The 72,089-nt window shown below is 40.0% G+C and overlaps 2 protein-coding genes, 1 non-coding gene and 1 pseudogene across 3 annotated transcripts; 2 read left to right on the top strand and 2 right to left on the bottom strand.

Moving 5' to 3' along the window:
- The first annotated feature begins 26,713 nt into the window (after nt 1-26,713).
- On the top strand, nt 26,714-26,820 carry LOC135150918 (small nucleolar RNA R71). The gene has a single exon (XR_010289379.1). It is a non-coding gene; the product is annotated as a small nucleolar RNA R71 (small nucleolar RNA).
- A 6,712-nt stretch (nt 26,821-33,532) lies between these two features.
- On the top strand, nt 33,533-36,823 carry LOC108207129 (uncharacterized). Its single transcript, XM_017377588.2, has 2 exons — nt 33,533-36,012; nt 36,088-36,823. The coding sequence occupies exons 1-2, from the start codon at nt 33,533-33,535 to the stop codon at nt 36,821-36,823; spliced, it is 3,216 nt and encodes a 1,071-aa protein (XP_017233077.2).
- Nucleotides 36,824-53,671: 16,848 nt separating this feature from the next.
- On the bottom strand, nt 53,672-58,610 carry LOC135150284 (uncharacterized; annotated as a pseudogene).
- Nucleotides 58,611-64,647: 6,037 nt separating this feature from the next.
- On the bottom strand, nt 64,648-65,187 carry LOC108203527 (uncharacterized). The gene has a single exon (XM_064086701.1). It carries the CDS (start codon nt 65,185-65,187, stop codon nt 64,648-64,650), a length of 540 nt encoding a protein of 179 aa, XP_063942771.1.
- Between the last annotated feature and the right edge of the window lie 6,902 nt (nt 65,188-72,089).

Below are 72,089 nucleotides of genomic sequence, written 5' to 3'. Positions count from 1 at the left end.
TCCTTGGAGTTAGACGGTGGTAGTTACAGAGTGGAGGTACCACGTATATTAGTGTGTAGTGTGTAGTGTGTGGTGGTAGTGTAGTGTCAGCCGATTTTGACCTTATATAGACTAAGATGTGCTGACCAGTGTGTAGGTTGCTGTGGTGTTTTACTTTTGACAAGCGCTTGCGCTGATGTACCCCCAGCTCTTTATATATATCAGAACTTTTCCTTTTCATACTGTCTTTTACTTTATTGCACCCGTCTTACTTACTTTACATATCACACTTGTTTTACATACTGCACTTCATATAAACCCTGTGATATCATTACACTCTGTTTCTATCACTATTGCTCTGTTCTGTGAAGAAGCATGTGATTTATTTAATTCAATGATCCAAAATGTTTTCAAAAAGAAATATTCTGTTTTATAAAAAAAATTGTTAAAAGTTTTGGAGATCAAATAAACTGCTTGTTTCTTTACAGAGCTATGCCTCCCAGAAGACAAAACCGTGCAAACAACCGTGATAACAACAATGATAATAACAATCCAGAACCTACAATGGCCCAGATTCTTCAGATCTTGGCCCAACAGACTGCCAACCTGACTCAGCAGCAGGAAAGGCAGGCTAATCCCCAGGTTACTTTCAAAAACTTTCAGTCTGTTAATCCCCCAGAGTTTAAGGGTTCAGCGGACCCTATTGAGGCTAGGATATGGTTGAAGGAAATTGAAAAGGCATTTATGTTGGTTAAAGTGAGAGATGAGCAGAAGACTGAGTTTGCTAGTAATTATTTGAAAGAGGAGGCCACCTATTGGTGGGAGTTTGTGAGAGCAATGGAAGGGACAGAAGATGTTACTTGGGATGGGTTTAAGGAGTTGTTTTTGGAGAAATACTTTCCTCAATTTCTCCAGGATCGAATGGAGTTATAGTTTTTAGAATTGAAGCAAGGGGACATGTCAGTGGCTGAGTATGAGAAAAAGTTTGCTGAGTTGGCTAGGTTTGTTCCAACCTATGTAGACACTGATAGGAAGAGAGCCAAGAGATTCCAACAAGTTTTGAAATCATGGATCAGGGGAAAGCTAGCCATATTGGAATTAGATACTTATGCAGTTGTAGTTCAGAAGGCAATGATAGCGGGAACGGAAAGCGAAATGTCTCAGAAAGAGAAAGAGGGAAAGAAGCGTAAACCAGAGCATCACGAGGGACAGTTTCAGAAGGGAAGGTTTCAGAACTTTAATAACCCGAAGAAAGGGAAATTTCAGCAGGGGAGAAATCCCACTTTTAAGAAGCCAGATGTAGGTGGTAGTGGACAGGGTAACCGTCCAGCTATTGGAAATCAACCAAGGCCTCCACTGCCGGAGTGCCAAATATGTGGAAAGAGACACGGGGGAATCTGTAATAGAATGAATGTAGTGTGTTATAAGTGTAATCAGAAAGGACACTATTCTAGGGAATGTCAGAACCCACCGGCACGGACCCCAATGATTCGAGATCAACCAGCAAGGAACCAACCCAATAGAACTCCAGCAGCTGGGATAACATGTTTTAGGTGTGGAAAACCAGGACACATGGTGAAGGATTGCAAGGTACCAGCTCCAAGTAACCCTACACTTAGAATTATGGGATCCACTCCAGTAGTCCCAGAAGTTCCTAAAGCCAGAACCTACAACATGACTATGAGGGATGCAGTCCAGGATGCAGATGTGGTGGCAGGTACGCTTACTGTGAATTCTTTATGTGCCAAGGTTTTGATTGATTCTGGAGCTACTAGATCGTTTATTTCTGAAGATTTTGTGCATAAGTTGAATCGTCCTATAGAATTGCTTAATGAAATTATGAATATAGAGTTGGCTAATCAGGAACGTGTTCCTGTTAGCCAAGTTTATAGGAATTGTGAAGTTGAGATCTTAGGAAATAAGTTTTGTGCTGACTTGATACCTTTCAAGTTGGGGGAGTTTGATGTCATTTTAGGGATGGATTGGTTATCGAAGCATAATGCTCAGATAGATTGTCGTAGTAAAAAGGTGATGTTAAAAACACCGAATGAGAAGACGATAGTATTTCGAGGGCAGAAACAGGTAAAGAAGTTTTTGACTATGATTCAAACGAAGAGATTGTTGCGTCAGGGTTGTGAAGCTTATATAGCATATGTAACTGATCAGAGTCGAGAACTTGTGAAGCTTGAAGATATTCCTGTAGTAAACGAGTTTCCAGATGTATTTCCAGATGAGTTACCCGGATTACCACCAGATAGAGAAATTGAATTTGCAATAGATTTAGCACCTGGAACCGAACCAGTATCTAAAGCCCCATATAGAATGGCACCAGTAGAAATGAAGGAATTGGCAACCCAGTTACAAGATTTGTTAGAAAAGGGAGTGATTAGACCCAGTGTATCCCCGTGGGGACCACCAGTGTTGTTTGTGAAGAAGAAAGATGGTAGTATGAGGTTGTGTATTGATTATCGGGAACTTAATAAGTTAACTATTAAGAATAGATACCCATTACCCCGTATAGATGATTTGTTTGATCAATTGAAGGGAGCGAGATGTTTTTCGAAGATTGATTTAAGATCGGGATACCATCAGCTAAAGATTAAACAAGAAGATATACCTAAAACAGCTTTTAGAACCCGATATGGCCACTATGAGTTTTTAGTGATGGCCTTTGGATTAACCAATGCCCCCGCAGCTTTTATGGACTTAATGAACAGAGTCTTTAAACCATATTTGGATAAATTTGTGATTGTATTCATAGATGATATTTTGATTTATTCCAAAACCACTGAGGATCATGCAACCCACCTAAGGATGGCTTTAGAGACATTGAGAAGAGAGAAGCTGTATGCTAAGTTTTCAAAGTGTGAATTCTGGTTACAAGAGGTTCAATTTCTAGGTCATATAGTCAGTAAAGAAGGAATTAAAGTAGATCCCTCCAAGATTGAGGCAATTATGAATTGGGAAAGGCCAAGAACACCAACAGAAGTCGGAAGTTTCTTGGGTTTAGCAGGCTATTATAGAAGATTTGTTCAAGATTTTTCAAGGATTGCTGTACCAATGACGAGGCTTACCCGGAAAGGAGAAAAGTTTGTGTGGACTGAAAAGTGTGAAGAAAGTCTCCAGGAATTGAAGAAAAGGTTAGTATCAGCCCCAGTGTTATCACTTCCAGATGAGCAAGGGAATTTTGTAATTTATAGTGATGCTTCTCATAAGGGATTGGGTTGTGTGTTGATGCAACATGACAAAGTCATTGCTTATGCATCCAGACAACTCAAACCCCATGAGCAGAAGTATCCTACACATGATTTAGAGTTAGCAGCCATAGTGTTTGCATTGAAGATTTGGAGACATTATTTATACGGAGAAAAGTGCGAAATCTACACAGATCATAAAAGTTTAAAATATATTTTTACGCAGAAAGAACTTAATATGAGGCAGAGAAGGTGGTTAGAATTGATAAAGGATTATGATTGCACCATTAATTATCACCCTGGAAAGGCGAATGTAGTGGCAGATGCTTTGAGTAGGAAAGAAAGACTGAATGTGTTGACGTTACCTAAGGAAATATACAGAGAATTCGAAAAGTTGGAAATAGAAGTTAGAGTGAGTAAACCTTCAGAAGCTGGATTATATACAATGATTTTTCAACCAGAGTTATTAGAAAAGATAAGGAAATGTCAAGAGACCGTAATGGAACAGGATGTTAATAATTTAGTTGGGGAAGAACTTTGTACCCAGAAAGATGAGCAAGGTATTCTAAGATTTTCTTCTAGAATATGGATTCCACCAGCACAGGAGCTGAAAGATGAAGTTTTAAGTGAAGCACATAGTTCCGCTTATTCAATCCACCCCGGAAGCACTAAGATGTATAGAGATTTGAAAGAGAATTATTGGTGGCCAGATATGAAGAAAGAGATTGCAGAGTGGGTAAGTAAATGTTATACGTGTCAAAGAGTGAAGGCAGAACACCAGCGACCGAGTGGATTGTTACAACCCCTAGAGATTCCAGAGTGGAAATGGGAGCATATTGCGATGGATTTTATAGTTGGATTACCTAGAACGAGGGCAAATCACGATGCCATATGGGTTATTGTAGATAGACTAACTAAGTCAGCTCATTTCCTTCCCATTAACGAAAGATTCTCATTAGACAAGTTAGTCCATATGTATCTGAAGGAGATCGTCGTTCGTCACGGAGTTCCAGTCTCCATTGTATCCGATCGAGATCCACGATTCAACTCGAGATTCTGGAAGAGCTTTCAAGAATGCTTGGGCACCAGACTGAATATGAGCACTGCTTATCATCCACAAACTGATGGTCAGAGCGAAAGGACTATTCAAACAATCGAGGATATGCTACGTGTTTGTGCTATTGATTTCAAAGGCAATTGGGATGAACATCTACCGTTAGTAGAATTCTCATACAACAACAGTTATCATGCAAGCATCGGAATGCCTCCTTATGAAGCTCTATATGGACGTAAATGTCGTTCACCCGTATGTTGGGATGAGGTAGGAGAACGCAAATTACTTGGGCCAGAACTAGTTCAGCAGACGAAAGAAGTGATTGAAACCATTCAAAGAAGACTAATTGCAGCACAGAGTCGTCAGAGAAAGTACGCGGATCAAGCCACGAAGGATATGGAATTTGAAGAAGGAGAACCTGTATTACTGAAGATTTCGCCATGGAAAGGACTATCCCGATTTGGCAAGAAAGGAAAACTAAGTCCCAGATACGTCGGGCCATTCGAGATCTTGAGGCGCGTTGGTAAAGTGGCTTATGAGTTAGCATTACCCCCACATATGGAGCATATTCATAACGTCTTTCATGTGTCAATGCTTAAGAAGTATCATCCAGATTCTAGGCATGTGATAGAGTACGAGCCAGTAGAGCTTCAGGCAGATTTGTCTTATGTTGAGAATCCAATAGAGATTCTAGATAGGAAGGAAAAGGTGTTAAGGAATTAAGTGGTGAAAATAGTGAGAGTATTGTGGAGAAACCCAAAAGTTGAAGAATCAACTTGGGAATTAGAAAGTGATATGCGTGAGAAATATCCTCACTTGTTTTCTTAGCAGATTCTGAGGACAGAATCCTTTTAAGGGGGGAAGGATGTAATATCCGGGATTTCGATATGTGTTCATTTATACCAGTATGTAAATATTTTGTGAATATTATGTGAATTAATTGTGAATTATATGTTAAGTGACTTGCTGCATGATCGTCTATGTGTGTTATGATTTGTGAGTTGATAATTTTTATATGATCAGATCAAAATATGGAGAATTTAGGCACTCATTTGGAAAATTATGGATTATTATATGATTTAATATTTGATTTAAGGATTTAATTAAGTATATTATGAATATATTATTATTAAATTGATTTTAAACCCGTTTACTCGATAATTAAACCCCGGGGGGCTTCCGGGAAAGTTTCGCCGGTTTGTTATTTGAGATATTCTGAACAATTTTCGTGTTTTAACTTTTCCCATATATGGTGTACGGATTTACGTGAAAGAGTTTCGGAACGATTTCATGAATATATTATTATTATTTTACCGTATCGATAAACGTGTACGCCGGATATTTTTAACCCCAAATTATTTTGACTAAAGCATTATATTTCTCGTACTTCGTGCCAGACAAAGCTCGGAGCCCCATAAGTTTCTCGTAATGTGTGTATCTGATATTTATCTTTAAAGTCGGTCCCGAACGGATCAGTTTTATTAATACTTAATGATTAAGAAGTGTATTTTATATCCGGTATGATCCAAATGGGGGCCAGTTATTCGTAATTATAAATAGGATAATTATTAGTTTATTTTTCATAATTATCATTTCAATACACGGGAATCGAGAGAAACCGGGTTATCGTTCTTCGTGTTCTTGGAATTCAATCGAAGATTTGAAGACGTTATCGGACTCAGAATCGAGCGTGCAAGCAGTCAAATCGAAGATATCGAAGCGTAGAATCCATATCAAGTCTCAAAAACAACTCTAGATTAACAGGTAGGAAGTAATTTGAGTTATTAAATTCAGGCTAATTAGTGTTTAATTAGGGCTTTTTGATTTTGATATGATTTATGTGATTTTATGCTTCCATGTTGTAGATAATCTTCTCCTGATCATTTTGGTATATTATATGCATGATTTGGAGTTCAATAACATGTTCAAATTTGGGTTTGATTATTCAAATTGGAAATTAGGGTTTATAAACCGTATGAATGTTTTCAATTGAAATTGGGATTTTCTTATTTACTGAATCTGGGAAAGATTGGTTGATATCATCATGTTCAGTAGATCGAGAGGAAGCTGTAGGTATGTTCAGGAGAGATGAACGTAGCCGGATTGGACCACCGGAAACTGGAAAACGTCCCGCCGGCGGCGGGACTGTTCTTCGGCTTTTCCGGCCAATTCTTGGCACGTTTATCTGATTTGATGATGCGTACAAGTTTATGGTAGCCTACGAATCAATTCTGGAGCTTTTAGTGACCGGAAACGGTCTGTAACGCCGTCTCCGGCGAGTTTGGAGGCGGTGGCTGGAAATATTACAGTTAAGTCCCTCAACGTTTGAGGGAGATGAAGTTGTTGCACTAAAGTTTTGTTTCTGTCATTCTAGGCACCAAACTTTCCAAAGTTTACAGTTTATACCCTACGTATAAACTTTTGATTTTAAACAGTTTAAACCTTTTTCCAAATTATTTTCAAAAATCATTTATTTATTTTCAAAAATAGTTTTTAATTATTTCTTTATTCAAAAACAAATCTAATTTAATTTATTAATTAATTTTAATTAGTAATTAATTATTATAATTAGTCAATTAATTTGAATATTAATTGATTAATTGTTTTAATTATTTATTAATTGATTTAATTGATTTATTAATTAAATTTAATTGTTTTAAATGTTTTAAAAATCCAGAAAAATAGTTTCAAGCTTTAGAAAATTATTCTAAAGTATGTTGAAGATCTGTTAATTGATTTCAAGTGATTTCGAACCTTATTTCGAGTATTTGAACTTGTTTATTCAATTATAACTTGATTCTTTTACCCGTTTTTATTCCGAAAAATGTTTGAAAATTCATAACAAATACCAGAAAAATCATTTTAACCCCAAACCTTTTCTGAAAAGCTATATCATTGATTCTCTTATGTGTTATGTGCTATGTGCTACTTGATTGATATGTGAAATGCTTATGTGAACATTGTATGACTGTTTTATTAATATCTTTTGAACCGTATATCGGATTTAAGTGAAACGAAGGGTAGATAGAAGCTTGTTTCAACTATGAAACAAATAGAATGATATGAGATTAAGTATTGATAGATGAATATTGTGATTATCAGAGAAGGACAGGCTTAGAAAGGGAAAGCAAGTAGTATTGGAGTGATTCTGATTAGTAAAAGCTATAGAGAGAAGTAAAGCTTCAGAATAAGGCAAGTGTTCTATTCTCAACTTATACTTCTGTAAACTCCTGGAGTTATTCTTCTGCATATAGTGTCATTGTTCTGGATAGATTTGAAAGTGCTTCTGTTGATATATTGTGCTATTGATCCTGATTATTGATAAACCTTATTCAACCCTTTCAACACCTGGATTACAAGATGAACCTTGATTTTGATTTCAATTAAACTTATACCCATTTCTTTGAGGCTTGAAAACACAAATCACATGCTCTGATATTCTTCCATCCTTGAATGCCCAACAGTACAAGCCATATACCACAATACTTCACCAAAATATACAATGTCTTACCAAATGCCTATAATACTCTTTTGAAGAATGTTCACACATATACACCCTAACACTTGAAATTCCTACAAGTTACACATATTTGAAACCTCAAGCTATTCTCACTTACATTGTTCTCTATACAACACCTCGAATTAGCTTCACTATATACTTGATCTTCCTTTCAACCTCAAGACATTCTTCAAACATATTGTGAGGATATTTAAACCTACTTCTGAATTGTCCTTTGATCCTGATATTTATTACACCACCAATTATCATGATTCTGATTTGACAATTAGGATTCTGTTTTGGTATATTGCTTCTGTTCAAATAGTAGTGATTCTGATTTCTTGAGATATTGCTGATTTCATTATCTTGTTAAAGAATTGGATTGTTTTATAAATGTGGACCAGATTCGTGGTCAGACCAGATTCGTGGTCATTAGGCCAATGTGTGCCTTGGATCCAGTGATAGAGCTTGGTATGTACCTGGCTCGGGGTTAGTGCGTGACTGATCAGCAGCCTAACCTTGGTTTTTAAATAAAAATATGAATATCCAATTCTAATCATTGATTTAAAAAGGGAAATTGATGCCTTGATTCATTCTTATTGATAAATGTTGAACTTCAGTTTATTGTTTATATTACTTGCTGAGCTGTAAGCTCACTCTTGCGTTGCCTTATGTTCTTTTCCAGTGAAGAAAGAGACTACTGTTAGCGAGGACCCACAGGCTAGCCATCAAGCTAAGGTATCAGGATGAGTGTTGGAAAGCCTTGCTAGGAGTTGCTGATATTATAAACTTTTGAGTATCGTTGTGTGTAAGCACTGCGTTTTATGTTTGTAAGTTGTAAGATATGGATTGGGATTTGACGTATTGTAATATAACTTAAGTTGTGGCTTGTTTCATACTATAACCTGGAGCGATCCGTGGATGTTTAGGGTCAATGCATATATTATTATGGTTTGCAGGTTTATATTGTTGTGTGTGACCCCCAAGTCTATGACCCGGATTTGGAGGGTGTCACAGCGATTATTGAAGTAAAAGAAAACCACATGATTATATATAAAAAAAGTCAAGTGTAGTCATCTTAAATGGAGTTCTAACTCAAGTATTATACATTCAAAATTTTCGATTAGAAATGATAGGCCCTAGTCCACAATAAAAACGGGGTTGAATACAGTGGTAACAATTAATTCAAAAGATAAACACAATTGAACCAAAAATAGTTTTTGTATTGACTGCTAAAAACTCATGGACACTGAATAACAACTACTCTCTCAAAGCATGAACATATATTTTTTGAGAGTTGCTAGGTTACACCATAACTATGTTACTTAACACATATAGTGTAAACCTAATATATGCTTATATACTACACAACTAGCCTATCGATTAAATACATGATTAACATGATTTATGCATTATAGTACATATCATATGATTAATAACTTTTAATTACTAAAGTCCTAGAACCGACATATCTTTGCCGTATATATCTTCTTGATTATGATCAATCATCTCCTACCAACCATGTGTGGGGCAAACTCTGAGAAACATTCTCTGACGATAAACTCTCATATACTCTGTGCTTGTCAAGTATTGATCTCAGACAAAATTTGATCTTCATATTCTGATAGTAAATGTTGATATCATCAAATATACTCAACAATATCCCCCAACTTGTGCATGTGATAATATGTACAAGTTCCTACTAAAATCATCAATAAATGTTAGGTAATATCTATTACCACCAAGTGATGAGATATCAAATGGACCAGCAATATCTGTATGAACAATCTCCAATAGCCTCCTGGATCTCCATCACTTCCTAACGGGAAAACTTTGTCGATGTTGTTTCCCTTTTACACACGCTTCACACAAATTTTCTGGTTCGTTGATTTCTGGCAAACCGTCCACCATTTTTGTCTTCGACAATAATTTCAAGCCATAAAAACCAAGATGACCATATCTCAAATGCCACAACCACGAGTTATTTTTAATGACTGACTTAAAGCACTTCTATACCTTCGTTTGCATATCAATCATAAGCAAACGATTCTTTGACATCTCCACATTCGCAACCAATGCCCGAGCTTGATTTCTGATGAGGGAATTGTTCTACATCTGTATATTAAATCCTTTTTCCACAAGTTGGCCAAGACTGATGATATTATTTTTCAATGCAGGAATATAATAAACATCATTTATATATTTCTTTTCACCTTTCTTTGACATGATCGTGACAATACCTTTTCCTTTGACCGGATTCTTTGACGAGTCACCAAAAGTAACTTCTCCACTGATGGTGTCGTCTATCTCCATGGATAACTCCTTGTGGCCAGTCATGTGATTAATGGCCCCTGAGTCAAGATACCAAACATTCTTCTTGCTTTCCCCGTCTCCTTTGTAAGTGAGAAACATTGTAGTGCCAACATCTTTGTCTTCTTTTGCTGCTGCAAAATGACTTTTTTCTTTCACCTTTGGTGCTCTACACTCATAACTGAAATGACCATATTTATTACAGTTATAGCACTGATATTGAGACATATCACCTCGTTAGTGATATCCGCCTCGTCCTCGGCCTCTGAAATTTTGACCACGACCAGATGGCTGATAGCCTTCAGAATTCTGGCCTCTATTGAAGGACTGCCTTCCTCGTCCTCGTCCACCACGGTAGCCACCGTTAAAGCCACCTCTGCCACGTGCAGAACTGTCACTGCATATGACCAACGTATTTTTACTGAAGGTGGAGAACACTGCATCAGAAGTTTGTACCAGCCCACCTTATATTTAGGGTTCTGAATTGACATGCAGTTTTCTATGTTGAACAGAGAAAAAGAGTTATTGCTACGTGCCACCATCTAGCTGCTCCAGTTTGTATTATAATTATCCAGAAGCGGTAAACATTGACTAGGCAGCTACTTATCCTTTTATTCAGATAACTATTCTTATTTATGTAACCCCAGTAAACATGGAGTTTTTGTCTCTTGCAGTTATTCTTCTTCTTGGCTGTTGTGTGCACGAATGTTGAATCCATGATTCCAGCAAGCCAATTTTCCATGCATTATTGATACTACTTATGAGGGTTTGAATTCTAACAATATTCATATATGTGTGTTAAACGGAGGGGGGGGGTTTCTTCAGTTTTAGTTTTGATTGCGTGAAGCTTTAATCTCTTGTTTTTCTTGTATTTGCAGCGAATATTCATTTTTGAAATGCTATTTCCTGTGCTCATGAAGATAATTTCAATTGCAGGGTACTAGTATTGAAAAATCTCCAATGGATCGTGACATCTTAAGAAACCATGATGATGAAGACGTTGACGATGAAGCAGGGGATTATCCCTTGTAATGGATACAAGGTTTATGAGGGACTAACTAATCTTTTGAGGCTAACTTTTGGAAATTCACTTTGACTTTAAGACTAAAATCCACAAGTAGAAATGTGCATATGATACTACAAGTCGTTGGCCTAACCTTGGTGAATGAATTTATAACTTCTGTACAAACTAATTTAGCAGCGTAAAACTTTTACCATCTGTTATGAATGGTGTATGATCAATGAATGGTGTATGATCAAGTTTTCTTATAATGTTTATCTAAATTATGTTTATATGAAATTGCAAAGTATAGTATAGTTTGATTGGGTTATTGTTATTGGATTGGAATGGGTTATTTTGATTTGGTTACAGGTGGGATAGTAGCATATACAACAAGGTCATGGCATTTTTTATGGTAATATTTTTGATTAATTTGGCTGCTTTCAAGCGAATTAAACTTATTATATTTGAACGAAAACCGTCAAATTTATAATTTGATTATGAGGCTTGGGCACAGGACAAGGAGTTTTATGTTGGCGACAACCTTGGTACATTCGCATTTCTACTTTCGTGGGTAAATATTGAATGCTATTTTTGTTTGTATTGTTATGGAAGTCGTGAAATATTATTTGACAGTGCTAATTAATATGTTTCTTCTCCTCAATATTTGCAGTATATATCCAGATATCCGGTGGAATGTAATCTGTTCATGGTTAACGGAACCGGGCGTCAGAATTGCATCCAGCCTGCATTGTCCGAAGCTCTAATTACAGGCAATGACACGATTGTTCTTGCAACCCAAGGGAGAAATGGAACATTTGTGTAGGCCAAAAATTGCTCATTGTTGTCAATGAAATCCACCTGCAAGACCAAACTCTTAATTCAATGATATTTCACTCGTTCCTTTTATGAGATGTCGAGAGTTCGAATCTTGTCAAAGTCGTCCTTTTACGAGATATCGAGGGTCCAAATCTTGTCAAAGACAAGGCGGGTATGTGTATGTGTGTAATTATCAAAAGAAAAATACGAGTTCTTGAATATATTGCTTCTTAATATCCAAATACAAGCATGATTCTTTAAAAATACAAATCAAATTTTAGACTAAGTGTTAGATTTAGGCTACTGAATTTACTGTGTCCTGGTAATAGAGGTGCTAGATGGTTTTAAAGGTTTTGCTTCCTGTTTTCGTTTTTATTTTACCAAATCTCAGGTTGTTGGGCTCGCTACCATAAAAACATATTTTTACTAATTTTTCACGAAATCGATTTCATAAAATTCTCGAAATTGCAAAATCAATTGTGACTCGTAAAAATATTTTGTACAAAGCCCTAAAGTCTAAAGTAACTTATAGTTAACAATCAATAGGCCCCTCCTCAGTGCAATGGAGGTCACTGACCTAGGCCATGAGCCTTAGTGCAATGGAGGTCACTGACCTAGGCCATGAGCCTTATTGATCGCCCATTGACCGCATCCAGGTAAGTAATTTAAACGCTAGGCATTATGCCTCTATTTATATATATGCGACATGCTTTGGTCTTTGTTTTCTCGACGTGGGAAAATTGTGCTTCGTCAGAGAAACTTTCAAATCCAAGTCTATCTCTGGAGCAAATATATTACTCCAAACGGTATTTTCAGTTGAAATATAGTAATTCTTAGCCTAGGTTTTAGTCAAATTGAAAATATTTGCTCCAAACAAGATTGCACTGAATCCTCATCGCCTCCTACTCCGGAGTGTACCTCATCAGCCGATAGCCTCCGAATTCCTGTTTAGATCTATGTGCTTTGTAATTCGGTATATTATGCCAATACTCAAGTAATATCTCTGATTGGGTTCCTGTCTGATGATTTTGATTACTTTTAATTCAATTCAGAATAGAAGTTCTTGTTTTCTCTTAATCTTTGAGTTCGAGTGTGTATAGTATACGAGGTAGTTTCTGGTGCTATTATTAACACCTAGAATATCAATCATAAATCAGATTCTAATTTTATAACAAAATCCTAATAATGATATGTAGGTTTGCGGTTGGCTTATATCTAAACTCTTGAGCCGGTTCTTTGATAAGGGAGGATGAGTATTTGTTAGGAATATGTGATGCTTGTTGATACAAAATATTTTATTCTCACTTGGAATAAAATTGCATGTAGCTGATCAATTGATAGCATGCTAAGGCGGTATCAATTGACCAGATTGACCCATCAACGGATGATGAGGTACTGTAACAAAGCTGGAGCATCTTAGCAATTGATATATTGTTATGAATACTTTTAGATTAGCAGTTGATCTATCAATGGATGTATAGATAGGGTGACATAATTGTAAATATCTGAAGTCATGTAATCTATCCAAGTGAAGTGAAGATCGATCGCTAGTCATGAAGTATCAATGGCTAATTGAGAGAGCTTATCAATCGCTACATCAACACCATCAATCGATAATTCCAGGAAGGCTATCAATAACTAATTCAGAATACATATCAATTGATAGTTCAAGAATATTATCAATCGATAATATTAGCAATTGACAGTTAGCAATTGACAGCTACAAGTCAAGTAAAAGACAAAGAGCACATGGGTTGATGTGACAGATGCTGCACCAGTTTTGGAAGCTAAACCAAAAGAAGTTTAGTGAAATATTGAGAACCTCGAAGCCTACCATATCTGGCAAAGCAACAAGAATTTCAAGCTGCCAAATGCTGTATAAAATCCAAGAAATTCTATATTTGTAATAGCTGGAAATTGAGTAGGAAAATACTTTTACAGACTAGTTTTGTTTGTAGTAGCATATATTCACTTTGTAATTTACATTTCAAAGTATCCAAACACCAAGAACTGAAGAGCAAAGTAGTAGAAATAGTAAGCAAGAAACTGTAAGCTTCTACTCTTCATTCTTTTGTAAGCAACCAAGTATTTTTACTTGGAAGGTTCTTAATATAAAAATCACTCAGGTGGATCAAACAATCCACCTGAAATTTTTAAGATCCTTGTTCTTTAAATTTTTGTTTTAGTTTTAATGTTCTCTTGTAGTTTGAATATAATCTGTTAAGCAAGAATTTGTTAAAATTTTTGTAGATTGTATTCAACCCCCCTTCTACAATCTAACTTATTGTTTGCATTGTCTAAATAACAATTGGTATCAGAGCCAGGCTTCTAACATACAAGAAGTTCAAGATCCTAAAGACAATCAACAATGGGAAGAATAGATGAAGGAGTCAAGATTCCAATGCTGGTCAAAGAACACTACTTTCACTGGAAAGTAAAAATGAGGATGCATCTTCTCTCCTTAGATCCTAGCTATATGAACTGTATTGAGAAAGGACCACATGTTCTAGTCAAAATAAACACTGCCCTGAGACTTGATGGAAGTGAAGCTGAAGATGTTGAAGTGCCTAGAAATCCCTCTGAGTTTACTGAAGAAGATGAGAAAGAGGTGTATAAGGATAACAAGGCCATGAACATTTTGTTTAATGGTATTGATGATGACATGTTTGACAGTGTTATCAACTGTCCTACTGCAAAAGAAGTATGGGACACTATTCAGACTCTATGTGAAGGCACTGATCAAGTTAGGGAAAACAAAATGCAGCTGTTTGTTCAACAGTATGAAAGCTTTCACTTTAAATCTGGAGAATCTCTAAATGATCTATTTAACAGATTTCAAAAACTGTTAGATGGATTGAAACTGTATGGTAGAGTCTATATGATCAAGGAATCTAATCTCAAATTTGTAAGAGCCTTGCCTAGAGATTGGAAACCCATGACTGTTGTTATAAGACAAGCTCAAAATTTTAATGAATACTCTCTTGATAAACTTTATGGTATTCTTAAAACTTATGAGCTTGAAATACAACAAGATGAAGAACTGGAAAAGAACTCCAAAAAGGAGAAAACTGTGGCTCTTGTAGCTGAGAAGGAAGAAGAAGGGGAGAAGACATTAAAGTCTGTGGTTAAAAACTCAAGCAACAACACTGGTGAAGGTAAGAATGAAGTTGGAAAGAATAAAGGAAAAATCATTGAAGAAAATAAGGAATCCTCAGCCCAAGATGAGCTAGATGATCTTGATGAGCATTTAGCCTTTCTTGCTAGAAAATTCTCCAAACTCAAATTCAAAAGAAATGCTGCAAACTCTAGACCATTCAACAGAGGGAATCAATCCAAACCATCTGGTATGGTTGATAGATAAAAGTTCAAATGCTTTAATTGTGGTCTACCTGGGCATTTCTCTAATGAGTGCAGAAGACCTGCTGCTGAGAAGAAAGGATCTTCTTCTGAAAATGTAGATTACAGAAGAAAATATTTTGATCTACTCAAGCAGAACAAGGAAAAGGCATTCATAACTGAGGATGGTGACTGGGCTGCTGATGAAGGTGACTCTGACAATGAGGACCGTGTCAATCTAACCTTAATGGCAATTGGAGATGAAGCTGATTCTTCCACCACCAGCAGTGGACAGGTAAAAACCCCCAACACATCTGATCTTACTAAATCTGAGTGCAAACAAATCATTGATGACATGTCTAATGAAATTAATAATCTTAGAGTGTCTCTTAAATCTCTAACAAAAGAAAATGTTAGAATTCAAGGGACTAATGATTTGCTTGTTGAAAGAAATGGAAAGCTTGAGACTGAATTAATCCAACTGGATAAATTCAAAAAGTCTTCTGAGCTTGCTAAGGATGATTTGTTGGCTGTTCTGAAAAGAGAAGAAATTCTCAAAAAGCAATTGGAAAGGGAACAAGAGATAATAGCTAAGTGGAAATATTCTAGGAATGTTCTTAAGAATATGTGTTCCACACAAGTTCTTGAAGATTCTTGTATGAATTCCAGGAAGAAGAACAAAAAGTTGTTAGATGACTCTAATCTCTTAGTGGATAGTGATAATCCATTGACAAATACTCCATCAACGGATGAAAGCCATCCATCGAAGAATCAAACAGCAGTTGATGAAGAAAAACTCAAAAAGCTAGATAAGAAATATGGGCCCATCGATAAGAACTTTGTGAAGGAATCTGGTAGTTTCAAGAAAACTGAAAGAAGGTATTGGCCACAGTGGAGAAAGAATGGAGGCTGGAAAAGGAAAGAAGAAGAGCTCTAGGAATGGAAAAGTTAGGATCAATAAAAAGAATGATTACACTCCTGACAAAAATGCCATTAGAAAAACTTGCTCTAAATGTGGTAGTGTTAATCATCTTGCTATTAACTGCAAAAATGCTGTAACTGATCATTGCATGCCTAATCCTATGATGAATGCTCACTTGCCTTATATGCCTATGTTCCCAAATGCCCCTATTCATTAGGCAATTCATGCCTAATCCTTACTTTGGTGCATTTAACATGCCTGCTATGCCTATTCATTATGATAACATGAATCATGCTTTTATCAATCAAATTTCTGGGAACTCTACCAATGTTAGTTCTTCTAATTCTGTTGTGATACCTAAAGTTAAGAAGCTTAATTCTGAGGATGAAGTTGTTTCTAAACCTTCTAAATCCAAGGAAAGTAATGCTTCTAAACCAAAGGTGGTTTCTAACAAATCTGGACCCAAGACAGCTTGGGTACCAAAGTCAACTTAAAATATTTTTGAACTGTGCAGGGAGGAAGAAAGAATCTTTGGTACCTTGATAGTGGATGTTCAAGGCACATGACTGGAGATTCTACCCTGCTCAGCAAGTTTGAGGAAAGAGCTGGCCCAAGTATCACCTTTGGAGATGACAACAAAGGATTTACTCTGGGATATGGCTTCACTTCTAAAGGGAATGTCATCTATGACAATGTTGCACTAGTTAAAGGTGTTAAGCATAATTTGCTTAGCATCAGTCAACTATGTGACAGAGAACATCAAGTTTGGTTCTCAACAGAAGCCTGTGTTATCTCTGACAAGAAAGATAACGAAGTGGTTTTAATAGGAAGGGAAATGTCTACATAGCTGACTTCAACTCTACCAGTGCAGATTCTCTCACTTGCTTGTTCAGCAAAGCAAGTTTGGATGATAGTTGGCTATGGCACAAGAAATTGTCCCATTTGAATTTCAAGACCATGAATGATCTTGTGAGAAAAGATCTTGTTAGAGGACTGCCAAAGTTGGAATTTTCCAAAGATGGTCTCTGTGATGCTTGTCAAATTGGAAAGCAAAGAAAGTCCTCTTTCAAAAGCAAATTAAAATCCTCAATTGATAGACCTCTACAACTTCTACATATGGACTTGTTTGGACAGTCAATATCATGTCCATTTCAAAGAATAAATACTGTCTTGTGATTGTGGATGATTTTACAAGATTTACTTGGACTTACTTTCTTCATGCCAAGGATGAAGCAAGTGAAATCATCATCAATCACATTAAGATAGTTGACAACATTGATCCAATTAAGAAAGTATCATGGATCAGAAGTGACAATGGAACTGAGTTCATGAATTCCACAATGAAAGACTTCTGCGAAGAAAAAGGAATTCACCATGAATTCTTTGCTGCAAGAACCCCTCAACAAAATGGTGTTGTTGAAAGAAAGAACATAACTCTTATTGAAGCTGCTAGAACAATGCTTGAAGAATCAAAATTACCAACTGTTCGCACAAAATCACGCAAGTGTACGTGGTCACAAGTAATATTGAATATAATTCAAGTTCGTTCCCACAGAGACTGGTGTATTCAGAAATATGCACTTATGCACCAATGTATGATTATTATTCAATGCTTAGACAAGTATCAAATTGGGTTTTGGTTTTCTACTTAACTAATCTTATTTGAATTATGAAACTAAGAATTATCAACTAAGAGAATAACGATTTATTAATGAGAATAAACATGGGATTCTAGCTTCATTAACAACTTCATTCATAGTTCTACCTTTATTCGATTGTAATGGTTGATAACTAATCAGATAACACGAGACTGATACATGCTAACTGTCGTTATACGTGCACCATACTGCTACACATCCACAATTAAGATAGAAGGTAAACAGACACCAATTATGCTTAGACCCTATATGTCTATAAGATTTGAAAACATAACGGTTGAAGAACAAGTTATCTATCAAGATTACATAGGGCGATGCAAGATGGGTAAAATCACATCACAAGTCATGTTATCGAACACGAAACCTATGCTCGCATGGCAAGTTCTAAATCAATATATTCACTGTCGCTTCAATAAAGATTAACAAGCAATCTTAGATGTTAGCTACGCATCCAAGATGAATAAGCACAACCAATACGAGGAAATCAAACCATCACATATGAACAAGGCAAATTAACTACTGAAATTCATCGATAAATCCGCTAAAATCCCATGACAATGATTAGTTCATAATCGAACTTCTCATCATCATGGGTTCGAATGTAAACATGGTACTGAATAGGAAAAACAAAGTCAAAAGAGTAAAACAAGAGTTTCGAAACAAATCCGAATGAGCATCCAAAAGTATCGCCTAATTGGAAGAATACAAAAGAAAACTATGAATCTAGATCTTCCCCGTAGCCGTCACGTGCTCCTTAGAATGTTTCTAGGTTTTCTTTTAAGTCCCCCAAGTCCTCCTTTAAGTTTCCCAGCAAACGGGCCTTTAAACGGATCAAAAACGGGCAAATCGGGCCAAAATTCCCGCTCAGGTCGTGGGGCGGCCGCGCCAGAGTTGGGGCGGGCGCGCCAACGGGGCGGCCGCGCCAAAATTGGGGCGGGCGCGCCAAATCAGCAGCCCTGACACCCAACCTTTTCACGTCCGTAACTTTCTCCTCGTGCATCCGATTGCTTCGCCGTTTTTTTTCAATTAAAGCTATGATTCCCCTCTTCGTTCTCCTTCCAAGAAACCTACACAACATCACACTAAAACATATCAAAAATATCAAAAGCTTGAGGCCATTCCATCACTTTAAGCCAAAACGAAGGCTTCCAAGTGGATATAAAATCCACTTATCACACCCCCAAACTTAAACCGATGCTTGTCCTCAAGCATAGACACACACAACTACTACTAATGCAATGCATGAATGCACTAAATGCCTACATCTAATCGAATCATGAAGTGTAATCCGTGTTAACATAGCATCCTCAGAATATGCAACATTCTCGGCATTCATCTCTCTCACATATTAGCCCTGTCCTCTTCCACTACAAGTGTGAAGTGCATCGTGTGTGCTAGCATGCTCTCTAGTGAAACAAAACAAAGAATATCAAACTTCAACAAAGTCCTCACTATGAGCCGTTAATCAGAATAAGGTTTAAACACTTCTTTACTAAAGAGTCAACTACAATTTAGGGTCATCAAAGAATTCCTATGCCTCTCCTATTTTTTTCTATTTCTTTTTTTTTTCTTGCTAAGTCTAAAGTTAGGACGCTTCTCAGTGTAAATGAGTCACGACCCCCATTCGACTTCGCTTATTCTTTTTTTTTTCTTTTTTTTAATCAAGTAATTCTCCAGTAATCAAGGGTTGTGAAAAGTCACCAAGAATTTGCTTATTCTAATACATTTGCACTTAATACCAGCACAAGTACATGGATCGTCCCTTTCACATGACATTGCATTCTACCCATTGATCTCAAAGGAGTACCTGATTATTTTTTTTTCTTTTTTTTTCTTTTTAGAAAGGCATATTCATCCCTTAATTCCCCCAAACTTAAGATTTACAAACTCTAAGTTCAGAAAGGGAATAATCCAAACTCTACGCTCAACTCAATGCAAGGACTCAAGAAATAAGTTAATCTAAGTCTTATCTCTAAAGCATAAGTGTAATTACAATTTCCACACAAGCAATTTCCAAGTAACAAGGCATCACATATGAGCAAGACTACTAGCCAAGAAATTATGCACATAAACTCATCATAGGACATCAACTTGGGAAACAACTTCAAGATTCATGCACATGCAACTATATGAACTACTAACACCTACTAACACAAGCATATATATATAAACAAACTAACTAATATGTAACAATATGAAAGACTATGCTAAACTATATGCAACATGCAACCTATATGAACACACACATCACTACTAGTCCTTAGATTACCACCCCCAAACTTAAAATATTCAATGTCCTCATTGAAGGTGATAAAAAGGATCGAATGTACCTAGAAGGAGCCCGAACCATCACTCTCCTCACACTCATCAGGTGAAGAGTCAGCTGGAGGATAACCCATATCAGCACCGAACACAGGCCACTCCACGTCTACGCCCGTAGCACGAAAAGCAGTCCCCAACGCCTGTGTCAAATCCCTAGCAAACCGACTATGCATATCGTGCATCGTATCCATCCGCCTAGTGAGCCTCCTGTACTGAGAATCACTGAACCCACTGCCTCCAATACCCGAGTGCTCTACTGTCTGAGAAGGCCCAGCTCTAGCTCGATCTGGTGCAGCCTGAGCTCGATCCGGCGACGCTGGAGGTGGTGCCCTAGCACGTCCCCCCCTGGAATCTCTATAACCCATCCCCATAGGGTGGGGTATGCCACCATCCCACTCGGGTAATCGCTCGATAATAGCATGATCAATGGGAGCACTCGGCATCTGCAACTGCTCCTCAGCCGACCAACTCACACCCACCGCCACACACAACCTAGTCACTATTGTGGCATGAGGAATGGCCACACCAAGTACGATTCCTCAGGAATCTCATAATGTTCTGATGGATAACATAAGCAACATCCACATACTCTCCACTCAAAATACCGTACAACAATATAGCACGGTCAACAGTGACGTCGTGTGGGTGACCCGAGGGCATGATACTAGAACAAATAAACAGGTTCCAAGCTCGGGTATACCTGTTCATTGCAGATGTAGGGAACGAGACGCGCACATTAGTGGTTGGATTGCGCTTCCACACCGTACCCGGAACACACAATTCATGGACAATCTTATCCAAGTCCACGTTCCTCTTATCCTTGCGCACCCAATCCTCCTCCGTTTCTTGCATCTCTTGACCCCCAATGAGCTTTTGGATGGCTTCCAAAGTGTAATCCACGGTCAAGCCCCGAACAATTGCAAACCCATTCTTTTCCATCCGAGCATTAGCATAAAATTCTCGGACAATGCTCAATGGCACCGCTTCCGGTGCCTTACACAACGACTCCCACCCCCTAGCTTGAATCATCAAAAACAACCCACCATCACCCGATGAACGCAAGAAACCCCTCTCTTTAGTAATTGACTTACCCATAAGACGAATAAACTCTTCTTGTGCTTCCGGGGTTGTGAACTTAATAACTGAAGAATCCGTTGATTGGGCTTGCAAACTAGTGCTCCCGGATCTTCTAGCCCTTTTGGGTGCCATAGATTTGAAGATGTATGTATTGGTAGGTTGTAGTAGAGAGATTGAGTGAAAATAGATGAGATTTGGTGTAGATGGGTGTGTGTATAGTTGTATGTATATGTATGTATAATTGGGGTTGGAGAAGATGAAGTGGGTTTGTGTTTGGGGATGATTTTGGGTGTTGAATTAGGGCTAGAAAAGGAGTTTAAAGGGGCTGGGAATTAAAGGGAGGTGCTGGGTTTCTTAACAAAAACGAGCAACAAAAGAAAAAAAAAATATTTTTTTTTATAAAAACCCGAACTGCTACTGCCTACTCGCGCGGGCGCCCCGGCCCGGCGCGGCTGCCCCGCTCGCGCGGGCGCGCCATCCGTGGCGCGGGGGCCGCGGAGTGGCAGTAGCGCACTGGAGTTCTCGCGCGGGCGCCCCGTCCCGGCGCGGCCGCCCCGCTCGCGCGGGCGCGCCAGCCGTGGCGCGGGGGCCCCGGCGTGGCAGTGGGTTTTCGATTTTTTTTTTCTCAGAAGAAAAACAGGAATTGCTTGAAAAAGCGTGGGTTGCCTCCCACGAAGCGCTTGTTTAACGTCCTTAGCTTGACGTGAAACTCTAAGAATTAGACAATAGAGAGGATGGTGCTTACCGACTCGCGATTCACCGGTCCTCCGAAATATGGCTTCACTCTTTGTCCATTCACTTTAAATGATTCCTCCGGTGTTGTTTCATAAATTTCTATAGCACCATGTGAAAACACCTTCTTTACTGTGAAAGGACCCGACCATCTAGATTTCAACTTCCCAGGAAATAGTCTGAGACGAGAATTAAAAAGCAACACTTGTTGGCCAATGAAAAACTCCTTTTGCACCAACTTTCTATCATGCCATCTCTTGACGTTTTCCTTGTAAAGCTTGTTGTTCTCATACGCCTGAAGCCTAAACTCGTCGAGTTCATTAATCTGAAGCATTCTTCTCTCACCAGCAGCTGTCATATCAAAGTTTAATTTCTTTAAAGCCCAATATGCTTTATGCTCTAACTCTGCAGGCAAATGACATGCTTTTCCATAAACCAACTGAAAAGGTGACATTCCCAATGGAGTCTTATAAGCCGTTCTATAGGCCCAGACGGCCTCATCAAGCTTCAACGCCCAATCTTTCCTTGAAGGACTCACAACTTTCTCTAGGATTCGCTTGATTTCCCGATTAGATACCTCAGCTTGCCCATTTGTTTGAGGATGATAAGCAGTGGCAACTCTATGATTGATACCAAACCGTTCCATCAGTGTTGTGAACTTTCGATTGCAAAAGTGTGAGCCTTCATCACTGATTATAACTCGAGGAGTACCAAAGCGAGTGAATATGTTCTTCTGAAGAAAACTGATGACTACCGCAGCTGTGTTGGTTGGTAAAGCCTTGACTTCAACCCATTTAGACACGTAATCCACAGCAAGAAGAATGTAGAGATTATTGCAAGATGAGATAAAGGGTCCCATGAAGTCAATACCCCACACATCAAAGATTTCAACCTCGAGGAGTACATTGAGAGGCATTTCGTCCCTTCTAGAGATATTACCAACCCTTTGGCAACGATCACACTTCAACACAAACTGATGAGCATCCTTGAAGAGTGTAGGCCAAAAGAACCCCGCCTGCAGAATACGAGCAGCTGTCTTCTGTCCTCCATAGTGTCCTCCATAATTAGAGTCGTGGTAAGCTTGCAAGATTCCTTCAATCTCACTGTATGGAATGCACCTTCTGATAATTTGATCGGAACCTTGACGAAACAAGAATGGCTCATCCCAACGATACCACTTCGCTTCATGAAGAAACTTTTTCCTTTGAGCATAAGACAAATCAGGAGGAATGACATTACTCACAAGATAATTCACTATGTCTGCAAACCATGGCTCTTCTTCTTGTACCCCAAATAGTTGTTCATCAGGGAAAGACTCGTTGATCAAGGTGGTGTCTTTGGATGCTCGGTCTTGATCTTCCAATCGAGAAAGGTGATCAGCCACCTGATTTTCAGTCCCCTTTCTATCCTTGATCTCCAACTCGAATTCCTGAAGCAAAAGAACCCATCGAATCAACCGAGGTTTCGAGTCTTTCTTCGATACCAGATACCGAATAGCAGCATGATCAGTGTAGACAAACACCTTTGTCCCAAGCAAATAAGATCTGAATTTCTCGAATCCATAAACAATAGCTAGTAGTTCCTTCTCCGTGGTAGTGTAATTCAGCTGAGCACCATTGAGAGTCTTACTAGCATAGGAAATCACATGAAATATATTATTCTTTCTCTGACCAAGCACAGCTCCCACCGCATAGTCACTAGCATCACACATCATCTCGAAAGGTTCATTCCAATCAGGTGCAGTAATAACAGGTGCTGTGGTTAATTTCTTCTTTAGAGTTTCAAATGCAACCAAGCACTCTCCATCAAATTTGAAGGGCACATCCTTCTCTAACAAGTTGCCCAAGGGTTTGGTGATTTTAGAGAAATCCTTGATGAACCGTTGATAGAAGCCCGCGTGACCAAGAAAACTCCGAATCCCCTTTACGGAGATTGGTGGAGGAAGATTTTCAATTGTCTCCACTTTAGCTTTATCCACCTCAAGACCCTTGTTCGAAACTTTATGCCCAAGGATTATGCCTTCTTGAACCATGAAGTGGCTTTTTTCCCAATTAAGAACGAGATTAGTTTCCACACATCTTTTTAGCACCATCGTCAAGTTGCTCAAGCATTCATCATAAGAAGTACCGAACACAGAAAAGTCATCCATGAATACTTCAACATTGGTACCAATCATCTCGGAAAAAATAGCCATCATGCATCTCTGAAAAGTTGCTGGTGCACCACAAAGTCCAAAAGAAAGACGACGGAAAGCAAATGTGCCAAAAGGGCAAGTGAAAGTGGTCTTCTCCTGATCCTCTGGTGCGATACAAATCTGATTGTACCCTGAATACCCATCCAGAAGACAATAGTACTCGTGACCGGCTAACCTATCAAGCATCTGATCAATGAAAGGCAACGGAAAGTGATCTTTTCTGGTGGCTTTATTGAGCTTCCGATAATCCATGCATATTCTCCAACTTGTGACTGTTCGCGTCGGAATGAGCTCATTCTTCTCATTAGCTACCACGGTCATGCCTCCTTTCTTAGGCACACATTGAACAGGGCTCACCCAAGAACTATCCGAGATTGGATAAATAATGCCGGCATCAAGCCACTTAAGAATCTCCTTCTTCACCACTTCTTTCATGATTGGATTGAGTCTTCTTTGATGCTCAACAGTGGGTTTACTACCCTCCTCGATCAGAATTTTATGTTGACAATAAGAAGGGCTAATTCCTTTAATATCTGCAATAGTCCATCCAATGGCTGATTTGAACTCCTTAAGAATTCTCAAAAGCTTTTCTTCCTCGATACCTGAAAGGTTAGATGCAATAATTACAGGTAATGTAGAAGATTCACCAAGAAAAGCATACCTTAGGTGTTCGGGTAATTGCTTAAGCTCAAGTTTAGGAGCTTCAATAATAGAGGGTTTCAGTCGTTCATGAGAATCTTTCAATTCCGATAACCCAAGAGATTCAATTGGAGGTTCCATCCTTCTTCTCCAAGGAGAAGCATTCAAATATTGAAGGTGTTCTACTTCCTCCTCACCACCGAATTCTGAGTCACCTGATAAAATCCTTTCCAAGATGTCAGTTTTCAGCCTGTTATCAATTTCCGAATGAGCTGCAGCTTCGAGCATATCCACTTTAAAGCATTCCTCCTCATCTGATGGAAGTTTTATGGCATTGAACACGTTGAAAGTGACCATCTGATCTTGAACTCTCATTGTGAGTTCACCCTTCTGAACATCAATCAAAGTCCACCCTGTCGCAAGGAAAGGTCTCCCCAAGATGATGGGAATCTTCTTATCTTCCTCGAAGTCTAGGATGACAAAATCAGCAGGGAAGATTAGTTTATCTACCTTTACCAACACATCTTCAACTATCCCCCTTGGGTATGTAATCGAACGATCAGCCAGTTGCAAAGACATATTAGTAGGTTTCAGCTCCGGAAGACCAAGTTGCAAGAAAATAGACAAGGGCATCAGATTTATGCTAGCTCCCAAATCACACAAACACTTGTCGAATGACAATTGCCCAATAGTACACGGGATTGTGAAACTTCCCGGATCTTTCAGCTTCGGGGGCAATTTCTGTTGCAATACAGCACTACACTCCTCGGTCAAAGCCACAGTCTCCAATTCCTCAAGTTTGAGTTTTCGAGATAGAATACCTTTCATGAATTTAGCATAACTCGGCATTTGTTCTAGAGCCTCCGCAAAAGGTATATTGATTTGTAATTTCTTGAAGACCTCTAGAAATTTGGCGAATTGTTTGTCGAGCTTATGCTTTTGAAGTCTCTTCGGAAAAGGTGGAGGTGGATATACTTGCTTGACCCCAGTATCAGTTTTCGGGCTAGACTTTTCGGCTGAATCCTTGCTTGCTTCCTCGTTGACTTTATTCTTGTCAGCCTCAACAACAGTTTTTCCACTATCAGACTCAGATGAGAGTACGGGTGTTTCAACCTGTTGATCACTCTCTTCCTTGTTTCGCTCTGTTGCTGATTCTTTATCCTTCGTAACCTTTCCGGACCTCAAGGTGACAGCCTGTACCTGTTCCTTCACTTCCTTCCTGCCCGGATTGGCCTCAGTATCACTAGGAAGAGTTCCTTGTGGTCTATTAATCAACGCATTAGCAATTTGCCCAATCTGATTCTCCAAAGTCTTGATTGACACAGATTGGCTTTTTACCATTAGTCTTAATTCTTCCAATTCTGATCTTTCATTGGAAGACTGTCCAGCCACCCCATGATTTTGTTGCTGGAATCCGGGTGGATGGAATTGCTGCCTCGGTGCAAACTGTTGTTGAAAACCAGAAGGGTTAAAAGGTCTAGATCCTTGCTGCTGAAACTGTTGCTGCTGTTGTGGCATGTAGTTCTGATTATTGCTCCAGCTGAAATTCGGATGATTCCGATTATTGGGGTGATAAGTGGCCGGAGCTGGCTGTTGCGACCTCTGAAAGTTGCTCACAAACTGAGCGGATTCGCTCGATATAGCACACTGATCCGGAGAATGTGCCCCAGCACAGAGCTCACAGACTGAAGGTGGCTGCTGATTTCCTAGATTTGCCAAAGAATCCACCTTCATAGTAAGAGCCTTAAGCTGAGCAGCTATGGCTGAAGTGGCATCAACATCCAGAATCCCTGCTACCTTGCCCTGATGAAGACGCTGAGTAGGATTCTGATATTCATTCGCGGCCATCATCTCGATCAACTCATAAGCCTCATCATAGCTCTTAGCCCATAGAGCTCCACCTGATGCAGCATCGAGCATTGGCCTCGATTGAGGACCCAACCCATTGTAAAAACAATTTATCACCATCCAATCAGGCATCCCATGATGTGGGCACTTTCGAAGCATCTCCTTGTAGCGTTCCCAAGCTTCACATAAAGTTTCACCAGACAATTGAGAGAATTGAGTGATAGCATTCCTGATTGCAGCGGTTTTAGCCATAGGGAAGAACTTAGTAAGAAATTTCTGAGCCAGATCCTCCCATGTCGTAATAGATCCTGCAGGAAGAGAATGCAACCATCCTTTAGCTTTATCCCTCAGAGAAAATGGGAACAACCTCAATCTGATGGCATCGTCCGTAACACCATTGAACTTGAAAGTGTCGCATATCTCAATGAAGTCCCGAATATGAGTATTAGGATCCTCAGTCGGAGAACCCCCAAACTGTACTGAGTTCTGCACCATCTGAATAGTGCTCGGTTTGATCTCGAAAGTGTTGGCCTGAATTGCTGGCCTGACAATGCTCGATTGAATGTCATTGATTTTAGGCTCAGAGAAAGCCTTCAGAGCCTTAGCAATATTCACAGCTGGTGGTTGATCAACCATCGTATCAATCTCTATCGTTTCTTCCTTAATTAATGCTTCCTTACGAGCCTGAGAACGTGTTCGCATACACGTCTCTCAAGTACCTGAAACACACACAAACGAACTAAAGTGAGAAAAGAATCCAAGTCAGTGAACTTTAACGACCACTGATGACAAGCACATAAACTAAATTATAACACCGAGTCCCCGGCAGCGGCGCCAAAAACTTGTTCGCACAAAATCATGCAAGTGTACGTGGTCACAAGTAATATAGAATATAATTCAAGTTCGTTCCCACAAAGACTGGTGTATTCAGAAATATGCACTTATGCACCAATGTATGATTATTATTCAATGCTTAGACAAGTATCAAATTGGGTTTTGGTTTTCTACTTAACTAATCCTATTTGAATTATGAAACTAAGAATTATCAACTAAGAGAATAACGATTTATTAATGAGAATAAACATGGGATTCTAGCTTCATTAACAACTTCATTCAGAGTTCTACCTTTATTCGATTGTAATGGTTGATAACTAATCAGATAACACGAGACTGATACACGCTAACTGTCGTTATACGTGCACCATACTGCTACACATCCACAATTAAGATAGAAGGTAAACAGACACCAATTATGCTTAGACCCTATATGTCTATAAGATTTGAAAACATAACGGTTGAAGAACAAGTTATCTATCAAGATTACATAGGGCGATGCAAGATGGGTAAAATCACATCACAAGTCATGTTATCGAACACGAAACCTATGCTCGCATGGCAAGTTCTAAATCAATATATTCACTGTCGCTTCAATAAAGATTAACAAGCAATCTTAGATGTTAGCTACACATCCAAGATGAATAAGCACAACCAATACGAGGAAATCAAACCATCACATATGAACAAGGCAAATTAACTACTGAAATTCATCGATAAATCCGCTAAAATCCCATGACAATGATTAGTTCATAATCGAACTTCTCATCATCATGGGTTCGAATGTAAACATGGTACTGAATAGGAAAAACAAAGTCAAAAGAGTAAAACAAGAGTTTCGAAACAAATCCGAATGAGCATCCAAAAGTATCGCCTAATTGGAAGAATACAAAAGAAAACTATGAATCTAGATCTTCCCCGTAGCCGTCACGTGCTCCTTAGAATGTTTCTAGGTTTTCTTTTAAGTCCCCCAAGTCCTCCTTTAAGTTTCCCAGCAAACGGGCCTTTAAACGGATCAAAAACGGGCAAATCGGGCCAAATTTCCGCTCAGGTCGTGGGGCGGCCGCGCCAGAGTTGGGGCGGGCGCGCCAACGGGGCGGGCGCGCCAAAATTGGGGCGGGCGCGCCAAATCAGCAACCCTGACACCCAACCTTTTCACGTCCGTAACTTTCTCCTCGTGCATCCGATTGCTTCGCCGTTTTTTTTCAATTAAAGCTATGATTCCCCTCTTCGTTCTCCTTCCAAGAAACCTACACAACACCACACTAAAACATATCAAAAATATCAAAAGCTTGAGGCCATTCCATCACTTTAAGCCAAAACGAAGGCTTCCAAGTGGATATAAAATCCACTTATCACCAACATACTTTTGGGCTGAAGCTGTTAACACAACATGTTACACTCAAAATATCTCTCTGATAAACCAAGCACAAGGAATGACACCCTATCAATTGTTTAAAGGAAAAAAGCCAACCTTAAACTTTCTACATGTCTTTGGATGCAAGTGTTTTGTATTGAGAAATCAAGGTGAAAACCTTGGCAAATTTGAAGCAAAGGCAGATGAAGGGATTTTTGTTGGATATGCAGCTAGAAAAGCCTATAGAGTTTACAATCTAAGATTAAACATTTTTATGGAATCTGTTCATGTGATGTTTGATGACAAGAAAATTCAAGGCCTGGATGATGAAGGATTTCATGATGTTCTTCAATTTGAAAATGAGTCTGAAGGTGTGGTAGAGCTGGAAAGTGATGATGATGATTATGCTGAAAATATAAATATTGGTGGAATTTCTCCATCAATTGCTAATAATACGACAACTGCTAGGACAGTAGTTGATGTACCTCAATCATCATCAACGGCTAATGTTCCATCAACTGCTAGTCCATCAATGGCTAGTAGCTCAAGGTCCACTCACTTAGGGGGAGCTTCTCAAAATGAACATGACTTCACAAATGAAGCCAATTCATCCAGATCAAATCTACCTCCCCATAGAAAATGGACAAGGGATCACCCTTTTGAGCTCATTATTGGAGATGCAGCTGCAGGTGTCAAAACAAGAAGAGCAACCATGGATGAATGTCTGTATAGTAGATTTCTATCACAGGTTGAGCCTAAAAAGGTTGAAGAAGCTCTTCTTGATCCAGACTGGATTCTAGCTATGCAAGAGGAGCTAAACCAGTTTGAAAGAAGTAAAGTATGGAAGCTGGTACCTAAACCAAAAGACAGAGCTATTGTTGGTACAAAATGGGTATTCAGAAATAAGATGGATGAAAATGGTGTGGTAACAAGGAACAAAGCAAGACTGGTTGCTAAAGGCTACTCTCAAGAAGAAGGAATAGATTATGATGAGACATTTGCTCCAGTAGCCAGACTTGAAGCAATCAGAATTTTTCTTGCTTATGCTGCTCATGCCAATTTCAAAGTCTATCAGATGGATGTCAAGAGTGCCTTTCTAAATTGTGAGCTAGAGGAAGAAGTCTATGTCTGTCAGCCACCTGGTTTTGAAGATCCAAATTTTCCAGAATTTGTGTATCTTCTCTTGAAAGCTCTCTATGGACTGAAGCAAGCACCGAGAGCCTGGTATGACACTTTATCACAGTCTCTTCTTGAGAATCACTTCACAAGAGGTACTGTAGATAAAATTCTATTTTATAGAAATGTTAATGGCTGTAGTATACTTGTTCAAATTTATGTGGATGACATAATATTTGGTTGTACGGATGAGAAACTTTGCAAAAAGTTTGCCAAGCTTATGCAAAGTAAATATGAAATGAGCATGATGGGAGAATTATCATACTTTCTTGGTTTGCAAGTCAAATAAGTTAGTGATGGCATATTTATTAGTCAAACTAAATATGTAAATGACTTATTGAAAAAGTTTGATCTAGTAAATTGCTCCACTGCTAAAACTCCCATGGCCACTGCCACTAAACTTGAATTGAATACTAAGGAAAAGAAAGTGGACATTTCAAGTTATAGAGGCATGGTTGGCTCACTTTTGTATTTAACAGCAAGTAGACCTGATATAATGTTTGCCACTTGTCTTTCTGCTAGATTCCAAGCTGATCCTAGGGAATCTCATTTGATAGCAATTAAAAAGATTTTCAGATATCTCGAGGGTATCCCAAATCTTGGTATTTGGTATCCCAGAGATTCTGGCTTTGATTTAATTGGTTTTTCAGATGCTGATTATGCAGGGTGTAGAATTGATAGAAAAAGTACAACAAGCACCTGTCAATTTCTTGGAAATAAGCTGGTTTCTTGGTTCAGCAAAAAGAAAAATTCAGTTTCTACATCAACTGCAAAAGCTGAATATATTGCAGCTGGAAGTTTTTGTGCACAGATCTTATGGATGAGAAATCAACTGGTGGATTGTGGTTTAAAAGTCTCCAAAATTCCTATTTTTAGTGACAATACAAGTGTTATTGCCATAACTGAGAATCCAGTGCAACACTCAAGAACAAAGCACATAGACATTAGGTATCATTTCATTAGGGAACATGTGATGAATGGAACAGTTGAGCTCCATTTTCTTCCCAGTGAAACACAACTAGCAGATATTTTTACCAAACCACTTCATGAATCCATATTCTCAAGATTAGTAAGTGAACTTGGTATGTTAAATTTCTCTAGTTATTCATTTATATTTTTATGCAGCGTGTGATATGTGACAAATGGAATTCAATTTTGTCTAAGTCAAAATAGCCACTATCGATCGCTATTTTAGCAATTGATAATGTGTTACATATCACTGGATAAATGAGAGTAGCCTTGATACATCGATGACTATTTTCTTTCCCTCTTCTTAGCCATTGATATATTAAAATATCAATCGCCAATATCCAATAATTTATCGATCGATAAATACATACATATGTATATGTATATCGATTGATGACGCTTGGCTACTTTTTGAACGGTTACTTCATTTATTTTTACTGAGAGTATAAATAGTTTGCCTTTAATTTATTTCATTTCTCATCTGCATTTGCAAAATCTTAACTCTCTCTCTCTCTTTCTTCTATAAAACTCTCTCGAGCCCTAATCTCTCTTCAAGCTTTCTCATCAATGGCGCCTGTAGTCAAAATCACTAGTTCTACTGGGTTCATTTACAAGCAGAACAACCACGTTGCATATGTGGATAAAGAGGCGAAAAAGACCGAAGCCTTCCACACCATGATGGATTACATCAAGGAATGTAAGTGCTCCTACGCTATGCTTCATGCTCCAACAATCTACTGTGAGACTGTTGAGCAGATGTGGACTTCTGCTAGGTACAACTCTGACTCTAAAACTTTAACTGTTAGGATTAATAATGAGGATTGTGTTATTAATGGTGAAGTTGTTAGGGCTGCTCTTAATTTGCCTAGGAACTCAACTGATAGGGTGCCTAACGATAGTAAAATCCTTAGTATGCGTAGGGATATACACTATAATGGTGATCTGTCTAACTTAGGACAGATTCTTAGGCGCCATATGCGCAAGGAGTGGAGTTTTCTGTGTGATTCTTTTATTAAAGTTTTCTTTGGTAAAGTGTCTAACTATGATGCCTTTATCATGTCTATGCAAACCATATTTCACATGTTATTAACTGATGATTACTTTAATATTGGTGAATTGGTTTTATTTGAAATTGTTGCTAAGTTGGGTCCTCATGAAGGACGGTCCAAGAATATCTATTTTGCTAGGTTTTTGATGATTAATGCTAATCATCTTATCAAGAACTTAGTAATTGCACATCCAGACAACAAGCTAGATTGCTGGGTGCAAAGCAAAAGAGTGTGTGGTGATCTGATGAGGATTCTTGCAAATGACCAAGTACCCTTGTCATTACACTACTAGAAAAAGTGGATTAGACATCGCTGTTTAGACATCGGTTGCAAATCACCTCGATGTTAAACGATATCTTTTACATCGGTTGCACACAAACTGATGTCTTTTACTAATCTATGCATCGGTTATTCCTTTAACCGATGTCTAACACGTGTTTAAAATTTTTAAGCGCGCGGTCCTCCCATTGTTCCCCGCCTTAGCCAATTTTTTGTGAAATAACTCCCGCTTTTCTTAAACCCTCCATCTGTCCCCCCCCCCCTTTTTCCTCAATCCTAAACTAAAAACAAAAACAATAACATAAATATAAAAAACAAATAAAAACACTCATTCCCCCCCTTTTCAGACACAAACACACAGGTAAACTCTCTCTCCCCGACAGCTTCTCCCCTTTTCAAACTTTCGTTTTCTTTCAATCAAATTTCTTCTTCACCTTTTTTTCTCTCGTTTTTTCGATTTAACCTAACTTATTTCCCTTTTTTCTCCTTTTGTTTTGTTCGATTAAGCTTGGATTTCATGGATTAAAGGTTGGAGCTTTCAGTTTTAGGGCTTAAAGGTTCGATTTACAACTCGGAGTTCATTTGGGTTCCAGTCTGGTTTGAATTGGTTCGAGTTTTGGTTTGGATTGGTTCTAACTTATTTCCCTTTTTTCTCCTTGTGTTTTGTTCGATTTCAGGGATTAAAGGTTGGAGCTTTCAATTTTAGGGCTTAACGGTTCGATTTACAACTCAGAGTTCATCTGGGTTCGAGTCTGGGTTCGAGTGGTTCGAGTCTGGCTTTGGATTTGTTCGAGTGGTACTTTATTTTTATACCCATTCTCAAATTTTGATTTTGCTTTCGATTTTTTGTTCGATTGTGATTTTTTGTTGTTCTTTGTTTTTATACTTATATATGTTGCTTTCAAAATTTTGTTCTTTGTTTTTATATTTAGATGTTGTTTTTTGTTGGAGTTTGGATTTATTATGCACAACTGTTATTTTAAATGTTTTAAATGCTTGCAATTTGCTTACTCACTGAAAGTTTCGATTAAGAATGCACACTGTTTGGATTTTGTATAATGCTTGCAATTTGTTATCCTTGAATGTTTTGAATGATTCATTACAGTGTATTCTTACCTGATTATAGTGTAATTAACCTCTATGGTAGCATATTTTCACTCTTTTAGGCAGTTAAATTAACGTATGTTATTATCACATGAGCTTATATATATGTGTGTGTGTGTGTGTGTGTGAAACTCGTATTTAATTATATTTTCGTAATGACAATTAGGTAGGTCCTGTATAGATGGAACAACATATGGATAAAACATGGATCGGAAAAGACAGGGACACATTAGACTATGAAATCGGGGTTGAAAATTTTTTGATTTATGCCGAAGATAATAGTGAAGATCCTAAGAGCATACCTTGTCCATGTTCACGCTGCGGTAATTTCAAGAAGTTATCGGTAAAAGTTATTAGGGGTCATCTGTATGAGAATGGGTTTAGCTTGGGTTACATTAAATGGATTTGGCATGGGGAATCTAAGACTACTTCTAGATCAACTGCTGCTTCTCACACCAAACAGGCTCCTGATCCTAATCCTGATCCGACAGAAGCCTTTGGTGTTTGCGAAGCAGCATATAATAATTCGGGGGCTGATAATTACGATAAAGATTCGTATGAATTCAAGCGGTTTGTAGCTGATGCTCAACAACCTTTATATGAGGGTAGTGAATGCAGTAAACTAGATTCAATGTTAAAATTGCACAACTGGAGGGCGCGATTTGGTATTAGCGATAATGCATTTACTGACCTATTATCTTCTGTGGGTTCCTTACTTCCTGAGGATCATGTCTTGCCTGTTAATGCGTACGAAGCAAAGAAAACCTTATCTAATTTAGGCCTTGAATATATCAAATTCCACGCATGTCCGAATGAGTGTGTTCTGTACAGGGGTGTAAACGAGAGTGCTTCTGAGTGTCCCAAGTGTAGTTTATCTCGATGGAAGCTGGGGAAGGATGGGAAAGCTAGGGTTAATATTCCAGCGAAAGTAATGTGGTACTTTCCAATTATTCCCAGATTTAAACGGATGTTTAAATCTGCTTCAACCGCTAAACTTTTAACTTGGCATTCTGACAAAAGAATTCAGGATGGCCAAATGCGTCATCCAGCAGATTCACCTTCTTGGCGGAATGTTGATTATAGGTGGCCAACCTTCGGTAATGAGCCAAGGAACCTCCGCTTAGCTTTAGCAGCAGATGGTATCAACCCACATAATAACGGTCTAACTAATAGATATAGTTGTTGGCCAGTAGTTTTGATAACTTATAATCTTCCTCCATGGTTATGCATGAAGAGGAAGTTTATGATGTTAACCGTACTAGTCTCTGGTCCACATGAGCCTGGTAATAACATTGATGTCTTTCTACAACCACTGATTGATGATTTGCTGAAGCTATGGGAAGAAGGCGAGCCAAATGTATACGATGCTAGTACCAATTCTTCTTTCACTTTAAGAGCAATGTTGTTATGGACGATAAATGACTTCCCGGCATACGGAAATTTATCAGGTTGCGTGAATCAGGGGTATATGTCATGTCCTGTATGTGGTGACGACACTGTTGCGAAATATTTATCCCATAGCAGGAAGATGTGTTATCAAGGTCACCGTCGCTATTTGCCTAGGCATCATCCTTATAGAAGGAAGAAAGCAGCTTTTAATGGCGAACAAGAATTTGGACAACCACGTCAACCCCTTTCTGGAGAACAGGTTCTAGAGCAACAAGAGCAAATTAAATTTACTTTTGGAAAAGAAGTAAAGAAGGCAAAGAAGGTAGACTGTCCATGGAAGAAAAAGTCAATTTTTTTTGACTTAGAATACTGGAAATTTCATCATGTACGTCACTGTCTCGATGTTATGCACATTGAGAAAAATGTGTGCGACAATTTGATTGGGACACTACTTAATATAAAGCACAAGTCTAAAGACAGTGAAGCATCTCGTAATGACATGATGGAAATGGGGATTAGACTTGATTTAGCTCCGCAAGTAGGTGTAAAGAGAACTTACCTACCTCCTTCTGTTTTTACTCTTACAAAGGCCGAAAAACGAAAAGTGTTGGGATCACTATTATCAATGAAACTGCCATATGGACACGCATCGAATATTAAAAACTGTGTATCAATGGCTGATGCGAAGTTGTTTGGACTCAAGTCCCATGACTGCCACATACTACTTCAGCAGCTGCTTCCGGTCGCAATCCGGTCTGTACTCCCCAAAAATGTAAGGGTTAGCATTATCAGGCTGTGTTTCTTTTTTAACTCTTTGTGTAACAAGGTTGTAGATGTATCAAAACTAGAAAAATTGCAAGCTGATGTGGTACTGACATTGTGCGAGCTAGAAAAGATTTTTCCTCCGTCATTTTTTGATGTAATGATACATCTCACCGTTCATTTGGTCCGAGAATTGCGACTCTGTGGACCTGTTTTCTATCGATGGATGTTTCCTTTCGAACGGTTTAATAAAGTGCTCAAAAGCTACGTGAAAAACCGTTTTTATCCGGAAGGTTGTATAGCAGAAAGATATCTTGGAGAAGAATCCGTTGAATTTTGTGCAGAGTTTGCTAAGCAGAGTTGCACAACTGCTGGTCTTCCTAAGGACCATGACAACAAGCTTTCTGGTCCATTATCCGCTGCAGTAATAAAGTCGGTTGAAGAAAGAGAACGGGACGAGGCACATTTAAGTGTGCTTCTAAACAATCATGAAGTTCATCCATATATTATGTAAGTCTGTTTTTTTTAGTAAATTGTTTACATAACATTTTTCCTGTTTTTAATTTAGCTTGTGCTTTTTGCAAGGATGCACAAGGAATATATTGAACATATTTATGGAGGGAGAAACAAAAGCATTCAGTGGCTGATTGGTGAGCACAATCGGCTTTTTGCGGACTGGTTTCAACAAAAGGTTAACGATGAAATAGAGAATGGTGAAATTGTTTCACAAGCGATAAGATGGCTTGCATGCAAACCGTCATTTACTGTTTTATCTTTTGAAGGCTATCTGGTAGATGGGGTGCGCTACTTCACAAAAGACAGAGATAATGCGAGGGTTGTACAAAATAGTGGTGTCTCCTTAGTAGCTAAGACGGTCCAGGTTTCCAGTGCTAAAGATTTAAATCCTGTGGAGAGCGACATGACCTTTTATGGAAGGATTGAAGAAATATGGGAGTTAGATTATCATGCATTTAAAGCCCCATTATTTCTGTGTACATGGGCAGACAGCGACAAGGGAGTGAAGATAGATGATCTTGGCTTCACACTCGTGGACCTTAGTCGACAAGGACACAAAAATGATAAATATGTGTCCGTTGACCAAGTGAAGCAAATTTTCTACGTTGAAGATCCAGTTGATTCTACATGGTCAGTTGTATTAACCTCAACGAGTCGCGACTATCATGAAGTGTATGATGATGATGAATTAGGAGACACGATATTGGAAAATCCACCTTTTTGCTCTAAAATCCCTGCAATTGATCCAGAGGCTGATTCTGGAAATCTAAGAGAGAATGGAGAGGGAATTTGGATCAAGAAGTGATCCAGATTAGTATATCATTTTGATTTGAACATCAAAAGCAACTTAATATGTGATGTTGCTAATATGTAATATTAACTGCTAATTGTAGTAAGGAGATTTAATTTCATATTGCCTTCTGATTTAATATTGCTCTGCTGATTTAATATTGCTCTTGTGATTTAATATTGCCTTGTATTAATATATGCATAAAATATTGCCTTCTGATTTAATATTGCTCTGTTGATTTAAATTGCTCTTGTGATTTAATATTGCCTTCTGATTTAATATTGCCTTGTATTAATATATGCATAAAATATTGCCTTCTGATTTAATATTGCCCTGCTGATTTAATATATGCATAAAATATTGCCCTGCTGATTTAATACTGCCCTGTGATTTAATATTGCCCTGCTGATTTAATATATGCATAAAATATTGCCTTATGATAAGCTAATTTCATTTTACAGATATATTGAAAAATGGCAAAGAAGGGCATTGCACATAAGGACAAAACTGTGCAAGATCGGGATAAACAGGAAGAGGTAAAAGAACATGAATCTAATGCTCCACAACTTGAAGCATCGCAAGAAGCACAAAAAACAGAACCCCCCCCGCTGGAGGAAACTTCTAAAGCTGAAGAACCATCACTGACAATAACTAGTACACAGTCCAAAAAGAATTCATCTTGTGGATCAAAAAGAAGTGTTTGTGCTATGCAGAAAGTAATCTTGAAAAAAGCTCAAGGAAAGAAATTCAAAGTGCGATGCAATGGCATTGGAATTCCAGTTGGAGATACCAGACACACATTACAGTCCTACATTGGCATGCTAGCGAGGACAATGGTTCCAATTGATATTCCTAGTTGGCCCAAAGTAGCCACAGAATTGAAACAAAAGATTTGGAATGATATTGAGGTATGATTATCTTTATAGTTTTGAAATTGCATTCCATTTTATTGTAAATGTATATAAACACACAATCAGATGGTTGAATAATTATTGTAACTTGTTTGTTTGCCATTTAATTATATAGGATACCTTCAAGGTGCCTCCAGAACTTGAGAAGACATGTCTACAGTCGGCCGGTGTGAAATGGAGGCAATTCAAGACAAAATTAACCACCGAGTATGTGATGCCATATATTGGAAAAAGGAAGAAGCTGTATAAGCCTCCTAAGAAGTATGCATTCGTCGGTAAGGAGGCCTGGAGACGGTTTGTTGCAGAAAGGACAACAAAAAAATGGAAGGCATGTGCTAGTTTTTTTTCATTTTTCAGATCTTTAGTCTTGACCTAATTTTAAAAAATCTAATGCATTTCTACGATTTATTTGGATGCAGAAAATTAATAAAAAGCAGAGTGAAATAGTTCGTAAGCGAAAGTATCCCCATAGACTGTCAAGAAAAGGATATATTGGTCTAGAAGAAGAAGAAGTAAGATTTTATTAGCATTATGTGATTTCGGCACTGCATCATCTTCATTTTCTACTCACAATTAGTCAATTAGTTTCTATACTTGACATAGTTAAAGCATTTTAATCAGGTTAAAGCAGGGCGATTGAAGCCGGGCAAAAAACCTAATCGGGCAATATTCTGGAAAAAAGCTCGTACGCCAAAGGACCCTGCGGTTGTGATTGATAAGGACCTTGCGAAGAAATTTAAAAAAATTGTAAGGCCATCTGCAATACTTTTTGTACTCTGTAGAAATTGATAAACCTACTCTTCACAACCTGATTAATTGTTAGCGTGTTATAACAGGATTCTTTACTCGAGATGCAAGAAAAAGGTGAATTTAAACCATCCGGGGACAGTGATGTTCTCTCTGCTGTACTAGAAACCCCTGAGCATTCAGGTAGGGTTCGTGGAGTTGGAAGTTTTGTGACCCCGACAACTTATTTCAATTTGCCAAGAGGGGGAAAGAACCGAATTAGTAAAGATGAATTGATTGCCCGTGATAAAAAGAGGGAGGAGGAATTTGAGAAAAGAACAGAGGAATTTGACAAAAAAACAGAAACTTTGATGTCACAGATTGCAGAATTAAGGGCACTGATTGGGGCATCAAATCTTCAGTTGTCATCAAAGTTTTCTGAGGGAGATAGTTGTCGAGCTGAAAAAAGAATGGCAGATGATTTGATTGTGGAGCCGGTAGCTGCAGAAGAGTTGATGGAAAATGAAGGTGCCAATGATTGTGTTGTTGTTGATACAATTGACCCTCCACCTCCACCAAATGAAAAGGTAAAAAAATATATGCAAGTTTTATGTCCAATGCAAAGTTGCCTTTTTTAATTATTGTGTCTGATCAAGGAGGCTCATATTTGGATCCATATAATTATAAATTCAGGGGCCGCGTAAATGTGAGCTGTCAGTGGATAAAATTGACAACAAGGTAGCTTTTGGTGTTGTTTTTGATGATGAAGATATGGCTTCAACGGTTCATGGAGTGCCTCTCAAACCGGAGCATGCTCGTGTCTCAGTGGACGGAATTATTCAGGGAGGTGCCCAAGTTCCGGTACCGATACATGGTGAGATAGAGACGGTCGAACAAGCGGTTGGCTCACTTCTAGCCTGGCCTCGAGATTTGATAACCTACGCCCCCAAAGGTCCTACTCCTGTTGAGGTATATATTTTCTTAATGCCTCTTTATAATATTGATTTAAGGAACCTTGAAATTAAAGGAACCTTTAATCATAATTTTACATTTTTGATAGAGAAAGAGAAAAGTAAAGGAACCTGCAAAGAAGGGTGAGCTTCAAATTGCACAAGACCTTTTTGGTAAGGTGCTGCTGAGTGATAACGTGCCTGAACGATACAGGCTGTTGTATAAATATGCAAGCTGTTTTATGAAAGCAACTGGAGCCTCCATTCAAATTCCTTGTGATTTTGATGTGTTTGGAATAGAAAGAACCATATTCTTATTGTCTGAAAATATAGTTTCACTCTCGGAATATAAAATGTTAGGACAAGCAGTTATATCAACATATATGGCGTAAGTTTCTTCTGTTTTTTTATTGTCAATCTTGTCTCATTTTATATTTGTAAGGATAATTATATAAATTATAAATGTATAAAACTTTTTTGGCAGGTTCTTGTGGACCACCATGCAGGTTCATGATAGGAAGAGTTTGGACATGTACGCATTTGTTGATCCATCGAGATATAAGTTTAATGCTGAGTTTGAAACTTATATCATTAGTAGACTGAATGATGGTGTTCTTCATTTCATGCCTTTTAATCAGAAGTATGTCAAGTGTTCAATATATTTGTTTAATTTTTTTTATTAATTTTTAATCCTCATATTGACCTTGACCTAATGACAACAGTATGCACTGGATGTTGGTCGTAATTTGGGAATCAGAAATTTTTTTCCTCAATCCATTGTCACATGCGACCCGTTTTCCAGAACTAGAAAATGCATTAACGGGGTAATTAATATTTTTTTAGCATAGGTATTTGATATTATTCTATCTCTACATCTGTTTAGTACTTAGGTTTGACACAATTCTTAATTTTTGTCTACAGAGCAGTTAGGTCTTACAATGCTCAAAAAGGAAGGGTGATAAAAAATCCCAAAATTATAAATCTCGCAGTAAGTAATTATGAAGTTTAATTTAATAGGTTCTTTTTAGTTTAATTTGTTTGACTTTGTTGATTGATTATATTGTTTGTATTATCGGAATAGGGCTGCCCTAAACAGCCTGGTGGCATTGAATGTGGATATTGTGTTATGCGATATATGAAAGATATCATTGAAGACAAAGAAATGAATTTCTTTAAATTGGTAAGATTTATTTATTTGATTTTTGGTACTTAACAGAGAAATGAATTGTCAAGTACCTATTTTTTTACTAGAACAATTTGTTTATTATTGTTTTTTTTTTGTTAAATGTGCACAGTGGGCCAGCAAGAATCGGAAATCCTACACCAGGAAGGATCTTGATGTTGTTCGTATGGAGACTCTTGGCTACATCGAAGGATTCATGTAGCTAGCTGCTTTGCTTCTGATTTAACTTTTGCAAAATGAAACTGATGCTTATTAATTATGTCGTAACATTCGTAAACTTACCATGATTGCTACTGCTATTATGGTCGTATAATTATGATACTTTAAGGTTGTACGCGCGTAGCGCAGGCTGTTGATTTGAATATATGTTGATGGCTTTTGGTAATGAAACAATCTGGTACTTTAAAGTTGCTATATGGATTTTGTGCTAGATCTAGATAGTATTGTTTTGGTTTGATCTTGTGTTGGCTTGCTGGTGATTTGGTTAACTAAGGCGTAGGCAGTTTTGTATGTTTTGGTTGAGAAGCAATTTGGTTTTTTTGCCATTCGGTATATGTATGGATGCATATAAAACAAATAGAACCTGTCCAATTTTTAGGCATATAGACATCAGTTTGTGCACACATTGTTAAAAACTGCAAAGCACCTGATGTAAATTGAAACAAATACATCGGCACATTTTTAAAAACTGATGTAAACAAGATACAACACATCGGGCTAGAATCTATAACCAATGTCAGAAAGAGGCTTTTACATCGGCACATGTTAAAAAAAGCAAAGCACCTGATGTAATTCGGAACAAATACATCGGCACATTTTTAAAAGCCGATGTCAACAAGATAAAACACATCGGGCCAGAAAAAATATCCGATGTCAAAACAATACTTTTACATCGGTTTCACTCAAAAAGTGATGTTAAAACGTATATTGACATCGGTTCTATTGTTATAAACGATATAAAGGCTGATTTTGACTTTGTAAATTAATAGTTAAGTTTCGTAATTAGATCATATAAAAGCTATCTAGAAACCATTGTAATGCACTTTCTGTTTAAAAAGAGGGAATATACATCGGGATTTAAGCTAAAACCGATGTTAACGAGGTCCCCAGACATCAGTCGGTAACCGATGTCAAATGGGGGTACCTTTCTCTACACCTGCATAGACATCGGTTAGGAAATCGTTTAACATCGGGTTTTAGCCGATGTCTATTGACTGTTTTCTAGTAGTGTTACCATCACTCATGCAGGTATCCTCTATTCCTGTTACTTCTTCCAACCCTCAAGTTTCTTCTACTTCTAGTGCGGCAATGGAAGTTGAACACTTCCAACTTCCTATCCAAGCTGCCAAACCAAAGAAATTAACAAAATCCAAGTCTAAGAAACTCACCTCTGGTGTCTCTCAAAAGGCACCAGTTGTAATAAGTACTTCACAATCTGAGGGGAGTGTGAAGGAGGTTAGTGGTGAGGGGGAGGGGTGAACATCAAAGAAGTCCCCAGAACAAGGAGGGAGAGGTGAGTGCTAACCAGCCAAGCCATCCCACATCTTCCCAAAAAGATGTGATGATTAATATGGATATACACACATCTCTGGTGACATCTTCCCAAAAAGATGCCACTATTGAAAATAGCTCTCCTCCAAGAGCACAAAACAAAAAGGGAAGGGACACAGACCAAAGACCACCCAAAACCTTCTCTAGAAGACCCAAGAAAAGGGCACTTGGTGCACACACTACAGTACAGTCCAAAATAACAGATTTTATGACAATACAAAATACTTCTCAAATTCAGTTTGATGTGGCTCTAGCAAATGTGGAGTCACAGCCCCTTCAATTTGAAACACTCTTTCCAAGCTCAGATCTCCATATGGAGGAAGTTGATTTACTATACAACTTCCCCACCCCAAATTCTCTAACTCTGCACTTGGAGAAGCCAATTTCTGAAACTGATGATCATCTTTCACAAGATTTGTTGGGTCATCAGTCTATCATTTCCAAGAGAACTAGTGAATTTGTGGAAATACCAAGGCCATCACTATTCACAGATTCTCTAGTTGTGTCTACAAACACATCAACTGCTAATCTACCTACATCATCGATCGATATCCCTCATCGATCGATAAGTGCAGTTCTGTCAACGGATGTGCTTAACAGCAGTCAGCCATTGATGAGTGACAATATAGCATCAATGACTATTTCTCATCCATTGATATAAGAGATTCCACTAGCAGTTGACACTCAATTGGATCATCTTGCTATCACAAGAGCTACTAGTGAGGAACTCATCATTGTTACTGCACTTTTAGGTTTGAGAGATGTTGAGTTAGAGGAGAGGCTGCCTTCTGAGCAGGCAAAATTAAGGAGAGCATGAGAGTGAGGGGCTGGGAATTTCTACCTCCCAGGCAAAAAGAGAGTTTGTGGGTACCACCTTAGAAGGTGAAGGTGAGTGTGTGGTGAGCCAGGGTGAAACCCTGATGCAAGAAAAGAGAGATCATGAGAGAATTGCAGGTACTGGACACATAAGGATGGAACTTGCTGTGGACCACTTCGATGATTCTCAATTTGCACACCCTATACCAGCCTATCAAGTTATGGCTGGTCAATCCAATGTCCAAGCAGAGGAGACTTTGGGGTTGCTTCACACATCTGAAGCATTGGAAATATCACAACTTGCACATGCTGCTGTTCCTAAGGGCATGCTCTCTACTCAGGGTCACTCAAAGTATGATAACCCCCTTGATGATGAGGATGATGATGAAAAGGATGAAGTAGCTAGTCCTTCAGAGATGCCAGATTGGGTGTTCAGCCAAAATTTCAACTTTGGTTGACACAAAGATGAAAATCTTAAGGCTGTACAAGAGAGCTATGGAGTGGGAAACAGATGAAGATCCCATCAAGAAAAATCTTTCTATGTTTGTGAAAGACAACTTGAGGCTTCACAAATCTCATCTTACTTAACTCAGACAAGAGATTTCTGATCTTCACAATGCTGTTTCTGATGTCAAGGATGATAACAAGAAGAATCTAGAGGCCAGAATTTCTTATAACACCATGGCCAAGATCAGATCTAGACTTCATCAAGAATCCCCCATCTCTGCCTCCATTGATGCTCTAGACAAGAGATTTTCTGATGTTGAACGTCAGCTCAATCAAATGCTCATTAATCAAAATAATCAACAGAAGTTACTTCTCACTCTCCTACAAGCTCAGAAAATTTCCATCCCTGATTTGCTTGATGATCACAAAAAGGGGGAGAAGTCTACAAGAAGCTCAAATGCTCTAACTTCCACAACCACAACTTTTACTCCTACTGCAAATGCTCAAACTTCTACTCCATCTACAACTGCACTTGCTACCTCTACTGCAGTCAACACAAGTATCTCATCATCAATCAATCCTGAAAACTCTACAATTCTTCCTCCAGTCTCTACAGAACAAGTGCCTACAACTGAGGGGGAGCCACCAACAAAAGGGAAGCAACTTGCTCTAGTCCCAAAATCAAAGGCCACTCCAGCTAAAAAGAAGAAACAGCCACCAAAGAAGAAGATAAAGACTATTCAAGTCAAGAGCATCAGATGTCAAGGTGAGCCTTCTTCAGTTAATGAATTCTGGCCTTGTATAATTCACTTTCCATCTCCACAGAAGCCACATGGCAAGAACAGGTTTGTTGAAGATTTCCCCATGCCAAAATCTGACAAATCAAAATTGCTTGGTCTTGCCATCCACATGGGTAAATTTGTCAAGAAGTGGGATGAAACTGAGGAAGAAAAGAAAGAAAGAGAAAAAGCTGAGAAGGAGAGAGCTGAGCAAGAAGCAAAAGATCTTGTAGAAGGGAAGCCTGTAAAGTCAAAGCTAATTGTTGGCAAACTAGATCAAGACTCTTTTGGAGATCTAAGTTTGCCTACATTACAAGGAACAATGAAACTATCTGTGTGCCTCGTGGACACCCCTTGTATGCTAAGGCCAAAGAAGAACATGAAAGAATCAGAGGCCCCTCTGTAAATGATGATGAAAATATTGAAAGAATTGTTGCTCAGTTCAGAAAAGAACTTGATGAGGAGCTATTTGGTCTGGACGATGATGAATCCAACATTGCTATTCAGCAACAAATTTTGGATGAAGCCAGGAAAAACCTGGAGAAAAAGAAGAAAAAGCCAAAGAAGAAGACTAGGGCTGGTGTGAAAAACATAATGTCAAACTTGACTGTGGATCCTCAAGATGATGTTGTCAAAGTTCAAGAACAAAATCCACCTCCTCCTACCTCTAAAGCTCAGCCTGAAATTCTCTTCAATCCAGAAGAACTCAAAGAAGAGCCAGTAGAATTTGATCTCTCATCTATGAACTTTCCAAATATATTTATGACAAAAGAAGATGAACTGGCAGATTCTTTGAGGCCAAAAAGAAAACAGAACTAGAAGGAATACCAAACACATGCCTAAAAAGATCAAGAAGAAAAGTGGAAATCCAAAAAAGAATGATCCAGTTGGACCTGTTCAGGTCAAATTTCCAACAAGAGAAGTGGTAGTTCCTCCTGTGCCAGAAATTGTCATGGTCCCAAAATCTACTTATGCTTATGCATTTCATATTAGTGAACAGCCTCTAATTGAGTTGTTCCTAGATGAATTAAAATCTGTAAAGACCTTGACCAGGACTAAAAGATATCCATAAAGGCTGGAGTTCCACTACACTGCACAAGCAAAGATTGCATGGCCACTTGAAAGGATCTTGGATCAAGACTACAACACTCTGAAATCTGTGTACATGAAGCTAGACAACAGGACATCATTTGCTCTAGGAATCAGAAGTGAAATTCTCAAAAAGATTGAAGATATAAGAAAGAAATGGAATGAAGCTTCTGATTTTCCTTTAAGGTTGTCTCTTCCTGATACTGGCAGCTGCATTCACAATCAACCCTCAAGATTAATGACCTTCAGAGATGATCAAGGCATTAAGAGATTCTTTAGGCTGAAGGATCATGCAAGAAATGCAGATGTGGATATCTTGAGGGCTATGTAGAAAAAGCTAGATACCAAGATCACAGAAGAAGCCAAATTCATTGAAGACTTACAAAGGGAGATAAACAAGAAACTGGCCAGACAAAAGAAAAACCAATCATGAACATCTGCTCAGTCTAGAGCAGCAAAAATCCAACCTTTGTAAAACTCTAATCCTTCAGTAATTTAATTCTCTTCTTAATTCAAAGATATCTGTTTTCTTTATTGTGTGTTTTGTAATCATCAAGCACCTCAAATTTATATGTGAAATTCCTACAGATATAAATAGGGGCAGATTGTTAGGAATATGTGATGCTTGATGATACAAAGTATTTTATTTTCACTTGGAATAAAATTGCATGTAGCTGATCAATTGATAGCATGCTAAGGCAGTATCAATTGATCAGATTAACCCATCAACGGATGATGAGGTACTGTAACAAAGCTGGAGCATCTTAGCAATTGATGTATTGTTATGAATACTTTTAGATTAGCAGTTGATCTATCAATGGATGTATAGATAGGGTGACATAATTGTAAATATGTGAAGTCATGTAATCTATCCAAGTGAAGTGAAGATCGATCGCTAGTCATGAAGTATCAATGGCTAATTGAGAGAGCTTATCAATCGCTACATCAACATCATCAATCGATAATTCCAGGAAGGCATCAATCACTAATTCAGAATACATATCAATTGATAGTTCAAGAATATTATCAATCGATAATATTAGCAATTGGCAGTTAGCAATTGACAGCTACAGGTCAAGTAAAAGACAAAGAGAACATGGGTTGATGTGACAGATGCTGTACCAGTTTTGGAAGCTAAACCAAAAGCAGTTTAGTCAAATATTGAGAACCTCGAAGCCTACCGTTTCTTGCAAAGCAACAAGAATTTCAAGCTGCCAAATGCTGTATCAAGTCCCAGAAATTCTATATTTGTAATAGCTAGAAATTGAGTAGGAAAATACTTTTATAGACTAGTTTTGTTTGTAGTAGTATATATTCACTTTGTAATTTATATTTCAAAGTATCCAAACACCAATAACTGAAGAGCAAAGCAGTGGAGATAGTAAGCAAGAAATTGTAAGCTTCTGCTCTTCATTCTTTTGTAAGCAGCCAAGTATTTTTACTTGGAAGGTTCTTAATATAAAAATCTATCAGGTGGATCAAACAATCCACCTGAAATTTTTAAGATCCTTGTTCTTTAAATTTCTGTTTTAGTTTTAATGTTCTCTTGTAGTTTGAATATAATATGTTAAGCAAGACTTTGTTAAAATTTTTGTGAATTGTATTCAAACCCCCTTCTACAATCTAACTTATTGTTTGCATTGTCTAAATAACAGTTGATATGGCTCTGAAATTGGCCCTAAAAATTATTGGGTTGTTTTGAGCCCAGGTCTGATTAAAGGCCTGAGGATAAAGGCCTGAGGTCTGGGTTTATCACCCAAAATTCGTAGCTAACAGATTGAGGTTATAAAAAGCCCGTTGGGCATCCACGTTTGGGAAACATGGGCTGCCCAATCTCAAGGCTCGAGCCCCCAGCCCGGCCAGCGCCCAGAACTCGAATCCCAGTCCTATTAGGAATCTAACTGATGAGTCCAAGACTCCGAGAGTCCTACAAGAACTCTGAATTTTGTGGATAACTATCTAGAGTCCTAGATAACCTCCAGCAACTCAAGATAAGGATCAAGGATCAGTCCTATCCTATCTCTGACTCAAATACCTATTTCTACTAGGACTCTAACACCAGGGATCCTACTTCTAATCAGTCTCTAACCCTGAGACATCTATATAAAGGGCTCTACCCCTCCAAAATAGAACTACGTTTTTTGACTTGATTCTTCACCCCGCTGAAGATATGTAGGCACCTCGTGAGGACCGGTCTGAGTTCCGACTCGCGAGATCAGTCAAAAAGCACAAAGCTCACCCCTCAATTTTTGATCCATAACATTTGGCGCCGTCTGTGGGAAAAAGACAACAACCATGGTATCCACCAGATTACGCTTAGAAATTCATGCTCCTTCAAACGGAGACAACACCGCAACCCAAGATCCACCCTTGTCTCAGGTCACCGCTGGAACCTCGAATCCCGTCACCACCACGCCACCAGTCACGTTGACCCATGCTAGCAGTGGCACAACCACCGCTGCTCAAACCTCGATTCCTATGATTTTTGGCACGCTGCCCCCTATGACTAATGTTGTGGCCATAGCCACTGATCATGGGACTCATTACTCAACCGTTGTGACGACCACAAGAGGACCAACAGATGAGTATGTAGTTTATACGGACGACTCTTCTGAAGATTCAGAGAGGGACTATGATATTCCCCCACGAAGAAGGAGAGATGGAAATCAGAGCCGAGGCTCCCAGCACAACACTAGGCAGAACAACCCCGAGTCCCGTCGACCCACGGACCAGGAGTACGATGCCAGGATTCGAGCTTATGAACAGGAGATAGCTCAGTTGAAAAGAGACAGGGCGGCACACCAGACCAGGCAGCCACCTCCCGAACCTCGGCAACAGACTGAAAACCCTCAGAACTCAGGTATCAATAGAATTCACTTGTTGGCTGCAGGTGATCCAGATAACCCGATCCCCCCATTCACCGAGGAGATCATGGCAGTAAGGATTTCTCGGAAGTTCAAATTGCCCACTATTAAGGCATATGATGGAACGAGTGACCCCGCGAATCATGTACGAACCTTCATGAACGCATTGTTGTTGCAACCAGTCACGGAGGCCATCAAGTGTCGAGCCTTTCCCCAAACCTTGAGCGGGATGGCACAATACTGGTATAGCCGACTACCCCCTAACTCTATATCCTCGTTTGGAGATTTGAGCAGAGCTTTCATAGGCCAATTTATTGGGAGTAAGACCCACGCTAAGAGTTCAGCCTCGTTGATGAACCTTCACCAAGGCAGGAACGAATCCCCTCGAGACTATATGAATAGGTTCACCAAGGAGGCGCTCAAAGTCCCGGATTTGGACCAAAAGGTAGCGATGATCGCCCTTCAACAAGGAACCACGGATGATAATTTCCACCGCTCACTAGCCAAGAGGGCCCCTGACAACATGAATGAGCTCCAAGAGAGAGCCGGGAAGTATATTAAGGCAGAGGAAAGCATGAGAAAATCCCAGAATAACCAGGGACCAACCACAGACTCTAAGAAGCGTGGGAACGATACTGAATATGATGCTGATAACAAGTATTTGAAAAGGGAAGATGGTGAAAAGTCACCCACCAAGAAGCAATCAGGACCGAGGTTCACTGAGTATGCAAGGCTTGTATTGCAGGTTTCATAAGGATACGGGACATAAGACCGATGATTGTCGGCAGTTGAAGGATGAGATTGAGTTTTTGATCCGGAAAGGCAAGTTGTCCAGATATACTAGGGATGCAAATAGGAATCCCCGTGACAATGATAGTCACGATAGGGACAATGATGATCATGATAGGAGAATCGAGCCTCGAGGGCCCGTGATCAATATGATCTCTGGAGGACCGACTGCAGCAGGCTTGTCTAGTAACTCACGAAAAGCTTATGCTCGTGAAGTGATGTGTATCGTTGGAGAACCCCCGAAGAGGGCCAAGACCGAGATTCCGTTAACCTTTGATGATTCTGATCTAGAAGGGGTGAAGTTCCCCCACGATGACCCGTTGGTCATAACTCCCGTTATTGGAAACTCATCTATTAAGAGAGTTCTTGTTGATAATGGAGCTTCTGTAGACATCCTCTTCTATGATGCTTATCAAAAGATGGGGTATGCTGATTCACAGTTGACACCGTCCAACATGCCGATCTATGGTTTCAACGGAGTAGATACCAAGATTGAAGGAATGATCCAATTACCAGTGACCATGGGAGCGGAGCCACGACAGGCCACTTATATGTTGAACTTTATGGTCATTAAGGCCTCATCAACCTACAACGCTATCCTAGGAAGGACAGGGATGCATGCTTTTAAAGCCATAGCATCCACATATCACTTGCAAATCAAGTTCCCCACAAGAAACGGGGTAGGAGAAGAAAAAGGAGACCAGAAAATGGCGAGGAGTTGTTATGTTGTAGGCTTGAAACCCGGGGGAGTCGGGGGGCAGGTTCTATCAATTAAGGAATTGGTTCCCATCTCCTTGTACCGAGGTAAACCAGAAAAGGTTATGGCGTTTGATCTTAAGAATGCAAGAGCCACGTATTGGCGCCTAGCTAATAAGATGTTTAAGCATCTAAATGAGAAGACCATGGAGGTCTATGTCAATGATATGCTAGTGAAGAGCTTGAAGAAAGCTGATCACCTTGAGCACCTGAGAGAGGCTTTCAAAGTCCTGAGGACAAACAAGATTGAAGTCTTGACAGACCAACCCCTTAGGATCATAATGCATAGCCCGAAGGCTAGTGGAAGATTGATTATGTGGGCAGTAGAGCTCGAAAATTTCGACATTCGATACAAGCCACGGGTGTCGATCAAAGCTCAAGCTCTGGCTGACTTCCTAGTTAAATGCACCATTGACAACCATGAAGTCGGGGGGCAGGAGAGTAGGGTAGAGGAACCCAAAGAAGAGGAGAAACTTAATGAGCTTTTTGACGATGTTTCAAAAATAAATGGTGCAGAGCTTGTGCTCCAAACCCCTGATGGGTTCATCATTGAGTTTTTTACAAAGCTAGATTTCCCGGCCACAAACAACGAGGCTGAATGTGAAGCCTTATTGGCGTGCTTTGGACTAGATAGAACTCTGAGAATCAAGAACCTAAAAGTCTGTGGAGACTCAAGATTTGAAGTCTTTCAGTTAGCTTATGGAGCCAAAGCAGTGGTGTCACTAATCGCGACTCGTACAAGTTTTAGACCCTGGATGGAGTCCAGGTTCAAAGGATTTGGCACGCCACCAACTTGAAGATTTATTATGTTTGATTATCTTAGTAAGTAGATAACCATTGAATAAGGTCTGATAGACCACTGCCATTTAGTTTTAAACTTAGTTTATTTCAGTTATTTATCTCTTCTACTATAGTTTCAATAAAATTTCTCGAGGATTGTTCCCTATCTAATGTTTCAATGTTTTCCCTGAGTATTTGTTTATCTACAACAAATTAATCAACTCGAAACAGGGGTTCTACGGTCTTTCTATGGCCCTCAGCTTGATCCTTCCAAGCTTTAGCCTGAGAAGGCCTAGTACAACCCCATTATAGAATTAGCCTAGAAAGGGCCCCTTGGCCTATGATATGCCTGAGTGATTATTGTTTGACTTAACAAATAAAAGACTAGTCTCGATTAGACAATAAGCTAACTCGACACAGCGAGTCTCGACTTTAAAAGCCTTCTAAACTCTTAAATCAACCTGAACTAGGTCTATCATAATCAAACAAGAAGAGCCCTGAGAGCGCCCTATGGGCGCCCCAGGACCGCCAAGAGCGCCTGAGGAAGCGCCAAGAACGCCCGAGAGGCGCTTGAGGACCTCACCATGGTCGACCTGGGCACTCAAGACGCCCTAAATCGACCTGGGTGAGGTCGACAATGAACTTGAGTGTCAAAAAACACTCAACGCTCGAGAGCGCCCTAGAAGCGCCTTGGGAGCGCCCTATGAGCGCCTCAGGAGCTCCAAGAACGCCCGAGGAGCGCCAGAGGACCTCACCATGGTCGACCTGGGCACCCAAGACGCCCTAAATCGACCTGGGTGAGGTCGACAATGAACTTGAGTGTCAAAAAAACCCCAACGCCCGAGAGCGCCCCAGAAACGCCCGAGAGAGTCCACGAAGCGCCCTGAGAGCGCCCTATGGGCGCCCCAGGACCGCCAAGAGCGCCCGAGGAAGCGCCAACAACGCCCGAGAGGCGCCTGAGGACCTCACCATGGTCGACCTGGGCACTCAAGACGCCCTAAATCAACCTGGGTGAGGTCGACAATGAACTTGAGTGTCAAAAAACACTCAATGCTCGAGAGCGCCCCAGAAGCGCCCTATGAGCGCCCCTGGAGCTCCAAGAACGCCCGAGGAGCGCCTGAGGACCTCACCATGGTCGACCTGGCACCTAAAATGCCCTAAATCAACCTGGGTGAGGTCGAAAATTAACTTGGGTGTTAAAAAACACCCAACGCCCGAGAGCGCCCAAGAAGCGCCCTGAGAAAGCCCTATGAGCGCCCCTGGAGCTCCAAGAATGCCCGAGGAGCGCCTGAGGACCTCACCCTGGTCGACCTGGCACCTAAAACGCCCTAAATCAACCTGGGTGAGGTCGACAATCAACTTGGGTGTTAAGAGACACCCAACGCCCGAGAGCGCCCAAGAAGCGCCCTGAGAAGGCCCTATTAGCGCCCCATGAGCGCCAAAAGAGCCCGAGGAGCGCCTGAAGACCTCACCATGGTCGACCTGAGCTCCTAAAACGCCCTAAATCGACCTGGGTGAGGTCGACAGTGAAATTGGGTGTTAAAAAACACCCAACGCTCGAGAGCGCCCTAGAAGCGCCCCAGGAGCGCCAAGAGCGCCCGAGGTGCGCCTGAGGACCTCACCAGCGTCGATCTGGGCACCTAAGACGCCCTAAATCGACCTGGGTGAGGTTGAAAATTAACTTGGGTGTTAAAAAACACCTAAACGCTCGAGAGCGCCCAAGAAGCGCCCGAGGAGCGCCCCAAGAGCGCCAAGAGCGCCCGAGGTGCGCCTGAGGACCTCACCAGTGTCGACCTGGGCACCTAAGACGTCCTAAATCGACCTGGGTGAGGTCGAAAATTAACTTGGGTGTTAAAAAACACCTAACGCTCGAGAGCGCCCTAGAAGCGCCCGAGGAGCGCCGGAGGAGCGCCAAGAGAGCCCGAGGTGCGCCTGAGGACCTCACCAGCGTCGACCTGGGCATCTAAGACGCCCTAAATCGACCTGGGTGAGGTCTAAAATTAACTTGGGTTTTTAAAAACACCCAACGCTCGAGAGCGCCCCAGGAGCGCCAAGAGCGCCCGAGGTGCGCCTGAGGACCTCACCAGCGTCGACCTGGGCACCTAAGACGCCCTAAATAGACCTGGGTGAGGTTGAAAATTAACTTGGGTGTTAAAAAACACCCCACGCTCTAGGGTGCCCGATGAGCGCCCAAGGAGCGCCAAGAATGCCCCAGGAGCGCCTGAGAGCACCCGAAGAGCTCGCCATGATCGACCTGGGTACCTGTCACTAAGGCGTGCGGAAGCGTGCTAACACGGCTAAAATTTTCGCCTAAGTGATGCGCCAACTCTACTCCTAGAGCTTGGCCAGCAATGTGCAGCTAACCCAACCTGCAAAAGGGGTTAGTAATAATCAACAGAATCACAAGAGCCACGATATTCGGGGAAACCCCCAACCTTTTTATTAACACAAAAAGGTCCTAACAATCTAGGCCAGCTGCCCTTATATTGGGACCAGCTACCCACTAACTGCTAGAATACAAGAGTGCCTACTACAAAGCTCTTTCTCTCTCTAGAACTCTAAGTAGCTCTCACTGTATTTGCTCTCACTTCTCTTTACAAGTGATTGCTCTCCAACTCTGAATGAATGAAGAGAATGAAGTTGCTCCTCCTTATATAGGTGGAGTCACGGGCTTTTGGGATGGCCTGAGGCCCATCCAATCTTCTCCATTAATGCTGATATCTTCAAGATATGCTGACTCATCCTTGATTCTTTCCATGAATAAGAGATACGCCAAATCATTCTCCTGATCTTCCCCAACATTCTAGAAGCTTCTCCGTATCCCATATCTTTTATGACATGTCATATCTCCTCCTTCCATATTTGGAGATATGCCATTCATTACAAGATATGTATAAGCGTATAACACATACATCGAACCTAGTCGTCCTTGCCATGGGCTTCAACTCTGACCCAAGCCCATCACGATCCATTATCCATCAAAGCCCACTATCTCTGGCCCAATAGGAACTCTTCACCCATGTCGCCTCTGTGTCATGGAGGACTCGTGGTGGATGTTGACTCTCCCTTGAGCCGGCCGTGCCCTTGTTCAAGTCACACCCAAACCTGCCTCTCTCACCCTTGCGCCATGCTGCCTGACTCCCATAAGCCAAGTGTGCCACTAGAACTCATGAACCCAAACTCGGTCTCTGTTGGTCTGCCTCATGCTTTGACTGTTCAACTGTATGCAAGTGCCCAACTTCATCTCAAGCCCCAAGTCCTCAACTTAGTGCCATGCCAAGACCGAACGCCCGGCCCATACTCGTGCTAGGACCCAACTCAAATGAACCTCCCATCGAGTCCACAGTCCCGGCCCTTAGCCCGAGTCTCAGACGCCGCTTAAGGGTCTAACAAACCACCCCCACCGAAAGAACTCGATGTCCTCATCGAGGGGTGATCCCAATACTCCCGTATCTGGTCTTCAAACTGCCATAGGTTTACTCCCTTCTCCCAAGTAGCATCGGCCTCGTCCTCGCCCTCCCACTGTACAAGGTAATCAGTCCTCCTATTCTTCTTACTCATCCCTTGAGTCAAATGATTGAGAACCTTCTTCACCTTCTTTTCGTACTGTTTCCTTATCACTGGAGGTGCCCGATTCTTTTGCTTTCTCCCATCAAGCAACAAATCTGGCTAGAACGGCTTCAAGAAACTAACATGGAAAGTAGGATGCAACTTCAACCTATCCGGCAACTTCAAGCGGTAAGCCACCGTGCCCACCCTTTTCACGATCTCAAAGGGACCATCATATTTCTGAACGAGCCGTTTGTGGATCTTCCTAGATTTGATCTTCTTCCAAATCTGTGGTGTCAATTTCAATAACACCTGGTCGCCGACCTCGAACTCTAAGGGACGACGCCTCTGGTCAGCATACTTCTTCATCCTCCTTGCAGCTTTCTCAAGACTAGAATGGGCTTCATCTACCATCTCTTGTCTCCCAAGAGCAAACCTGTAAGCGGCGGGACATGCTCCACCAGATTTTTGTATAGCCACTTCGTTTGGGGTTCTAGGCTGAACTCCAAAAATCACCTCGAAGGGGCTCTTGCCAGTCGCCGAAGACTGCTGCAAGTTGTAGCAAAACTGAGCTACATCAACCAACTCTAGCCAATTCCTCTGACTAGCTGAAACATAATGCCTGAGATATTCCTCCAGCAACTGATTCATGCCACATCGGTGCAAACCACAAACTTCGCTCCCAATAAGTAATGCCGCCATGTCTCCAAGCAATGCACCACAGCCGTCATCTCCTTTTCATGGGTGCTGTACCTCTGTTCAGCATCCTTCAGCTTTCTACTTTCATAGGCCACCGGGTGTCCCATCTGAACCAACACTCCACCAACAGCACGATCAGAAGCATCAGTGTGCAACTCAAATGGTACTCCAAAATCTGGAAGTTTGAGCACAGGCTCTGATGAAACAGCAACCTTCAGATCCTCAAATGCCGCCTGGCACTCAGCATTCCATTCCCAGATATGATCCTTCTTCAGTAAATCCGTCAAGACATTCACCCTCCTTGAGTAACCCTGAATAAACTTGCGGTAGTAATTCGCAAGGCCAAGAAAAGATCTCAACTCTGCCACTTTCTTAGGAACAGGCCAATCGATGATGGCCTCAACTTTCTTCGAATCCATCTTCACCAATCCTTGGCTAATGACATGCCCAAGGAAATGAATCTCCTCCCTGCAGAACTCGCACTTCTCCTTCTTCACATAGAGATTGTGTTCTCGCAGTTTGGTGAAAATGCATTTTAGATGATCTATATGTGCCTCCAAGCTATCACTATAGACCACGATATCATCCAAGTACACAACCACAAACCGATCCAAGTACTCATATAGTACATCATTCATAAGATTGCAGAATGTAGCGGGTGCATTTGTCAAACCAAATGGCATAACTAAGAACTCATAAGACCCATACCTGGTGACACATGCGGTCTTAGATTCATCCCCCTCTGCAATCCTAACCTGCCAATATCCCGCCCTCAGATCCAGCTTTGTAAAGTACTTGGCCTTGGAGAGTCTGTCAAACAGCTCCGTGATGTTTGGAACAGGGTACTTATTCTTGATAGTCACCTTGTTCAAGGCCCGATAGTCCACACACATCCGCAACGACCCATCAGCCTTCTTCTGGAACAGGACAGGGGCACCATAAGGAGCTTTAGACGGTTGAATGTATCCACACTCCAAAAGTTCGTCCAACTGCTTCCTCAGCTCAGCCAACTCCATAGGTCCCATCCGATAAGGGGCTTGAGACGGCGCCCGTGCACCCTGCTCAAGTTCAATCTTGTGATCCACAGCTCTCCTTGGTGGCAATGTCTTTGGCAACTCCGGAGGCATGACATCTTCGAACTCCTTTAGTGTAGAAGCAACAGCATCCGGAACTTCAACATGTTGATCCAGTTTCACCTCCACAAGGGCAGCTAGAAATGTCTCCTCACCACGTTTCAACCCTGCTTCAACCTGCATAGCAGATAACAGTTCGGTCTTCTTCTTCCCAGAGTCCCTGCCTAGCACACCCTTCACAAAGCAAGGGTTGCTTGCATCCTCAATCATCAACCCACCAAGGTGTGGCATCACAGAAGCCTTAGCTTTCAACAAGAAGTCTATCCCCAATATCACATCAAAATCATCAAGGGGAACAGCTAAGAGATTCACCTTACCCGTCCAAGATCCAACTGTGATATCTGACTGTGACGACCCTTTGATCAACTGGGCCTCAGAATTCACAGCTTTGACGCGGCTCATGCTTGCTTTCAAAGTCAAGCCCAGAAACTCCACATTCCTGTCAGCCACGAAGTTATAAGTAGCACCCGTGTCTACCATCGCCATCACATCATGCCCATTGATGGCCACTTGCACATATAACAAACTAGAGGACTTCACAGCTTCCTTTGCCTGTAGTGCATTCAACATACGAAGTGGATTCACCCTTGTAGGTTCCTCCCCACTTTCCTCCCGTAGGCTACTCAGCTTCTCCTTCTTAGGACAATCCTTCATCACGTGAGGACCTTCACAAATATAACACCGCAACGGCTTCTTTGTCTGCCCTCCACTGACTTTGGCTTTGCCTTGATCCCCGTCTTGGACCTTCTTTTTGCCCTTGGATTTCAACTTTTGCAACTTTTCCCTTGCACCAGAGGTTTGCTTCCCCTTGTCAGTAGAACCTGATGCAAAATTGTAATCCACCAAGCCATCTGCTACTATAATAGCTGCCGACACGTCCTTGACATTATGTCTCCTCAGCTCCGCCTGTGCCCATGGCTTCAAACCCGAAACAAAGTTGAACAACTTGTCCGCCTCCGCCATGTCACGAATGTCCAACAAGCAAGAAGTGAATGCCTTCACATATTCTCGCACAGTGCCCGTCTGCTTCAAGTGCTTGAGCTTCTCCCTAGCCACCCATGCAGCATTAAGAGGCAAGAACTGCTCCTTGAGCTCCTTCTTTAACACCTCCTAGGTCTCCACCTTAGGCCTTTCTATGCCATCAGAATCAACCATCCTGGTACGCCACCATAACTTAGCGTCACCAGCAAGATACATACTAGCCACATTCACTTGTTCACCGTCAGGAATATGAGCCGCCTTGAAATACTGCTCCATATCCCACAAGAAATTTTGCAATGCCTTGGCATCTCTACCTCCGTCAAACGACTTAGGTTCAGGCACCTTTATCTTTCTCCCATTGTCACCCGAGGTATTGCCCCCAACAGCCACAGCCTTCCTCAAGATAGTCATCTCCTCATAAAGCTCTGCAGAAGATTTCTCCAACTGAGCAAATCTCTCTTCAGATTCCACCATGTGATTCTCAAGGAGCCGTCTAATATTATCAATATCAGACCTCACAACTGCGAACCGTTCCTCCAAAGGCTCCGCATCAGTCGGAGGGGCACCAATCAACGCCTCAAGTGCAGCAACACGGTCACTAAGTGCAGCAACTGTAGGACCAGCCATAACTCCAACCAAGTTTTGACACAAACCTGGCTCTGGCTACCAAATATCACTAAGGCGTGCGGAAGCGTGCTAACACGGCTAAAATTTTCGCCTAAGTGATGCGCCAACTCTACTCCTAGAGCTTGGCCAGCAATGCGCAGCTAACCCAACCTGCAAAACGGGTTAGTAATAATCAACAGAATCACAAGAGCCACGATATTCGGGGAAACCCCCAACCTTTTTATTAACACAAAAAGGTCCTAACAATCTAGGCCAGCTACCCTTATATATTGGGACCAGCTACCCACTAACTGCTAGAATACAAGAGTGCCTACTACAAAGCTCTTTCTCTCTCTAGAACTCTAAGTAGCTCTCACTATATTTGCTCTCACTTCTCTTTACAAGTGATTGCTCTCCAACTCTGAATGAATGAAGAGAATGAAGTTGCTCCTCCTTATATAGGTGGAGTCACGGGCTTTTGGGATGGCCTGAGGCCCATCTAATCTTCTCCATTAATGCTGAGATCTTCAAGATATGCTGACTCATCCTTGATTCTTTCCATGAATAAGAGATACGCCAAATCATGCTCCTGATCTTCTCCAACATTCTAGAAGCTTCTCCTTATCCCATATCTTTTATGACATGTCATATCTCCTCCTTCCATATTTGGAGATATGCCATTCATTACAAGATATGTATAAGCGTATAACACATACATCGAACCTAGTCGTCCTTGCCATGGGCTTCAACTCTGACCCAAGCCCATCACGATCCATTATCCATCAAAGCCCACTATCTCTGGCCCAATAGGAACTCTTCACCCATGTCGCCTCTGTGTCATGGAGGACTCGTGGTGGATGTTGACTCTCCCTTGAGCCGGCCGTGCCCTTGTTCAAGTCACACCCAAACCTGCCTCTCTCACCCTTGCGCCATGCTGCCTGACTCCCATAAGCCAAGTGTGCCACTAGAACTCATGAACCCAAACTCGGTCTCTGTTGCTCTGCCTCATGCTTTGACTGTTCAACTGTATGCAAGTGCCCAACTTCATCTCAAGCCCCAAGTCCTCAACTTAGTGCCATGCCAAGCCCGAACGCCCGGCCCATACTCGTGCTAGGACCCAACTCAAATGAACCTCCCATCGAGTCCACAGTCCCGGCCCTTAGCCCGAGTCTTAGACGCCGCTTAAGGGTCTAACAGTACCCAAGGCACCCTAAATCGACTTGGGTGAGCTCCACAATCAACTTGGATGCCAAGAGGCGCGCAACGCCCGAGAGCGCTCGAGGTGCGCTTCATGAGCACCCCAAGAGGGCCTACGAGCACCCGGAACATCCAAAGAGCGGCCCACGATCAACCTAGGTTCCCCAGAATCGACCTGGGCGCCCCACAACACCCTGATTCGACTTGGGTGAGCCCCAAGGCCGTCTTGGGCTCCCCAAAATGTCCCAAATTGACTCAGACGTCCGATTTTACTAAAAAAAACTCCGAAAAAATTCTAGAAAGTTGGAGTCAATCATGAAAATTCCAAGAAAAATAGAATTGAGTCCCGGAAAAACATGAAAATGCTTGAGAGCACTATAAACACATACGATGTGGCCTATAGGAACGATTTTCTTCATAGGAAAGGCTTGAAAAGCCGTAAAAAGACTCGTAAAGTCTGTAAAACTCATTAAAAAGGCTTGAAAAGTCGTCTGAGATGCTCTAAAACTTTAGAAAAGTTTCTACGAAACTTATCCAAAGTTGGGGGGCAAATGATATGGCTCTGAAATTGGCCCTAAAAATTATTGGGTTGTTTTGAGCCCAGGTCTGATTAAAGGCCTGAGGATAAAGGCCCGAGGTCTGGGTTTATCACCCAAAATTCGTAGCTAACAGATTGAGGTTATAAAAAGCCCGTTGGGCATCCACGTTTGGGAAATATGGGCTGCCCAATCTCAAGGCTCGAGCCCCCAGCCCGGCCAGGGCCCAGAACTCGAATCCTAGTCCTATTAGGAATCTAATTGATGAATCCAAGACCCCGAGAGTCCTACAAGAACTTTGAATTTTTTGGATAACTATCTAGAGTCCTAAATAACCTCCAGCAACTCAAGATAAGGATCAAGGATCAGTCCTATCCTATCTCTGACTCAAATACCTATTTCTACTAAGACTCTAACACCAGGGATCCTACTTCTAATCAGTCTCTAACCCTGAGACATCTATATAAAGGGCTCTACCCCTCCAAAATAGAACTACGTTTTTTGACTTGATTCTTCACCCCGCTGAAGATACGTAGGCACCTCGTGAGGACCCGTCTGAGTTCCGAATCGCGAGATCAGTCAAAAAACACGAAGCTCACCCCTCGATTTTTGATCCATAACAACAGTATTGTCAATCTGATAAGTTTGATTACTTTTTTCGCTTCAGGTTTGCAAGTTTCTGCTTCACCTAATCAATGGATAATATTTAATATTATGCCAAATCAGTATATCAAGGTCATGGATAGCATATTCAATTTTGGCTGCCTTTTTTAGTTTCTAGAGACAAACAAGTATTCATGGATTTATAAAATAATTTTATTAATTTGTAACCAGGGCCGTGCCTGAGGGTGTGCGAGGTGTTCGACAGTACAGGGCATATAATTTTGAGGGGCACATTGTATATGTATGTATGTATTGTTTGAAAAAGAATATTATCTTAGCAAAATTAAAAAAATGTTATATTAGTCTTAATGATAAAGTAATTTATACTTTTTTTAAAATAAAATTAATAAAAAATATGTAATAAGAATATTAATCTTTTTGATTAGTAATTTAGACTACTAATTTTAATAATTAGATACAACGGTCAACACTAGTTTTCGTTTATACAACTTGTACATTATATTATTTTTAATAATTCAATTTTTTGATATCTAATTTATTTTAAATTTGGTTTCTATTTAATGGTTATTGTTGTGGATCTAAAAACGAGGGTGTGGGCGATTTGTGCTTTGGACTGGTCTCGGTACGAGATGCCTACGCATCTTCTGCTTGGAGAAGAATCAAGTCCAAAACGTAGTTCTAGTTGTGAGGGGTAGAGCCCTTTTTATAGGCGCTTCGGAATCACAAGTCGGGTGGAAGTATGATTCCACGTATCAGACTTGTTATCGAAGTATGCTTCGGAGCAATAGATAATACAAAACTCTTATCTTTGGGTGTTAATGTTCAGCTCGGATTCTCGGACGTTTATCCAAGAGAGTTAGTCGTATCGCAGGACTTAATTTCGTAACGGGGCCTTTATATGTATTTGGTTTGGACCGTTACTGGGCCATAACTGGACGTCATATAGTTAAACTGGTTGTTCGGGCCTTTATTGGATCGGGCCGTAATATCTGATTAATCGTATCATTTGTCCCCCAACTTTCGACAAATTTCGTGGTAATTTATCGAAAGTTTATAGAGGTTTTCATACAGCTATCCGAGCTTTATCGAATACTTTCCGTGACCTTCGTATTGTACATCGTGTATTTTGTCGAATTTCTCATTACGACAGCATTTTCGTATTTTTCCGAGGTTTAATTCTATTTTTTTGGAATTTTTGTGATTTAATTCAAATTTTCTAGAATTTTTTGTCCTTGAAATAATTTTCAAAATATTTTTGATATTAAATCTCAATTTTCAGGATTTTCCAAATTGTTCGGAATTTTATAGTATTTTTATATAGAATTTAATAATTCCTTAATTCAAAATTGCCCTTCAAGAGGACGTGCTTCCTTGGCGTGCATAGCAACGCCAAATGAGCTACTTTGATAGCCACACCCTGGAGTCATGCTTCCTGGGCGTGGTTGGTAGTCTCATTCTATGTCTATCTTCCTTTGCATTGCAACAAACGCCAATGAGACATTGATATTGGCGACGCCTAGGAGACATGCTGCCTAGGCATGCCTATCCTATCATGGTGGTGATATTCCCTGGGCGTGCTTAGCAACGCCTAGGAGACATATTTTGTGCAACGCCTAGGAAACATGTCTCCTAGGCGTGGTATGTGTCATAGCTGTCAATTGTGCCATGTGCCCTTGGCGTTGCTACAGACGCCAAGGAGACATGTTTCTCACAACGCCTACAAGAATTACTTCCTAGGCGTGTTTGGGTAAGGGCCTTCTTAAGGCTTTATTCTTATGGTGTCTCCTTGGCATGCTTAACAACGCCAAGGAGACATTGTCCTTTACCACGCCCACAATATGTGCCTCCTGGGCATGGTTTGGTTGTAGGTCAGACCAAAGCTCCAATTGTGTGATGTGCCCTTGGCGTGCTTAACAACGCCATGGAGACATTGTTCTTCACCACGCCCTCAGGATGTGTTTCCTGGGCGTGGCTCAATTTTTTGCCTAACCATGGCTTTAATTGTGTGTTGTCCCCTTGGCGTGCTTAACAACGCCAAAGAGACATTGTTTGTCGCCACATCTCTAGGATGTGTTTCCTGGGCGTGGTTCCATCGTGGGCCTTTATAAGGCTCTCATTTAGTGGTGTCCCCTTGGCGTGCTTAGAGACGACAAGCAGACATGATTCTTTACTTGGAGATACATTTTGTCATAGGTTGTGGGCCTTAGTCTATGCTGTCAGGCCTATAAATCATATTTTTCCTTTAATTTTTTCGTGTGCCTTTTAGAATTCTCGATATCTCTCTAGAAAGTGTTCGACTTTTCAAATTCGTGTGCTTCCCGCCTATGACAAGGCTTTTCAACAGGCCCAAAGCCCATTTCACCGGCTGTAGGCTATGAAACCTAGAGTTTACCGGAAGGGCAACCGGTTCCTACTTTCTATAAATCTAGTGACTGAGAGTCTCATTTCTCATTTCACCCAAAACATTTCGCAATTTAACGAGCCCAAGCACTCTCAAACACTCTCTAGTTCTCTTTAGTTTTCTCTAGTTTTTCGGCGAGTCTCAAGGTGGCTTTCAAGATTTCTCCAGTTTTCGGCCGACATTCAAAGTTTTTTCCAGATTTTAGGCTGATATTCAAGCCTCAGCCCAGTTTCCGTTAAATCTTCATCCTCTTCATCAGTTTTCTAGGTTTCCATACTTCTCTTCAAGCACTCTAATGGCGGACTCTTCATGATCGCAGCAATCTCAGCTATCTCAGCCACCCGTGGCTCGTTCTCGTGCTAGTGCTATCTCAGCCACCCGTGGCTCGTTCTCGTGCTAGTCGAGGTAAAAAATCCCTCGTTCATGCTAGCGGTACTTCTTTAGGAGATTTACTTAGTGAATTTGGCCAGTCGTTTCCCAACCTTCTTCATCTTGATCCATATAATTATCCATCTAAGTATAAGCAAAAAGATGTCGATATTATGCTAAACTCTTTGGCATAGAGCACCCATATAGGGCCGTGGCTCCGGGCCCAAATAACCGGGCTTGTTACCCAAAGCCCGGGGCCCTTAGAGTTTATAAGAAAATGTTTTATGCGGGCTTCAGGCTTCTTCCTCCTATGTTCGTCTATAGATTGCTAGCTGAGGCCCGGGTTTGTCCAACCCAACTTCAGCCCAATGGTTGGAGGTTTATATACTGCTTTTTAGTCCAGTGTAAGAAGCATAACCTAGAGCCCAATGTAACCGTTTTTAGATACCTTTTGAAATTTGTATATGTGCCAAACGATGAAGGCTGGGTCAATATCCAATATAGGACTTTGGACCGCAGCATCTTCATTTCTGATTCAGCCCCTAATTCCCTCCATCGTTGGAAGGGATAATGTTTTTATTTATACATGGAGGGGGGCGATTGGGCTGACTACTTTTATTCCAGTTTTAGTCGGGCCGAGGATGGGGCCATGAGGTCCCTTAAACTGGGGGTCGAAGAAAGGACGGCCATTAAGATCTTGACTGAAGATTGCCTCCAACACAGTTCATTGCTCATATCTGAGGCCTCGCTCCAAGAGCATGGGCTCAGTGATTTGGGCCCTGAGGGTAAGCCCATAGTGACCTCTCTCTATTTTTTTTTATTTCATTGTGTTTGTGGATCACTGTACTTATCCTTTCTTTTCACATTTGTCTCGCAGCCCAAGCCGCCCTTGGAAGCATTTTCAAGAAGCCGGAAGCCGCTGCGTCCAAGGCGGTGGTAACAGAGGTCCCTCGCGAGAAACGGCCGCGAAAGGAGGGGAAGTCCCCTTTTATCGAGAAGGTTCCGGCCTTCTTGACTCCACGACTGGTGGCCGTGGACGAAGATCCCAGCCCTTACGTTGTGGAGTGGGGCCTTCTCAAGAAGGATACGATAGTGGGGGATTCCCGGGCCGCCGCATAGTGGTCCCGGAACGTGATTACCCCAAGGGACCGGGCCGTGGCTACGATAATCGAGCCGTGGCTATGATAAGCCCGATCCTTTAACACACATTTTTTTTTGTCTTATTTCTGAGTTTCTTTACTTAGAGATTTTTTTCTCTTTTTAATCGCGTTTTATTCTACAGGTGAATACCTACCTCCAGGCCGCCGTCCATAATCTAAAGGCGGTCAGGGCTGAGAAAACGATCGCGGAACGCGACCGTGATCGTTATTTTGAGGCTTCGACTGCCAACTTCGAGCAGTTCCAGAGGGTGGAGGCCGAGCTCGTGGTTGAACAGGAGAAGGTCCGCACCCTGGAGGCGGAGTTGGCGCGGACTAGGGCAGAAGCGATCGAGGACTTCAAAAAGTCCCGTGAATTTGAAGACCTCCTGGCCGCGGAGTACAATGCCTCCTTTCCCTAGACCGCCAAATCTTATTGGGAAAGGACCATAGACGAACTCATGAGTTGAAATCAACCCAGAGTAATTTTTACTTAGGATTTTTACCTTTTCCTTTGCTTATAAATCCATAACCTAGGATTTCCAATTTATTTTCTAATGATTGTGTTGACCCTTCCGGGTTTGATGACTTCTACTCGTCACGTTCTTAGCTTTTACTTTGTATTTTTCTTTCTTAGCTTCAAGATTTTATCCATACTCAGGATTTTGGGGATTATTCTTCAAAAAAATAACAGTCAATAACACTTGAGAAGGTCAGGGTGGAGAATCCTCGGGACTTTTATTAATATCATAGTAAAAGAGATAAACTATTTTCAAAATCAACCACATGGCAGTGGTCAACATGACCTTATTTTTGGGACAACTACTAACTCCTACTAGAATAGATATCAAATATAATATACTTTCAAGTTGGTCGCATGCCAACTTCTGGGAACTTCAATTCCTTCGAGGGTTTGGAGCTTGTATGAGCCATGGCCTGTAACAGTCTTAACTTTATAGGGGCCTTCTCAATGGGGAGTCATCTTGCCTTTGGGGCCTACCCCAGAAGCCTCAATCTTTCTGAGTACCAGATCTCCTTCTCGAAAGTATCGTTCTTTAACCCGTAGGTTGTAGTAAGAAGCTCGCTTCTGGTTTTCCACAATCTTAGCATGAGCTTCATCACGGATTTCATCAATCATATCAAGGGCAAGTCTCATACCTTCTTCATTGGCTTCTAGCTTATACTGCTGGACCCTGGAGGAAGTGTGCGTGATTTCAAGTGGCACTACTACCTCGGCTCCGTAATCTAACTGAAAAGGGGTCGCTCCAGTGGAAACTTTGCAAGTTGTCCGATACGCCCAAAGTATAGGGAGTAACTCGTCATCCCATGATCCGTGGGCTTTTTCAACTCTCTTTTTTAATCCGTCGAGGATTATCCTGGTAGCCACCTCAGCCTGTCCATTAGCTTGAAGATGGGCAACTGAGGTAAAGCGTAGCTCAATCGAGTAATCTTCACAATAACTTTTGAATTCAGCATTATTGTACTGGGTTCCATTTTCTATTACCATGACTCAATCGAGTATTCTTTTTTTTATAAAAAAGTACAGGTTTTCGATATTGTTTTGCTTGATTTTAAAAGATCTCATTTGAGGTTAATCATGATCGTAGTGTGAATTGATAGAGAAGAACTGCAAAATCTTTGTATGGCACAGATTAATGAATGCCTATTTTAAAATTGAGGTCTTATCACTTAATTCGTGAGGATGGACGAGCATGTTTTGACTTAGTGATTTCTCTATAAATTGCATGTCGTAGTTTGTCATATTAAAAATAAATAAATTATAATTGGTGAAAATTACGCAAGACGTATATATATATATATATATATATATGTGTGTGTGTGTGTGTGTGTGTGTGTGTGTGTGTGTGTGTGTGTGCGCGCGCCTTCTCCTCCAGGAACCCTCTAATCTAAGTAACTTAGGAACTACCTTAAGAGTTTTAAACCTAAAAAATTGACACCGCTCAAGAATAGGTGAGATGCTGACACGTACGGGCAAGCCTGTATTTGACACGTACGGGCAAGACTGTAGTTATTTACTTGTTCTCCTTGTTCTGTACTGTATAAAAATTAAAAAGTAAGCATACTATTTATTATAAAAAATCAAAAGCAACCTACTTTTTTTTATATAATTTTTTATGTGATGTATTTTCTTGTCACTATTGAATTTCATATTTTCTTCATATGTTCAGTAATTTATTTGTTATATAATTTATTTTTTGTTGTATCTTGTTTTATCATACTGTTGTACTTTTTTTATAACATTTTTTTATGTTCTCTATTTTCTTATCTATGTTAAAAATTATTTTTTCTCCGCATTGTCTCTAGCTTATTTGTTATGTAATTCAATCTTTTGTTACATGTTCTTTTTTGTCACATTGTTGTACCTTTTTTTCTTTATAAAAATTTTATGTTCGGTATTTTATTGTCTATATTGAATTTATTTTTTCTCCACATGTTCTGTAGTTTATTTATTATATAATTTATTTTTTTGTTATATGTTATTTTTTGTCACATTGTTGTACCGTTTTCCATTATAACAATTTTTATGTTCTGTACTTTTTTGTCTATAATGATTGTATTTTTTCTCTAGTAGCTTTGGTTATATAATATAATTTTTTTATTACATATATTTTTTGGTCACAATGTTGTACCTTTTTTTCTTTATAACATTTTTAATGTTTTGAATTTTCTTGTCTAAATTGATTTTATATTCTCCACATGTTTCGTAGTTTATCTATTATATAATTTATTTTTATTTATATAAATATTTTGTTTTACATTTTTCTCATGTGTTCTGTATTATATTTGTTATATATTTTTTGTTGTGTGTTCTTTGAGTTATAATAATTTTTATGTTTTATGTTTTATTATATAAAATAGGTTGTAAGTTTTTTAAATGCAGAACAATTGTCTCTACTTCGTCAACATTATATTTTAAATAATGCACTTAAATTATATAAAATAGAAAAACATATATATGTTGGCAGTTGTGTGAGCAATTTACACACGTGACTAGGTATCTAAATAGTGTGACCAGATGTCTAAGTAGTTATACTACATAACAGGCGCAATTTACACACACGTGACTAGGTATCTAAACAGTGTGACCACATGTCTAAGTAGTTATACTACATAACACGCATCAAAACTTACCAAGTTACTCGGATAATGGAGTTCCTCACTCAACCATCCCCTGTATATATACTCCCTCGGTCCCTCGGAATTGTATACATATGGATTGGGCACGGAGACTAAGAAAAGTGTATAAAGTAATGTAAAGTAGGAAGAAAGAGAAAGAAAAGTGGGTAAAGTAGTGGGACCCATCAATATATAATTGATAGATTTGGAAAAGTAGTTGAAAGTAGTGGGTGGGTGGGGTTTTTATACTATAAAACTTGACTATTTTGGGAAAGTTTTGAAATGTATAGAATTGAGTGGGACATCCAAAAAAGAAAAGTGTATAGAATTAAATGTATATATATAGGGGCTTCTCAGTGGGTAACTCGTTTAATTGAGTAACTAAGTACGCTGTATCTTAACCACTGGATTATATAACAGCATAGAAGATGATAACTGTCTGCGATGCATAGAAACACCCCTCTTTCTCACGCCCCATTCTTTCTACGTGTCTCTCCGTGATATCTGCCACTCATTCTTTTTTGTCTACATATTTGGGTCATAAAAAAATATAATCATTTATTTTTTGTAATCTTGCTAGCCAATGATATATTTGTAAAAAAACTTTATAATGCTATAGTTTTTTTTATATAAATTTGAGAAGTTGAAGAAAATATTATAACTTTTCTTTTCGCATTAACATAACATACAAAATATAAATTAACAATATGAAAGAATATAAAATAATTAAAGGAAAAATAAAATTACATAACATACATATATAATACAACACATAATATAAAAATTACAAAACATGTATAAAAGACATAACACAAAATACAGAACATAAAGAACTACACAACTCACATAAAATATACATAACATGAAAAGATATAACACATTTATTTTTTTAATGGATTATAAAACATGAGTTACTTTAAAATTTCTGTAATAATATAAACATTAAAATTATAAGATATAGATGAAAATGTTGAACACAAATAAAAGAACACAACATACATAGACAAAGAGGTACATAACATCAAAAATTACATAACAAAAAATACAGAACTTACACAAAAAATACATAACATAATTAATTTTTACATAACAAAAAATACAGAACTTACATAAAAAATACAAAACTTACATAAAAAATACATAACATAATTAATTTTTAACTAAATTTTTTGAGGTACTGTATTCTATACTTTAATACAAAATTACAATTTCATTGTTCTGTATTTTTAAACTATATTTATATTACCGAACTTAATCATTTAAATATTCTATATATTTGTTTTGATATAAAATTCTGAAGCAAATAATGGTTAATTTGTTTTCACCTTTTTTTTGGAAAAAGAGAAATATATATCGTATTTTTAATAATGTACATATATATTACTTTTAATATTTTTATTTCCATGTTGAAAATGTTTTTAGGTGCTTTTTTAGGTTAATTGCCAAAGAGTCTTAATCGAATTATGAAAGTAAAAAACAAATAAAAGACAAAAGAGTTGGTTACGCGGAAAACCCCTTAAGAGGTAAAAACCGCAGGTGGGATGTTCCCAGCCCAAAGAATGCTTCAGTATGTAGAATTTGTGTTTGAGTACAAGTGTATGAGTGAGTCCTCAACTCTTCTCTTAACCTCTATTTATACTACAATTTAGTACAATTTGAATTTTCTGATCCATGCCCGTTGCCCACTCTCTTCATGCTTATCCTAGATAACTGATTTTGTTAAATCCTCCCGATTCTCTCTCAACGTCCCTTGACTCTTTCCATTCTTCCTTGTCACGTGCTAGTCATCACGCTTCCCACATGTCGCCTTGCTCTCGTCACGTCCACTTGTTGTCAGCTGCTTCTTATCACGTCATGTCTGCTGACTCACGGACCTAACAATAGCCCCTTGATTTTTGTTGATTATTCTTTAATCAATAAAATCAATTTCCCGAGCGCCAAGATTTTGTAATAATCCACACGCCATCTCTACAACTCCTCGGTTATCCCCTTCATTTCTTTTCCCTATATCTCCTCCTTTTATTTTATCGTGCGTTTTTCATCTTCTCACACATTCACCTCATACTGTTTCGACTACCCTCTCTCATCTAATGGCGAAAAAAAGTTCTCTAGCCCCAAGTTCTTCAGATGCTACTCCTCAAATCAATTCTCTCTGGGTTGAGACGATGCTCCTCGACGTTCGTGATAGTGAAGCTAGTCTCATGGAGAAGGAGAAGCTCTCTCAAGTCACAACTCTCCTGGGAAAGGACGTTGATGCCGTCATTCCTGCCGAAACTGAGCGCGCCGATTGGTATCGTAAAGGTTGGGTTTGTCTCTATTTCTACCCTTTTGACATCGGGATGAAGTTCCCCTTTTCCAAGCTCGTGAAAGAGGTTATTTGTTCCATGCAAATCTCTCCGGGGCAACTTATGTCTTTTGCCTGGAGAGTCCTTGCATGTCTCGAATGTATCGAAGCCAAGCACAAAGTCGGTATTGATGCCGATGTGGTAAAGTATTGTTACAGCACTAAGAAGTTCTACGGTGTTCGATTTGGCTTTTCCAACAGGCTGAGGGATGATTGTTTGATTTTGAATGCCAATTCGGCGAATGATAGGCAGTGGAAAGATGACTATTTCTTTACTGACAAAGCTTCCTTAGGAGATGAGGAGTCGTACTTCCTTGAACGTTGGAACCCTAAAGGTATTAATTTGCGTTTTGTTGGTGCTTTTGAGATTTTCGTTGTTTTTCATACCATGTGTCCCATTAACCGCTTTCTCAATGATAATTGCAGATCCTGATTTTGACGTGGATGAAAATAACGTCCATGTTAAGAACAAAGTGGAGAAGATTCTCGCTCTTCCCATTGAAGATAGATTGTGGCCCAACTGTCTGGGTCACTCTGTTAGGAATTCCTGTCCTGTCGATGTCAAGAGTTATTTGGAAAAAATGCGCAAATCTCCTTCCACCAATCCTGGTGAATGTTCCAAGAGGATCCCCGTTAAGTCTGTTGCCCAGAGGACTAGGAGCAAGGCCACACCTTGTGCCACGAAGGCCTCATGCTCTGTTCAAAGCGTGTCTTCAGAATCTTTTGATAGCCCCAGGGTGGAAAAGTCTATAGAAGTGAGTTCAGACAGAGTCTACGCAAAAGGTATTCGCCACTTACTTTCTCTTGTCACCTATGTCATTCTATCTTTATTCCTCACAACTGTTCTGTTAACTTTCCTTGAGCCCTTTTATGTCATTGTAGAGTTTAAGCCCCCTGTTATAAAGCCCCTGATTATTTCTAGTAGAGAGTTGTTTGCCAAGAGGGCTCGTGAGGATAAACCCAGTGACACTGAGTCTTCTAAGTCACCGCCCTTGTTTAATCTTGAGCTAAGCCCTGATGCAGAGAGGTTCAAACCCTCCCCCTCAGTTGTCATGACAAAGCCTGAGTCATCTTTTCCTGCAATTTTACGTGATTATGATGCTGGCGCCTGATAAGTGGTATTTATACACACTTATAGGCCTTCATTTCCACTTAAATTGGTTGGTTGTACTTAAGTGTTTAGTGTCTTTTGATGTGTTTTTATTGTTTTTCTGTGCAGGTCACGAGTTGAGGTGATGAAGTGATTTTCTATCATTTTAGGTTGGTTTTGGTGCATTATTTGCAAGAATAGAGAATTGTGGATTCATCAAGACTTGGGATTTTGTGGGTACATCTTCTACAAACCCTCACGAGAGCACACTCGTCCACTAGAGCTATCTAGGGGTTTAAAGGGCTTGTTGCATATGCTAAATGCAACCGTGATCACCTACGGAAGTGGTACTAGAAGCGAGGAAGGACATGCACGCGAGAACGAGCGAGAAACGAAGAAACGGAGCTGCCAGTGCAGACACTAGCGCGCCCGCGCTAAGTGGTAGCGCGCCCGCGCTACTAACTGCATCAACTAGCGCGCCTGCGCTAAGTTAGCGCGGCCGCGCCCAGCAGAACTCCCCGGGCCGATTTTTACAGCTTTTTAGTGGATTTTCGCAGCGGTCGAGGCCCGGTTGACTTAGTCAATGCAATTTTTATTTCTCATGTGTAAAAAAAACCCTAGCCTCAATAATATAGGAAGAGTTTTTAGTAGAGAACAATATCATAGTTAATTTTTATCAAAGCACATTATCAGTTGTATTGGATCGTTCTTTGCGAGGAAGTGACAGTTTCGAGCAAGATCGTGAACATCAATTCTGTAACGTGTGATCCTTATTATTATTAATTCAAGCATTTTTATTCCATTCAATTCTTGTCTTTTATTTATAATGTTTTCACTAGAAACCATGATGTCGATTAGTTCGATTATGAACTAACCGCCTTCATGGGATTCTAATGGATTTATCGATGTAATCTAGTATTGTATATTAATTACTTGATTTTGTGACGTACGTTGATTTCTTTGCATGAGCCGTGCTTATTCTTCTTAGGAGAGTAGCTAACTTCTAAGTTGTTTGTTAATTCTTTCTGAAGCGAGAGTGGATGATTGAATTTAGAACTATGCCATGTAAACATAGGATTATGTGAATGAAACATAATTTGTGGTAGACTTGAACTATTTTTATCACCCTGTGTAATCACGATAGACGACTTGCTATTAAACCTCTCTGCTTACACTACCGCTATAGAGATATAGGGTCTGAGCTTTGTTGGTGTCCATGAGATTTCTGTCTTAATTGCGGATTTTGATTGGTATGATATGTGTGCAACGAGAGTTGGCATGTATTACTTTCGTGTTGTCTGATTAGGATCAACAGTCGCATGCTTATCAGTAATTTCAATTCTAGATGAATTCGATAATGAAGTTAGAATCCCATGTGTTTTCCTATTCTGAATTTGATTAGTAATTTTAGTTATTAGTATAAAAGAAACCATCCTTGTTAATTGTCTTGGCAGTGAAAATTGATCATACATTGTTGCATAGGTGCGTATTCTTAATTCACCAGTCTCTGTGGGATCGAACTTAATATATTACTTGTGATCACGTGCGCTTGCGTGTAGTGTAGATTTCACCGAACAAGTTTTTGGCGCCGCTGCCGGGGACTCGGTGTTAATTAATAGTTTATGTACTTGTCATCAGTGTGCATTAAAATTCACTGACTAGGATTCTATTCTCTTCTCACTTTTCTACTTTTCTTTATTTCAGGTACTTGGGCCGCGTTTATGCAAACACGTTCTCAGACCCGTAAGAAAGCAATTGATTCATCTTCTACTTCTTCTTCTGATTCTGAAACAATGACAGAACCTGAAGCACAACCAGACAGTAAGGCATTGAAGGA

The sequence above is a fragment of the Daucus carota genome, chromosome 2 (genome assembly GCF_001625215.2).
Source record: "Daucus carota subsp. sativus chromosome 2, DH1 v3.0, whole genome shotgun sequence".
NCBI lineage: Eukaryota > Viridiplantae > Streptophyta > Magnoliopsida > Apiales > Apiaceae > Daucus > Daucus carota.
Note: the sequence above shows the minus strand (reverse complement) of the source record. Positions and strands in the feature narration are given on the sequence as shown.

Bases quoted from the DNA above. Each gene is read 5' to 3' on its own strand.
- LOC108207129 (XM_017377588.2), top strand. From the start codon at position 33,533: ATGGAACAACATATGGATAAAACATGGATCGGAAAAGACAGGGACACA. The intron at 36,013-36,087 runs GTAAGTCTGTTT...GCTTTTTGCAAG, and splicing joins GAAGTTCATCCATATATTAT to GATGCACAAGGAATATATTG.
- LOC108203527 (XM_064086701.1), bottom strand. From the start codon at position 65,187: ATGGTAATAGAAAATGGAACCCAGTACAATAATGCTGAATTCAAAAGT.